Here is a 72,089-nt window from a genome sequence, read left to right as displayed (position 1 = left end):
ATACTTATGACCTCACGCCGCCCCGCGGCCCGTTCGAAATTTTGGTCGTATTGCCAAAGGGGGTAGTACACGAGCCGGAGGATAAACTAAGGATGGGTCGAACCACTGAATCGGATCATAAATTCAGTCTAGTAGACTACCATACAATATTTTATGACCTTAAGAAAGAATCGGATCAATAATTATGTCCTCACGCCACCCCGTGGCCGTAACGAAATTTTGGTCGTATTGTCAAACGCGAGCCGCAGGAAAAACTCAGGATGGGTCGAACCACTAAATCGAATCATAAATTCGGACTAGGAGACTGCCATACAATATTTTATGACCATAAGAAAGAATCGAATCAATAATTATGACCTCACGCCACCCCATGGCCTTTTCGAAATTTTGGTCGTATTATCAAAGGGGGTAGTACACGAGCCGGAGGAAAACTGTGGATGGGTCTAACCACTGAATCGGATCATAAATTCGGTCTAGGAGACTGCCATACAATGATTTATGAACATTAGAAATAATCGGATCAATAATTATGACCTCACGCCACCCCATGGCCCGTTCGAAATTTTTGCCGTATTGCTAAACGGGGTAGTACAGGAGCGGGAGACACCCCCTCGTCTTGAGCTCTTTGTCTTTAACTTATTTGAAACGCTTTGTCTGCCAATCTCTGCAACTATGAATCCCATGTTCATGGCATACACGAACGACACGTTGGAATTGCATAGCTAGGTCATAATCTTCTTGGCGTTCAAACAAAATCTGCTTCCTGTGTAGCACGTCATTGTCTGTCTCTGATAAAATAACCAACCACATCGGATCGATTATCTTGATGAGCTCAGTCTGTAGTCCTCGACCACGAACAATAACGGCCTCGCCAGTACGATTGTCATAGTACCAACGGTTGAAAGACAGATAAATATCTTGAGGCATTGTCTTCACAGGAACTCTTTTCATTGTCTTTGGTGGCTTCACTTTCAAGACAAGTTTCTTCCAGCCGGTCCTTGGATCAATCTCATCAGTACGTTTACGTCTTGGGACCTGGGGCTTGAAGAACTTGAAGCCATGATTGACCTCGAACAGTAAGTGTTGATGGAACCACTCAGCCGTTCGGTTACCCCCACGACTGATAAATGGACGTCTCGCGAGGGTGCGTACATCCCAACGCGGTAATGTTAAAACATCCATTATCCTCTCGTAATATTGAACATCTTTTTCCCATTTAACAATACATACCTTAAGGTCTGAATCGTAGAGCCAGGAGACAATATCACCATGTACCTTAGAAACAGTCTTGAAGGTAGTCATCTGATTTGCCTCAATCCAAGCAGCAGCTGTATCCTTTCTTTATTTATCTACATACCGATAAGCACTGATGATCTTACCCACTTTCTGGCGTTTGAACCATCTTTCAATGTCATCATCAGTCACTTCTTTGAGTGAAGGAACAATCCGTTGCACAATCTTCTCCAGTTCATTCTCAGTCTCCTTAATTACGTCTTCATTAAATACAAGGGGGTAGTACACGAGCCGGAGGATAAACTGAGGATGGGTCGAACCACTGAATCGGATCATAAATTCGGCCTAGTAGACTACCATACAATATTTTATGACCTTAAGAAAGAATCGGATCAATAATTATGTCCTCACGCCACCCCGTGGCCGTAACGAAATTTTGGTCGTATTGCCAAACGCGAGCCGCGGGAAAAACTGAGAATACAAGGGGGTTCATTCTCAGTCTCCTTAATTACGTCTTCATTAAATACAAGGGGGTAGTACACGAGCCGGAGGATAAACTGAGGATGGGTCGAACCACTGAATCGGATCATAAATTCGGCCTAGTAGACTACCATACAATATTTTATAACCTTAAGAAAGAATCGGATCAATAATTATGACCTCATGCCAACCCGTGGCCCATTCGAAATTTTTGTCGTATTGCCAAAGGGGGTGGTACACGAGCCGGAGGAAAAACTGAGGATGGGTCGAACCACTGAATCGAATCATAAATTCGGCCTAGGAGACTGCCATACAATATTTTATGAACCTAAGAAATAATCGGATCAATAATTATGACCTCACACTACCCCGTGGCCCGTTCGAAATTTTTGTCGTATTGCCAAACGGGGTAGTACACGAGCCAGAGGAAAAACTGAGGATAGGTGGAACCACTGAATCGGATCATAAATTCGGTGTATGATACTGCCATACAATATATTATGTCCCTAAGAAATAATCGAATCAATAACTATGCCCTCACGCCACCCCGTGGCCTGTTCGAAATTTTGGTCGTATTACTAAAGGGGGTAGTACACGAGCCGGAACAAAAACTGAGGATGGGTCGAACCACTGAATCGGATCATAAATTCGGTTTAGGAGACTAACATACAATATTTTATGACCATAAGAAAGAATCGGATCAATAATTATGACCTCACGCAACCCCGTGGCCCGTTCGAAATTTTGGTCTTATTGGGGTTTTTTAGCCAATGCTGAATCGATGACCTATTTATTGTGTATAAAGTAAGAAAAACTTCTTGGATTAAAAAAAGTAATCAACTTTGCTGACAATTACATATTTTTTGTTTGGTCAGAAGAGTCCTCCGAATATTTTGATCTTGGATTAGTGATTCCTTTTGATTTTGATATTTTGATTTCATTTTGGAATATGACAAAAGAATAGAGGATAGGCTCAGTACATTAACAATCAAAATAAGGGAATTTATATTGAGCATGAGAGCCAAATGAATCGAAAGATTAGAGGAAAAACTGAGGATGGTCGAACCACTGAATGGAATCATAAATTCGGACTAGGAGACTGCCATACAATATTTTATGACCATAAGAAAGAATCGGATCAATAATTATGACCTCACGCAACCCCGTGGCCCGTTCGAAATATTGGTCTTATTTCCAAAGGGGGTAGTACACGAGCCGGAGGAAAAACTGAGGATGGGTCGAACCACTGAATCGGATCATAAATTCGGTCTAGGAGACTTCCAAACAATATTTTATGACCATAAGAAAGACACGAATCAATAATTATGACTTCACGCCACCCCGTGGCCCGTTAGAAATTTATTCGTATTGCCAAAGGGGGTAGTACACGAGCCAGAGGAAAAACTGAGGATGGGTCGAACCACCGAATCGGATCATAAATAAGAGACTACCATACAATATTTTATGACCATAAGAAATAATCGGATCAATACTTATGACTTCACGCCACCCCGTGGCCCGTTCTAAATTTTGGTCGTATTGCCAAAGGGGGTAGTACACGAGCCGGAGGATAAACTGAGGACGGGTCGAACCACTGAGTCGGATCATAAATTCGGTCTACTAGACTACCATACAATATTTTATGACCTTAATAAAGAATCGGATCAATAATTATGTCCTCACGCCACCCCGTGGCCGTAACGAAGTTTTGGTCGTATTGCCAAACGCGACCCGGAGGAAAAACTGAGTATGGGTCGAACCACTAAATTGAATCATAAATTCGGACTAGGAGACTGCCATACAATAATTTATGACATTAAGAAAGAATCGAATCAATAATTATGACCTCACGCCACCCCGTGGCCTGTTTGAAAATTTGGTCGTATTACCAAAGGGGGTAGTACACGAGCCGGAAGAAAAACTGAGAATGGGTCGAACCACTAAATCGGATCATAAATTCGGTTTAGGAGACTAACATACAATATTTTATGACCATAAAAAAAATCGGATCAATAAATATGTCCTCACGCCACCCCGTGGCCCGTTCGAAATTATGGTCGTATTAACAAAGGGGGTAGTACACGAGCCGAAAAAACTGAGAATGGGTCGAACCACTGAATCGGATCATAAATTCTGTTTAGGAGACTACCATATAATATTTTATGACCATAAGAAAGAGTTGGATAAATAATTATGCCCTCACGCCACCTCGTGGCACGCTCGAAATTTTGGTCGTATTGCCAAATGGGGTAGTACACAAGCTAGAGGAAAAACTGAAGACGGTCGAACCACTGAATCGCATCATAAATTCGGTCTAGGATACTGTCATACAATATTTTATGACCATATGAAAGAATCGGATCAATAATTATGCCCTCACGCCACCCCGTGGCCCGTTCGAAATTTTGGTCGTATTGCCAAAGGGGGTAGTACACGAGCCGGAGGAAAAAACGGAGGATGGGTCGAACCACTGAATTGAATCATAAATTCGGACTAGGAGACTGCCATACAATAATTTATAACATTAATAAAGAATCGAATCAATAATTATGACCTCACGCCACCCCGTGGCCTGTTCGATATTTTTGTCAAATTACCAAAGGGGGTAGTACACGAGCCGGAAGAAAAACTGAGGATGGGTCGAACCACTGAAACGGATCATAAATTCGGTTTAAAAGACTAACATACAATATTTTATGACCATAAGAAAGAATCGGATCATTAAATATGTCCTCACGCCACCCCGTGGCCCGTTCGAAATTTTGAGCGTATTACCAAAGGGGGTAGTACACGAGCCGAAAGAAAAACTGAGAATGGATCGAACCACTGAATCGGATCATAAATTCGGTTTAGGAGACTACCATATAATATTTTATGACCATAAGAAAGAGTTGGATAAATAATTATGCCCTTACGCCACCTCGTGGAACGCTCGAAATTTTGGTCGTATTGCCAAATGGGGTAGTACACGAGCCAGAGGAAAAACTGAGGATGGTCGAACCACTGAATCGGATCATAAATTCAGTCTAAGTGACTGCCATACAATATTTTATGAACCTTAGTAATAATCGGATCAATAATTATGACCTCACGCCACCCCATGGCTCGTTCGAAATTTTTGCCGTATTGCCAAACGGGGTAGTACACGAGCCGGAGGAAAAACTGAGGATGGGTCGAACCACTGAATTGGATCATAAATTCGTTCTCTGATACTGCCATACAATATTTTATGTCCCTAAGAAATAATCGAATCAATAATTATGCCCTCACGCCACCCCGTGGCCCGTTCGAAATTTTGGTCGTATTGCCAAAAGGGGTAGTACACGAGTCGGAGGAAAAACTGAGAACGGGTCAAACCACTTAATCGGATCATTAATTTGGTCTAGGAGACAGCCATACAATATTTTATGACCATAAGAAAGAATCGGATCAACAATTATGACCTCACGCCACCCCCGTGTCACGTTCGAAATTTTGGTCGTATTACCAATGGAGGTAGTAAACGAGCCGGAGGAAAAACTGAGGACGGGTTGAACTACTGAATCGGATCATAAATTCGGACTAAGTGACTACAATACAATATTCTGTAACCATAAGAAAGAATCGAATCAAAAATTATGACCTCACGCTACCCCGTTACCCGTTCGAAATTTTTGTCGTATTACCAAACGGGGTGGTACAAGAGTCGGAGAAAAACTAAGGATGGTTCGAACCACTGAATCGGATCATAAATTCGGATTAGGAGGCTGCCAAACAATATTTTAAGACCATAAGAAAAAATCGAATCAATAATTAAGACCTCACGCCACCCCGTGTCCCGTTCGAAATTTTGGTCGTATTGCCAAAGGGGTAGTACACGAGACGGATGAAAAACTGAGGATGGGTCGAACCACTGAATCGGATCATAAATTCGGTCTAGGATACTGACATACAATATTTTATGACCATAAGAAAGAATCGGGTTAATAATTATGACCTCACGCCACCCCGTGTCCCGTTCGAAATTTTTGTCGTATTGCCAAAAGGGGTAGCACACGAGCCGGAGGAAAAATTGAGGATGGGTCAAACCACTGAATCGGATCATAAATTCGGTCTAGAAGACTGTCATACAATATTTTATGATCAGAAGAAAGAATTGGATCAATAATTATGACCTCATGCCAACCCGTGGCCCATTCGAAATTTTTGTCGTATTGCCAAAGGGGGTGGTACACGAGCCGGAGGAAAAACTGAGGATGGGTCGAACCACTGAATCGAATCATAAATTCGGCCTAGGAGACTGCCATTAAATATTTTATGAACCTAAGAAATAATCGGATCAATAATTATGACCTCACACTACCCCGTGGCCCGTTCGAAATTTTTGTCGTATTGCCAAACGGGGTAGTACACGAGCCGGAGGAAAAACTGAGGATGGGTGGAACCACTGAATCGGATCATAAATTCGGTGTATGATACTGCCATACAATATTTTATGTCCCTAAGAAATAATCGAATCAATAATTATGCCCTCACGCCACCCCGTGGCCCGTTCGAAATTTTGGTCGTATTGCCAAATAGGGTAGTACACGAGCCGGGGGAAAAACTGAGAATGGGTCAAACCACTTAATCGGATCATAAATTCGGTCTAGGAGACAGCCATACAATATTTTATGTCCATAAGAATGAATCGGATCAATAATTATGACCTCACGCCTCCCCGTGGCCCGTTTGAAATTTTTGTGGTATTGTCAAAGGGGGTATAGTACACAAGCAGAAGGAAAACCTGAGGATGGGTCGAACCACTGAATCGGATCATAAATTCGGTCAATGAGACTTCCATACAATATTTTATGACCCTAAGAAGAATCGGATCAATAATTATGCACTCACGCCACCACGTGGCCCGTTCGAAATTTTTTGTCTTATTGCCAAACGGGGTAGTGCACGAGCCAGAGGAAAAACTGATGATGGGTCGAACCACTGAATCGGATCATAAATTCGATCTAGTAGACTGTCTTACAATATTTTATGACCATAAGAAAGAATCGGATCAATAGTTATTTCCTCACACACCCCGTGGCCCGTTCGAAATTTTGTTCGTATTACCAAAGAGGGTAGTACACGACCCGGAGGAAAAAACGGAGGATGGGTCGAACCACTGAATCAGATCATAAATTCGGTCTAGGAGACTGCCATACAATATTTTATAACCGTAATAAAGAATCGGATCAATAATTATGACCTCACGCCACCCCGTGGCCCATTCGAAATTTCAGTCGTATTGCCAAAGGGGGTAGTATACGAGCCGGAGGAAAAACTGAGGATGGGTCGAACCACTGAATCGTATCATAAATTCGGTTTAGGAGACTGCCATACAATATTTTATAACCTTAAGAAAGAGTTGGATAAATAATTATGCACTCACGCCACCCCATGGCCCGTTCGAAATTTTTGTCGTATTGCCAAAAGGTGTAGCACACGAGTCGGAGGAAAAACTGAGGATCGTTCGAACCACTGAATCGGTTCATAAATTCGGATTAGGAGACTGCCATACAATATTTTATGACCCTAAGAAAGAATCGAATCAATAATTATGACTTCACTACACCCCGTGGGCCGTTCGAAATTTTTGTCGTAATGCCTAAAGGAGTAGTACACGAGCAGGAGGAAAAACTGAGGATGGGTCGAACCAGTGAATCGGATCATAAATTCGGTCTAGGAGACTTCCATACAATATTTTATGACCATAAGAAAGAATCAGATCAAAAATTATGACCTCACGCCACCCCGTGGCCCGTTCGAAATTTTAGCGTATTGCCAAAGGGGTTATAGTTCACGAGCAGGAGGAAAAACTGAGAATGGGTCGAACCACTGAATCGGATCATAAATTCGGTCTATGAGACTAGCATACAATATTTTATGACCCTAAGAAAGAATCAGATCAATAATTATGCACTCACGCCACCCCGTGGCCCGTTCGAAATTTTTGTCGTATTGCCAAATAGAGTAGTAAACGAGCCGGAGGAAAAACTAAGGATGGGTCGAACCACTGAATCGGATCATAAATTCGGTTTAGGAGACTTCCAAACAATATTTTATGGCCATAAGAAAGAATCGGATCAATAATTGTGCCCTCACGCCACCCCGTGGCACGCTCGAAATTTTGGTCGTATTGCCAAAGGGGGTAATACACGAGCCGGAGGAAAAACTGAGGATGGTTGAACCACGGAATCGGATCATAAATTCGGTCTAGGAGACTTTCATACAATATTTTATAACCATATGAAAGAATCGGATCAATAATTATGCCCTCACGCCACCCCGTGGCTCGTTCGAAATTTTGGTCGTATTAGCAAAGGGGTAGTTCACGAGCCGGATGAAAAACTGAGGATGGGTCGAACCACTGAACCGGATCATAAATTCGGTCTAGGAGACTGCCATACAATATTTTATGACCATAAAAAAAAATTCGATCAATAATTATGACCTCACGCCACCTCGTGGCCCGTTCGAAATTTTGGTTGTATTGCCGAAGGGGGTAGTACACGAGCCGAAGGAAAAACTGAGGATGGGTCGAACCACTGAATCGTATCATAAATTCGGTCTAGAAGACTACCATACAATATTTTATGACCATAAGAAAGAATCGGATCAAAAATTATGACCTCACGCCTCCCGTGACCCGTTCGAAATTTTGATCGTATTGCCAAAGGGGGTAGTACACGAGCCGGAGGAAAAACTGAGGATGGGTCGAACCACTGAATCAGATCATAAATTCGGTCTATGATACTTCCATACAATATTTTATAACCATAAGATAGAATTGGATCAATAATTATGACCTCACGCCACCTCGTGGCAGGTTCAAAATTTTGGTCGTATTTTCAAATGGGGTAGTACCCGAGCCGGAGGAAAAACAGAGGATGGGTCGAACTATTGAATCGGATAATAAATTCGGTTTAGGAGAATGCCATATAAAATTTTATGACCATTAGAAAGAATCGAATCAATCGTTATGACCTCACGCCACCCCGTGGCCCGTTTGAAATTTTTTCGTATTGCCAAAAGGGGTTGTAAACGAGCCGGAGGAAAAACTGAGGACGGGTCGAACCACTGAATCGGATCATAAATTCGGACTAAGTGACTGCAATACAATATTCTATGACCATGAGAAAGAATCAAATCAATAATTATGACCTCACGCTACCCCGTTGCCCGTTCGAAATTTTTGTCGTATTACCAAACGGGGTAGTACACGAGCCGGAGAAAAACTAAGGATGGGTCGAACCACTGAATCGGATCATAAATTCGGATTAGGAGACTACCATACAATATTTTATGACCATAAGAAAGAATAGGATTAATAATTATGACCTCACGCCACCCCGTGGCCCGTTCAAAATTTTGGTCGTATTGCCAAAGGAGGTAGTACACGAGTAGAAGGAAAAACTGAGGATAGGTCGAACCACTGAATCGGATCATAAATTCGGTCTATGATACTGCCATACAATATTTTATGTCCCTAAGAAATAATCGAATCAATAATTATGCCCTCACGCCACCCCGTGGTCAGTTCGAAATTTTGGTCGTATTTTCAAATTGGGTAGTACACGAGCCGGAGGAAAAACTGAGGATGGGTCGAATCATTGAATCGGATAATAAATTCGGTCTAGGAGACTGCCATACAATATTTTATGACTATAAGAAAGAATCGGATCAATAGTTAGACCTAACGCCACCCCGTGGCTCGTTTGAAATTTTTTCGTATTGCCAAAAGGGGTAGCACACGAGCCGGAGGAAAACTGAGGACGGGTCGAACCACTGAATCGGATCATAAATTCGGACTAAGTGACTACAATACAATATTCTATGACCATAAGAAAGAATCGAATCAAAAATTATGACCTCACGCTGCCCCGTTGTCCGTTCGAAATTTTAGTCGTATTACCTAAGGGGGTGGTACACGAGCCGGAGAAAAACTAAGGATGGGTCGAACCACTGAATCGGATCATAAATTCGGATTAGGACACTGCAATACAATATTTTATAACCATAAGAAAGAATCGAATCAATAATTATGACCTCACGCCACCCCGTGTCCCGTTCGAAATTTTTGTCGTATCGCCAAATGGGTAGTACACGAGACGGATGAAAAACTGTGGATGAGTCGAACCACAGAATTGGATCATAAATTCGGTCTAGGAGACTGACATATAATATTTTATGACCATAAGAAATAATTGGATTAATAATTATGGCCTCACACCACCCCGTGGCCCGTTCGAAATTTTTGTCGTATTGCCAAAAGGGGTAGCACACGAGCCGGAGGAAAATCTGAGGATGGGTCGAACCACTGAATCGGATCATAAATTCGGTCTAGAAGTCTGTCATACAATATTTTATGATCATAAGAAAGAATCGGATCAATAATTATGACCTCACCACCCCGTGGCCCATTCGAATTTTTTGTCGTATTGCCAAACGGGGTAGTACACGAGCCGGAGGAAAAACTGAGGATGGGTCGAACCACTGAATCGGATCATAAATTAGGTCTATGATACTGCCATACAATATTTTATGTCCCTAAGAAATAATTGAATCAATAATTATGCCCTCACGCCACCCCGAGGCCCGTTCGAAATTTTGGTCGTTTTGCCAAATAGGGTAGTACACGAGCTGGGGGAAAAACTGAGAATGGGTCAAACCACTTAATCGGATCATATATTCGGTCTAGGAGACAGCCATACAATATTTTATGTCCATAATAAAGAATCGGATCAATAATTATGACCTCACGCCACCCCGTGGCCCGTTTGAAATTTTTGTCGTATTGTCAAAGGGGGTATAGTACACGAGCAGAAGGAAAAACTGAGGATGGGTCGAACCACTGAATCGGATCATAAATTCGATCAATGAGACTGCCATACAATATTTTATGACCCAAAGAAGAATCGGATTAATAATTATGCACTCACGTCACCCCGTGGCCCGTTCGAAATTTTTGTCATATTGCCAAACGGGGTAGTGCACGAGCCGGAGGAAAAATTGAGGATGGGTCGAACCACAGAATCGGATCATAAATTCGGTCTAGTAGACTACCATACAATATTTTATGACCATAAGAAAGAATCGAATAAATAATTATTTCCTCACGCACCCCGTGGCCCGTTCGAAATTTTGTTCGTATTGTCAAAGGGGGTAGTACACGAGCCGGAGGAATAAACGGTGGATGGGTCGAACCACTGAATCAGATCATAAATTCGGTCTAGGAGACTGCCATACAATATTTTATAATCATAATAAAGAATCGAATCAATAATTATGACCTCACGCCACCCCGTGGCCCTTTCGAAATTTCGGTCGTATTGCCAAAAGGGGTAGTATACGAGCCGGAGGAAAAACTGAGGATGGGTCGAACCACTGAATCGTATCATAAATTCGGTCTATGAGACTGCCATACAATATTTTATGACCTTAAGAAAGAATCAGATCAACAATTATGCACTCACACCACCCCGTGGCCCGTTCGAAATTTTTGTCATATTGCCAAAAGGTGTAGTACACGAGCCGGAGGAAAAACTGAGGATGGTTCGAACCACTGAATCGGATCATAAATTCGGATTAGGAGACTGCCATACAATATTTTATGACCCTAGGAAAGAATCGAATCAAAAAATATGACTTCACGCCACCCCGTGGCCCGTTCGAAATTTTGGTCGTATTACCATTAGGGGTAGTACACGAGCCGGAGGAAAAACTGTGGATGGGTCGAACCAGTGAATCGGATCATAAATTCGGTCTAGGAGACTTCCATACAATATTTTATGACCATAAGAGAGAATCAGATCAATAATTATGACCTCACACCACCCCGTGGCCCGTTCGGAATTTTAGTCGTATTGCCAAAGGGGTTATAGTTCACGAGCAGGAGGAAAAACTGAGAATGGGTCGAACCACTGAATCGGATCATAATTTCGGTCTATGAGACTAGCATACAATATTTTATGACCCTAAGAAAGAATCAGATCAATAATTATGCACTCACGCCACCCCGTGGCCCGTTAAAAATTTTTGTCGTATTGCCAAACGGGGTAGTACACGAGCCGGCGGAAAAACTGAGGATGGTTCGAACCACTGAATCGGATCATAAATTCGGATTAGGAGACTGTCATACTCTATTTTATGACCATAAGAAAGAATCAAATCAATAATTATGACCTCACGCCACCCCGTGGCCCGTTCGAAATTTTGGTCGTATTGCCAAAGGGGGTAGTACACGAGGCGGAGGAAAAACTGAGGATGGGTCGAACCAGTGAATCGGATCATAAATTCGGTCTATGAGACTTCCATACAATATTTATGACCATAAGAAAGAATCAGATCAATAATTATGACCTCACACCACCTCGTGACCCGTTCGAAATTTTGGTCGTATTGTTAAAGGGGGTAGTACACGAACCAAAGAAAAAAGCCAAAAAAACCCTCTGACTCATAAGAAAAGTCACGGGGCTCCGCTAGACCAATTGGTCTTTGATACTGTCATGATTGTTAACTACGAAATTAGCATAAAAGAAAAAAATTAAAGACAATTTGAAAAAAAAATGGAAGCTTTTCTAACTTGGCTTTGTTTTGGAACTCTATAATAAAAACAATAATCAGTGATACAATTTTATTTTTTTTTTTTATTTTTTTGTTTTGCTTACGGTCCCTTAAGATTAAAAAGTTATAATAATATAATATTACCAAACTAGTGTAGTTGGTAAAATTATTTACCAAAGTAATGTACTTTGAAACTTAATTACTAAAATAGGTATTTTAGTGAGACCCACTACTCCATCTTCTTTTTCTTCTAAACCCATTTTTCCTCTCTCTACCTAGACCACCACCACCAACTCCGATCTAATAATCCAGCGACTACCAATAACACAGTTAGTCCGTCACCGAATTTCCCGTAACAGGTAGCTATCTCGACCACCGGGAGGCAGAGGTAACGCCGAAGGAATGAACCGCCACCGTATCTTACAAATTTACAATTTTTTTTCAACCGGGAGGCTTTGGATGAATTGAAATATTTGGTACAAGATGGGCTTAAGAAGCACGAGTTTTCTGCTTCTCCAGCGACGGCGGTGGAAACTCCGGCGAAAGAGGAGAAATTTCCGGCGACAAAAGAAAATGCTCCGGGAGGCAGAGGTAACGCCGGAGGAATGCACCACAACCGTATCTTACAAATATGGAATTAAGTATCCAAAGAAATATTATACAAATACGAGATCGAGATAGAATAAGGATCCAGAAGCAGCATTTCATATTGGGTTTAGGGTTTTACGAAGACCCGGATTCTTGAGTTATGGGGTTGGGTTGATGATCCGACCCGAAAGACTATTGGTCGAGATAGCTACCTGTTACGAGAAATTCGATGACGGACCAACAGCGGCTAAATGTGTTATTAGTGGTCGCCGGATTATTAGATCGGAGTTGGTGGTGGTGGTCTAGGTAGAGAGAGAAAAAATGGGCGGAGTGGTGGATCCCACTAAAATACCCATTTTAGTAATTAAATTTCAAAGTACACTATTTTGATAAATAATTTTACCAACTACACTAGTTTGGTAAAAAACTCATATATATATTGTGTTTGTCTATAAAAGTATAAAATCCAGATTTCCCAAAGCGGATTTTGTGTACACATGGCTTTCTTTAAGGAAAATTACAAAAAGTGGCTGTTAATATTAAATTTAATCAAGATTTTTAATAATTTTATTTTTTTTTAAGGTTAAATTTCAATCAGCTACCACTATATATTCTCTTTAATAATCTACCCTTAAAATTTCAAAATGTTATAATTATTTATTTCATAATGGTTCAAAAGGGCTTTGAAGAGGTAGGTCCCAGCAAAGCCCAGTTGGACCCGCAAGACTCACCTTGAAGAGGGACGTCTGCGCAAGGACCAACTGGTTCCGCAGGACCCATCATGCTCAGAGATGAAGACCTTACGCGCAGTACGCCAGCTGTTCCCGCAGGAAAAGCCTCCCAATGGTGAGGTACCCCGTCTGTTCCCGCAGCTGCGGATACAAGCCATCAGGGAAGGCTACCCGCACTAATAGCAAGGCTACACGCACAAGGCACTAACTCAATAATTCAGTAATGTCACCTGAAGGAATGAGCAAGGCGGGAATACTCCCGCCCAAATGAGCCAGTCCGTACGCTTCTGGAAGATCTTTTGTACTATACCTGCCAAGGTATGGACAAAATAGACAAGATCTGACCAAAGCAGCCCATGAACCAATCACAGGGTGACAGCTCACCGACAACAGTACGAGGAGGAGCACGCTCTAGTACAAAATGTCACTATCAGCCGCTGCCTACTCACCAACCCTTGTCGTGGCACGCACATAGCCTGCAGTTTGTGGAAAAGGAATAGTACACAGTCGGCCATGTCACTATCAGCCGCTGCCTACCCACCAACCACCAGCATGGCACGTACGTAGCCCACAGTTGGTAGAAAAGGAATATTATACAGCTGGTTGTACCTGCTTGGAAACCTACATTCGGCTATAAATACTCCAACACCTTGGAACGGTATCTTCATCTTATCTTCTCTAGCTGTTTCTCTTAATATACACTTATATTCAGAGCAATCTAGTCTGATTCTCACGCCGGAGGGTGGTCACAAGGAGGAACCCCCCCCCCCTTCTCAGTGACGAGCTCACGGTGTCTGTTTTGCAGGTCATCAGAAGAATAACCATCTTGGCCGGACCTAACCCTCGTGGGAAACATCTATTTAACCCCCAGATTATCCGTAGTCTGCCCGGGGTAAATTAGTGTTTCTTCATTGGCGCCATCCGTGCATAAAAGCTAGAACTTATTCTTTTTCAGTTTTTTCAAAACTTCTGGAAAGATGGTTAACGTTACTCCGGTCCCAAGGCCAGCTAGTGACCAAGAAACCCCGGTAACTAAAACCCCAGCTACTGGGGGGAACACCGGCGAGTACACAAATTTTACAAACACTACCCCGATTACCCAAGCCGGGGCAAGTGCAGTAAATTTTACGAACACTACCCCGGTTACCCAAGCCGGGGCAAGTGCAGTAAACAATCCTTCACTGGGATTCACCGATACCCAGCTGGAGAAACAACAGACGAGACTCCCCCGCCAAACACTTGATCAAGTTAAAGCGTGGGCGGAAGCACGTCAGAGGGAATTCCAAGCTGAGTTGGATGAACGCATACGTTCACTCCAACAGGCTGACGAATTCGGAAGCACTCGACAACAGCTCAACATGAGCAATGAGTGCGAATACTGGGACGATGATCGGGAGGAGTCCGACAGCGACGCAAACCCTCTTCATAGAACGAAAGGGAAGCGCAAAGAAACGGACTTCCAACCGAGAAGGAATTTTGGAGAAACCTTCAAACCAAAAAACGCGGGACGAAACCCACGTGACTTCTCCAAAACCTTTAGACCAACAGCTACAAATGCGGGAACGTCTAAATTTGCAAGGGACATTGCGGAAGCAATTGCCCCGAGAAGTGCCAAACAAATGTCCAATATATGCACATATGATGGTATATCTGACCCAGACGATCATTTGAACAGATTCATAGCGGGGGCAACCGTCAGCAATTGGACGGAACCCATGTGGTGTTACATGTTCCAAATGACGCTTGTTGGGGCAGCCAGAGCGTGGTTCGACCGTTTACCGGTCCACCACATCTACGATTGGGCAGACTTCCAGCAGAAGTTCAGCCAACACTTCAGCCAACAACGAAAGTATACCGAAGAGCAATGGACGATCCTCAACTGCATCCGAGAGGAAGATGAGTCATTACTAGACTTCATCACTCGCTTCAACTCAAAGAAGCTGAGTCTGGGTACCATAAGCGAGGATCTTGTTCGCGCAGCTTTCATCCAAGGCGCCGAATACCTAGAGCTTATTCGCACATTGACGGGTAAAAACGGCATGCCATCCACATGGGATGCCATCATGACAGCAGCTAAACGCTTCGCGGAAACGGAAAAGCAACTGGGTAGGGATCTTCCCCAGAGCACAAACCTCTACACTCAGAAAACAAGAGAAAACAACGTCCTTACCGCCCGACTAAACAAAAAGAGGAAGCTAGGTATTTGGCAGTCAAGGGTAAACTTTGACACCTCATCCGGCTCGCACCCTCGGTTAGGCGGAAAGGATAACATGCAGTTGTCGAACCGGAACTCCAGATGGACGCCACTCACCAAAAGCGTCACCGAGATATTCGCCACCGAGAGGCTCCCATGGCCAGAAGCTCCAATTATCCGACAGCGTCCAAACGCTGATCAAAGCAAATCCTGTGACTTCCACAGGACAAAAGGCCACACCACCGAGGAATGCATAGACTTGAAGGACGTCGTCGAAGCATTTGTCAGAGATGGGAAACTCACACACCTCGTGGCGTAATGAACGCTGAGCAGGCTAATGCGTGTAGAACCCCAGTTGGGGAAAACACGAATGATACTGCAGCTTCAATGTCGGAGACTACATACTGCGTAAACAACGAGATTCTGAACCAGGTGCATATCGGCTCGAAAGGCTCGATGACACCCCCATCCCAAGAACATGGAAGGGAGCTCAATTACGCAGGCTGCATGTAGATCAATTCCAAACTTGTAAAGAAAAGGCCTAGAGCCACTTCTAATGGAAATGATTCTCCTTATCACATTGACGCTGATGGTCTTACATTTATACTTAACTTTCCACACTGATATGCCGGTATTCACCGCATAAATAAGTGGGGAAGTAAGTCGTTGCGTGTGGACGGCGGCAAAACCCGCATAAACACAAAAAACGGCAAAAATTTCTAAGAGATGAGGACAACCTTCACGCAGGTCAGTTATAGGTAAAGTTTGGTCATCCCACTAAATGAAAGTGACGGTCCTACCCGCACAATCCTTATAGAGGAAACTGAACATTAACCTATTGACAACCGCGCGTCGAAAGGTTTAACTTATTCAAAACATTGATGCCGGTATTCACCGCATAAATAAGTGGGGAAGTCGTCGCGTGTGGACGGCGGCAAAACCCGCATAAACACAAAAAACGGCAAAAATTTCTAAGGAAAAGATGAGGAAAACCTTCACGCAGGTCAGTTATAGGTGAAGATTGGTCATCCCACTAAATGAAAGTGACGGTCCTACCCGCACACTCATGATAGAGGAAACTGAACACTAACCTATTGACAACCACGCATCGAAAGGTTAACTTATCCAAAACACTTGGAAAATTGCTAAGTTAAACTAAAATATGCACGAGCGAATCATATATTGTTTATGAGGCACAAGTGCCAAATTAAACTATAATATGCATGAGCAAGTCATATAACGTTTATAAAGCAAGTCATTAAGTGAAAGTGACGGTCCTACCCGCACAAACATTTATATTTCATAAAAAATTCAAACATTACAAGAATGGCCAGGTATCTACCCGCCTACAGTAATGTAAATCTATCCTAACGGTGGGAAGGGATCTCAAGGTTCAAATTTCAGGACCACTCCCTCCAAACCCACTCGAACCCGCACCATCAGTTGGCTGTGGCGGTTCAAGGAAAGTCTTGAGAATGGTTAGCCCATCATCAGCAGCAGCAATTTCGTTCACCTTCTCCACCACTGGATGCGGGAAGGCAGCATACTGGTTCACTGCTTGGTCATAGGCAGCTTCAGTGTCCACGTCATAAAGAGGGAAGTTGGAAGGCGGGATGCCCTTCTCAACAAACCCCAGACCAAGCAGGAAGCCAGCCTTTTCCCCATCCTCATGAGAAGCGTTGAGGGCTGCGCTCATGGCATCGTCATAAGATGTGTTCGTAAGAACCCGATGCACAACCTACAAAACAGAAGTATATCAAAAACTCTTCTAAGTGTAAGGAAAAGCATAAAGAAATTATGAAGCTGCGCATACCTGCGACAACGCTTCTCGAAGAAGCCATTCCTTGGTAACCAGAGCCTCCTGGAGGGCAGCTTGAGCTTCATCACGGGCGCATTCGGCTTCGTTTTTAATAAGGTTGGCAAGCAACACATCTTTAGCTGCAGCCTCTTCAACGCCCTTTAGCTTACGCTCAGTGTGGTCAAGCATACCCCTCTGGTCCAAGATCTCTTGGAGCTTCTTGGAGTCTTCCATGGCCAAGGCATCATGAGCCTGCTGGAGCCTCTCTAGTTTGGCTTTAAGCTCCTCATTCTCGGTGCGTAGAGGCTCAGCAACAACTTCAGCCTTGGTGGCCCTCTCAGTTGCGTTCCGTGCGGTTTCCTTAGCCAACCGAACTGTTCGTTAACAGCTTGGGTAGCCTTGGAACGGGCCTCAAGCCGGGCCTGAACTTCAACCTCGAGGGCCTTGAAGGCCTTCTCCTTTTCCGCAGCAACGGCGGCAAGCCTCTTATTCTCCTCCCGGATAGCCCGCGCCTGAGCCACTTCCAGGCTACGCGCCGTCTTTAACTTGTCGTTATCACGACAAAGCAACTCGACGCGCGGCTACATCCGGGCAAGGAGAATTCGAAGCTCATTAGTCAGCCTACCCTCCTGATAGCTTGACATGGCTTCCCCCAGCGCACCACTTGGGGCGGTGTGGCGTGCCCACTCCACACAATCCGCAGCAGTCCGGAGGGTCGTTCCCCGGCGGATACTCCACCGAGGAGCGTACACCTCGTTGGAATCACGAACTGCAGTAAAACAAAAAACAGTTAGAAAAAAAAAATGATAAAAGGGATATAAGGCCAAGATAACCCCACGCACCCGTAGGGTCGACAACAGGCCGATAGCCACCAAACCCATCACCTGAACCTAAGGGATATCCATCCAAAAGGTCAAGGAGACGGGAAGGAGGCAAAGATTGGCTAGACGCCCCAACCCTGAACATACCTGAAGGACCGGCCGTGGCAGCCGGCGCCGGAGGAGGCATGGTGGAGGCCGCCGCGGTAGAAACCAACGGAGGTGAACTCACCGGAGGTGAACTCACAACCGTGGCCGTCGCTGCGGAAGAACCCGCAGGAGAAACCACCGCCGGCTCAGTGAAGGATTCCGTGAAGATGGCACTGACAGCCGGCGGGGATAATGTTACAGTTGAAACAGTTGCCTCAACGGGATGAGAAACTGAACCAATACTGCAAACAGGCGTGGCCGCCTGGGTCATCGCCTCGGGTAGGTTGACCAAACCTACCGTCATGGGTCCAGAACTGCTCCTTCCCGCTCCACTCTGGAATGCGGTTACATCCACGCCTGCATGAAAACATATTTAGATATAATGGCGGAAAGATATGCAGTATAAAGTAAATGAAGTTTATACTTACGAGTTCTCTTGAGCTTGATGGTGAGGCGGGGACGAGCCCGATGGAGCCGGCCTCTTCACGCCGGTCACCGTCGTCGTACTGGGCTGCCCGGAGGTGACAGCTGTCTCAACCTCCGGAACAGTGGTCTCACCACCACCAGGGTTCCCCGCCACCTCCTCGCTTTCGGTCTCCGAGTCAGACCGGCTCCCCTGATCGGCAGTGGAGGCAACCTTCGCCTTGCCCTTCCCGCCAGCAGCCTTCTTCTTCCTCGCGAAGAAAGGACCATCTGCGGATTCCTCATCAGAAGATGACAAAATTAGAGGAATTCCGTCAGAGGTTTGAGCATTGAGAGGGCGAGGGTTAAATAATCCCTTACCTGGCCGCGTGGCGCTCAGAATCTCGTGGCCTGGCGGGTAGACCTCCACAAACCGATCCGCCGTTTGCTCAAGGATGGGCAACTCGTTCTCGTCACGAGCACGAGTACCCAACCGAGCTGGACCACCGCTCTCCCGCGGTTGCAGAAGCGACTGCAAGTTGTTCCCCTCTGAAAATAAAAAGAGAAATGGTTAGAACAAAAACCCTAAATTAGCAAATAATATGAAGCATACCGTAAGGGATAGAGTTCAAACCGTATTCGAGGACGATGGGAATCTGTGGCGCCTCTGCCCCAGCATCTTTCCACACCCGGCTCATACCGAGCATCACCATCCCAGACTCCGCAAAGCGGTAAACCGGAGTCTGGATCCGGGAGATCTTGGTAAACCATTCCGCCTCCTGGTAGTTGGAGGCATGAAGGTTGGGGAGTGCTCTCCCGTTCTTGAATGTCATCGCAATAGGGACGACACGGGCAGAGATATAGAAAAACTCCCGCTTCCAAGACCGAAGACTGCGCTCGGTAGCACAGATCTTCAAACCCTTGATCCGAGTGACCAAGGTGTACCAGCCTTGGATGCACCTCCAGGAGTAGAAGGTCATCAGGCGGTCGACATGGGGCTCCACACCCAGAATGAGGCACACCCATTCAAAATGGCGGATCTTGGCGATCGCCATTGGGTGTACCTCCGTCAGGTGCACACCGTGTCTCTCCAAAACACGGTATACAAACTTCGTCAATGGGAACCTGAGATTCCCATAGACGAAGAATGCAGCATATACCCCTATCTTGCCTTTGGGGGCATCGTACACCGTCTGATGAGGCTCAGGAAACTCAGGCTCGAAGGACTCGAGCATGAACTTCCTGACGATGTACTGATAAAGGTCGACGGGAAGAGCACACTGGCACTCGCCAGCAGTACTCTTATCGTCCTTATCAGACGTGGACGTCAGGTTCTCGGAATACACGTCCGATTCTTCAGCAGTAACTTCAGGATCGTGAACGGAAGACATGTTTTAGATGTAAAGAAGGAACGATTTCAGGAGAATGCTCGACAAAAGTTAGAGTATTCGCCGGAAATCGCTTAGAAGAAGAAGGAAGTGAAACTGTGAGTTGAGATGCATCCTCTCCTCCCTTTATATACTCATCGCAATGAATGCGATGAATTTAATGCGAAAGAGAGAGGAAAACGCAGGTGCAATGAAACTATGACACGTGGAAAAAGCAAGCTGGCAACAGCTGTTGACAGGACGCGCGCCGTAAACTTCGCACCCACGCGCCCGAAAACTCGCGCCCACGCGCCTGAAAAATGGTCTGGAATGACCATATACTGTCACGTCGCCATAACTTCCTGCACGTCCTGAAACTGTCAGAAGAAACCATCGGACGACACTAACGTCCCTTCAACAGTTTGGACTGTTCTTATCCTTTCACCAACTCTTCGAATTTCAAAAAGATTCAAAGATTCAAAAATAAGAGGGAATATACCCACTTACCTTGGTACCCAAGAAACCGTAAGACAAGTGCGGGTACAGTGTCAAGGCGAAACCCTTCACATACCTAGCACCTGCAGGGAATTGAAGCCAAGAATACCTTGGAAGTAAAGAAACTATAAGACGAGTGCGGGTACAGTGTCAAGGCGAAACCCTTCACATACTTAGCACTTGCAGGGAATTGAAACCAAGGATCTTCCGGACCGTGCTTGCGGAAAGGGAAATAGCACATCCGCATAGCGGGAACTTTGAGAACTAGCTTGTTTGAAACTTCAAGGCGGAATTGGTGGTTTAACATAACTGATCACTATGTCCGAAACTACCAAAACCTCGTGAAGAATCTATGCAAGTGAAACTCAACGCTCCCGATGTGCGAAGGGGTTAAACACCTACCCGCATCACAACCAAAGATTAGGCAGAAAAGTCGGGAATTTCTGCGAGTGACATTAGGAAAACCGCGGGAAAAATCCCCACGGAAAACCTTAAAACTAAAAACCCTTTTCAAAACCCCTTGCTTAAGTCCAAAAGTTCACCTCACTTATTAACAATTCATGAGAAGAACATTGGACTGGGGGGACTTGAAGAGGTAGGTCCCAGCAGAGCCCAGTTGGACCCGCAAGACTCACCTTGAAGAGGGACGTCTGCGCAAGGACCAACTGGTTCCGCAGGACCCATCATGCTCAGAGATGAAGACCTTACGCGCAGTACGCCAGCTGTTCCCGCAGGAAAAGCCTCCCAATGGTGAAGTACCCCGTCTGTTCCCGCAGCTGCGGATACAAGCCATTAGGGAAGGCTACCCGCACTAATAGCAAGGCTACACGCACAAGGCACTAACTCAATAATTCAGTAATGTCACCTGAAGGAATGAGCAAGGCGGGAATACTCCTGCCCAAATGAGCCTGTCCGTACGCTTCTGAAAGATCTTTTGTACTATACCTGCCAAGGTATGTACAAAATAGACAAGATCTGACCAAAGCAGCCCATGAACCAATCACAGGGTGACAGCTCACCGACAACAGTACGAGGAGGAGCACGCTCTAGTACAAAATGTCACTATCAGCCGCTGCCTACTCACCAACCCTTGTCGTGGCACGTACATAGCCTGCAGTTGGTGGAAAAGGAATAGTACACAGCCGGCCATGTCACTATCAGCCGCTGCCTACCCACCAACCACCAGCATGGCACGTGCGTAGCCCACAGTTGGTAGAAAAGGAATATTATACAGCTGGCTTTACCTGCTTGGAAACCTACCTTCGGCTATAAATACTCCAACACCTTGGAACGGTATCTTCATCTTATCTTCTCTAGCTGTTTCTCTTAATATACACTTATATTCAGAGCAATCTAGTCTGATTCTCACGCCGGAGGGTGGTCACAAGGAGGAACCCCCCCTTCTCAGTGACGAGCTCACGGTGTCTGTTTTGCAGGTCATCAGAAGAATAACCATCTTGGCCGGACCTAACCCTCGTGGGAAACATCTATTTAACCCCCAGATTATCCGTAGTCTGCCCGGGGTAAATTAGTGTTTCTTCAGGCTTATAGCGCAACATTATCAAGACGGTACTTTTCAAGTGATAAAAAGTTACGATTTAATAATTGACAAAATTATAGATTCAGAAGAAAACTTACATTCGTGAATGAACCGTTTTCATAATATATACTATATAAAATGCATATGCAAATAATAAAAGTTAAACGCACTTCAATTTACGCAGAGTTTCAAGTTTTAAACCGGAACGAGCCATCAAACCACCAACCAAACCGCTTCGATCTTAAACCGGCCAAACCGACAAACTTGTTTTAGTCTAGACAGGTTGATCGTTTTGCTCGTTTTTTCCACCCGTAGTCCCAAATCCCATTTAACGACACAACTTAAACCAACATCTGGTCCTAACCTGTCTCCAACAAAAGAAGTAAAATGTGAATTGTTATTTGTTAGCAACCAACAATCCAAGACAAGTTATTGGCTGTTCTAACATGTGAACAATATCAAAATTATCAGATTGGTGGTGGTCTGTATAACCTAGAGGAGTAAAATAAACGGTTCGGACCCGCCAAACTCGTCTATAACGCAACCCACCACTAAAAATCCAGTTTGGACCCAACCCAACTCGCCAACTCGACCCAAGTTGAAAAACATGTCAAAAAAACCCGGGTTTTTTTTGTTCCAAACGGCTAGAATCAATTTGATGTTCAAACTTCAAACATTTCTCCTGCCAAAACCAATTTATAACCCGACCCGGCTTTTATAAACCGATTTTTTTACTTTTTGTTGACCAACCCGATTCAGTCTATATAAACACACAATGGATAAACCAATCTAACCATGCAACTATTTTACGACATTAGCCCTTTAAATTACTAATAAAAGTGTCCGAATCTTTAGATGAAGGAACGAGAATGTCAAACTCTAGTAATAAACAAGAAACAAGATAATGTAATTTGAAAACGTTAAATCATAACAGAAGTACATTAAAATCGGAACATCTTTAACAAACTACCGACAGAAACCCGTTCGACTCAGGTTGAGTCGGTCATTTCCTGTTCAACAACGGCTGGTTCAACAGGGTAGTAGGAATAGTGAAGTTCACCAACATCATCACCCGATAGCTTTGTCCATCCGTTCGGGCCCACATGATAAACTAAAATAAAAAAAACACCAAAAGGTTATTATACACTTATAAACGGGGTTAGTTATATTTGACGCTTATTATTTATTAAAAGAATTAACAAATTTGAGAGGTAGGGGGGGCGTACCGCTAGCAACACCGCCACTAGCTCCATCACGGAATGTTGCATGATAGATGGCTCTTCTAGCCAACTCAGCCGCTTCATCGATTGTCAAATCATATTTGTATCTACCAAATTGAAATATTAAGACAAGATGAAACCGTATGTAAATAAATCAAACTTCAACAATGTTATGATGTTATTTTATAGACCTGTAAACAAACCGAACGTCCGGTGAACTGTTCGGCGGGAAGATTGTTTATATAATTAAACGAACGAACATGAACACATGTTTCGTTCATTCACTTGTGTTCGTGAACGTTCTTTTATTTATATTCGTTTATGTTTGTTTGTGTTCATTTACGTTTGTTCATATATGTTCAGTTACGTTCATTTATGTTCGTGAACTGTTCGTTTAGAACTTAAACAAACAAACAAACATAAACGAACATGAACATGCTCCCTCAAACACAAAATATGCGTTCGATTAAGTCTTCATGTTCAGGTTCGTTTAAGTTAAATGAACGAACACGAACATGCCCTTGTTTGTTCGGTTCGTTTACAGACCTAGTCATCATCATCATCATCATCGTACTCAGTATATCCCACCAATAGCAAAGCTATGGTAGGGTCTGAGGAGGGTAAGATGTAGGCAGCCTTACCTCTACCCCATAGGGATAGAGAGGCTGCTTCCGGTGAGACCCCCGGCTCGATAGTAGTTTTGCATCAAGCCTTGGACATAAGGCACATAGCACTCAATCATCGGGACACCGGCTGATCGGTGCATGTACCCTTATCTTTCAGCTATCAACGCCACTACATGAGGCCTGATTAACCGTCCGTCACTTTTAACGTGATTTTCACGAGATTAGTAAAATAACGTCAAAATTAGTGCAATTTCACTTTTGCCCACCCGAGGGTTCACACATATATACATCATATGTGCGCACCGCAAGCAGGGCTATACATTTTGAAGCTATTAACATTTCATATTAAAAGCAGATATTTTAAAGCATGTGTAACTGTTCCAGGTATGGGGCTCACCCGCTATCTAGCACACCATAAGCATATGGTGAACCGGACCCAACTGAAAACTTTGTTCCCTTCAAGCGGCCTCCTTCACTGTCTACATAGTACAGACCCGGGCCCTACAAAATGTAAAATATGTAAAACTTTACAACAACCTCAAACATGTCAAACATGAAACTAATGTACAGAAAACAACACTTGGATGTATGATTCTGTGAGTGTATGTATACCTTTTCATCCCATCCTGCAATCATTGTCCCGACAGACAAGCCCATTCCACGGTAAGAATATAATATATTTGCTAGCATTTTTGACGCACCGGTCACTGAAATCCTTCTCTTGTTTGCCAATTCATGCAAACGACACTGAAATAAAATAAACAAATAACAAGTATTGGTTTAGCCCACAATGTATACATTATTTACTTTTTGTTTCCAGTTTTGACGTGACGTGGCACAAAAGGGTATGTTGTATGGGACATCATATTTCAAGTACAAAAACATATATAAAAAGATAGCAAGTTTGGCCCAACGTCTATTTCAAGTAACCAAATTCATAAAAGAATACTCTCGTAAATTTCTGAAATTACAATTTTAAGGTAGTTTTCAACATTGTAAGCAGGAAACAGGTTTCCAAGCCACATCAATATGCCCAAAGAAAAGGTCAGCATGGTTAACGTTACCATAAAGTCATCTACGTCATCGTTCTGTCCTTGTTACCTGGCTTTTTGAAAGTCTAAAGGGTTTTTAGATTTATCAAAAACTTCGAAAGTTACGTTTTTTCCTGGGCAAAGGAGATATAAAAAGAAGCAAGCTACTATAGCAAAACTGATGTACGTATGCAACACAATAAGATTACCTTAATGCCTAAATTTCTGTGCCAGAACTGGCAATCTGCAGCTCCACCGGCCATTGTACCCAGCATATAGGGATTAATCTCAATGATTTTCTTCACAGATTGAGATGCTGAAAGAAAAACAGAAAGATGTATTAGACATTTTAATGCTTTATAACTGTAATAATATTCAGATATTAATCCCAGTCACTTTTACAATCATTAATAGACCAGACGAAAAGAAAAATAGCTAAAAGGGAAAGATACATTGTAACTGTAGAACTAAATTTTTTTAATCCTATTAACTATATTATGATGAATTAGCTGTTTATAAAAACAGGTAAAATGAAAAAAGAGGATATTTATGGGTCAACCCAACCTAAACTGTGTCAACTTATACCAAAAACAGCCTATTGCAACTTGCACATTTTTTGACTTTTACCCAACCCACCTGACTAGCCCATTTTCCACTTCCAGCCATTCGCCAAAAGTATAGATAGTAGCAAAACAAATAGTTAAAAGAGAGACTAGGCCTCAGCCTCAAGACAATGTTTGTGTCCAGGTTACCACTACAGGCCTAGAAATATAGCATCTACACACATTGTATCAATATAGCTATCCTATGTATCATAAACTTGGTCTCCAGAGGGTAGATATACACACAATGAGCTAAATACCACTTTTCTAGTATATTCAATATATTTAAACACGATAAGTAAATGTCCACACGCATTTTGCAAAACAATTAAGCACATCAAATAAAAAAGTTATGTTAAATCAATTAAAATTTGTTATAGAAAGTTGAAAGTTAAAAAATGAATGCATATGCTGCAATTGCACAATATATTATAAAGGATAAATTGACTTTTCTGTTGAAAGAAATAAGTACATACAGATATAGCCTCCCATGCTAGCTCGGGAATCAGCAGCAACCATCACACCCTCCTTAAAGATAAAAGCCAAGGTGGTTGTCCCCTTTGCTGGCTTTACCATTTGGATAGAATTCTTCTGGAATCCATCAAACTGAAGCAAGAGATTCGAGGTAGTTTTTAGCATAATAATGCATTCATCAATGTTATAACAAAAAAAAGATGCATTAATGTATAATATAACGAGGTACAAAAAACTCACGTCGGATGTGACTGGAAGATCAAATGAAGGGGAATCCGAGAGCCCATCAGACAACAACTCATTACTTCCCCCGTAGAGTGGTGCACTCGATTCTAGTCCACTAAAGTCAAGCTTCATGATTTCCACCTAAAAACAACAATTCATCAAAAAAATCTTAACTTTCAGTCCCTATGGAAGCTACACTTTTATTTTAATCAACTAACAAACCATAGAAACAGTTAAAACTAGCTCAATATCATTACGAGTCACCTGTCAAAGTGAAACCTAATTGCACCTAAACTACTTGATTTCAATTTTGATGGCCTCTATATAAATCTATAACAAATCAAAATATATTCAACTCCAAAACCTGTTATACCAGTAAACAAAACAAATTCACGAAGTATAATACAACAAAAAGTAAAACGAAACTGTAACTATTAACACATGAATCTGATCAAATTCTAAATAATGCCTATCACTAACAATATCAGCTGAGTAAAACCTAATTGCACATAATCAACTTCATTTTAAACATCCAATTCCTGTAAATTCAGAGAGAAAACAACAAAAAAACGTATATTACGTAACGAAATCTAACTATTAACACGTGAATCTGATCGAATTCCAGATAATGCCTATCACTAATAATATCAGCTGAGTAAAACCTAATTTCACCTAAACAACTTCATCTTAAACATCCAATTCCTGTAAAAAAACAGAATTCATAGCGAATATGACAACAAAACGTATATTCGGTAACAAAACCCTAACTATTAATGCATATATAACTAATAAGTAATAACATAATCAGATTGAAAAGCTAGCTACTATAACTAGAACTACATTATCAATCAGCTAAGTAAAACCTAATTACACACATGATACCTGTACAATTTCAGTAAACAAAAAGTAAACTACGTAACGAAACCCTAACTATTAAGACATGAATCTGATCGAATTCAAAATAATAATAATGCGTGTATATAAGTAATCAGATTAAAGAGCGAATGGAAGTTAATAATAATAATATTATTATTAATCGATTGGGATTGTACCAGTAAATCGAGAGAGAGTATAGAATAATAGATCGTTGATTTCAGAAGAGTATTATTATTATTATTATTATTATTATTATTATTATTATTATTATTATTATTATTTTCAAGAGTGAATTGGTTTCTTGAACAACAATATAACATTAGATCCGGATATTTGACCCGGTTAGTATGGATCGGTAAGCCTGGGTCGGGTATTTATCTATCTATTATCAGTTGGGCCAGTCGGATAACCTCGGGCTGGGCCATAATCGTTTTAAGAGATTCTTAATATTAGAGGTGCACAAACCACGTATTTTTAGGAACCGTGTCCGATTATGGTCAAGAAAAGTCAAAACCGGGTCGGGTAGGAACCGGTTCCGAGAATGGTCGGGTATTTGACAAGGTTTTCCGAGTTTTTTCCTGGTTTCGGGTCGGGTCGGGTTTTGACCGGGTAAAGATGGGAACAGTTCGGAGTGCAAGTCTAGGGAGAAACCAAATACCAAGTCGTACTCGAGAGTCAGGTACGGGTAGGAGCCGGTTTCGGGTCGGGTCTGGAACCGGGTATTTTGTGCACCTCTAATTCTTATCATAACTAGAGATATTCAAACTTCAATTACCGGTTAACCATTTGTGAACTATCGGTTACTAACCGCAATTGGTTATTGGTCAAACGGTTAAAATCGGTTTGTCAATAACTGATTATAGTTCCTAGACGATTTTTGATTAAAAACTTGTTAACCTATGTTACCGGTACGGTTTGGTTTGGTTCGATTTGGTTATTAACTTGATTTGTGTGTGTCATCTTTACGCATGGGTCATGCTAATCTTCTCTATATTGTTTGGCTATTAAGTGGTTAACCGATAATAATCTATTGAAATTAAGTTTAACCTATTAAAATTTATCTAATAAACAATAAATATATGACCTATTTTCGTTTAACCGGACCTAACCGGTTTCTATGTGAAACTCCCTAACCGGTTTCGTATATTGTTCGGTTTGGTTAATAGTCTACCAAACACATATATTTGTTAAAAACCATAATCAATGATTAGAAAGTTATACGAGTAGATGTTGGCGCATACTTAACCTTCACTATGAAATCGGGTACAAACCGGTTAACCAGTTTATGAGTGCACCTCTAGTTGAGTGTATTGTGTATTCCCCTCACCGGGCCTGATGTAGGCCCATAACTAGTGGTGAAACAAACAAGGCTAATAATAAATTTAGTTATACACAGTTACACACTTACACACGTAACACACCCATATAACATGTTATTTGAATGTGAATTTTTTAACTGCTATTACAAAGTTGAGTGTTAAATTATCAATTTTTTTCACTGCTATTACAACGTTGAGTTTATTTCCTTAATAAGGTGATATTCGAGTTGACTTGTTTAGCCTAGTTGAACTATGAGGTCGTGTTTGCGTTAACACGTTTAACATGTTTAATTAAACAGGTTGAATCTTCAACTCACTTAAAGTTAGAATGAAAACAAAAGGAAATTATTTTGTAAGGTCAACCACCCAATCAGCTTAAACCATATATTACAAGATTACAACTTGTCATCACGTTTATGATCCGTTTAGAACTTCATTGTACTATCAATCCATTTACAACCCGTCAACATATCAACTCGTTTAGAAAAATGGGTTATACACTTATACGGGTTATGATCCGTTTAGAACTTCATTGTACTACCAATCCATTTACAACTTGTCAACCTATCAACTCGTTTAGAATAATGGGTTATACACTTATACGGGTCATGTTCAGGTGGTTTATATTAATATCTTTGACATAAATAAATATATGGGTAGTGTCCTGGTACATTAGTTCAACTCGCCAATCCACTAACCTATCATCATTGCAACTCTAACGAAAAAAAAGTCCAAAACATTATTATCAATTACTCGCACCCATATGATAAAACAAACTTGTACTTGATTTAGATTTCGTGTTTCCGATATCGCTTTTCAAATACAACTTGCTAGTATGATATCAATTTACTTCATGTATTTAGGTATTCGTATAAGCAAATGTACAACAGTGAATTGAGACGACAGTCGACACGACTAGTCTTCGCATCATTGTCTCACAAAAATAAATCAAATATTTTAAAAAAGTATATGGGCCTGATATGTAAGAATGATACTACAAGTATCACTTTAAAATATAGTAAAAGTAACAAAGGCCAAAAGGTTAGGTAGTTAGCCAATAAGTTAAAAAACAAAAAGTAATAAAAAACTAATATTTTAAGATGCTGGCTATGGGGTTCGAACCCATGCGCACTTATGTGCAGAAGATCTTAAGTCTTCCCCCTTAACCTCTCGGGCAAACCAGCTTTCTGTTTTATTTTGGAACAGTTTAATACAAGACTCAAAATTTGTGATTTATTTATAAATATAGTGTTTGTATAATATATATATGAGCATGGTTATTCAAGCACGAATATAATATTGATAACCGTGATAACCATATCATACGGTTGTATGCAACATATAAAAGATTAAGGGTGAATAAAGCTCGAACTATAATTGAAAATCGAAATTAACTATGACGAACAAAACTGACGGTTATGGTCAAGTGAGTATGATTAACTGACCATTTGTTTATGGCTAAAAATAATGTTCGTTGTTAATCGACTTTAACCAAAACCAAACCGAACCTTGTATGTTTATGTTTTTCAAAATTTTATATTTCTATTCCAATCTTTTATACATCTATTTCCAACTTCAAACATTTAAGTTTATTTTGTAGTTGTATATAACATAACTTGGAACATATAGCTTCGAAACTACATAAGTGAGCTTGGAACACTGTAACTTAATCAATTTTAATTAGAACAAAGAAAAAAAACGAACATGAAAAATACATTGGACAATTAAATCTAACTTAACTAAAACCGATTAACCGATGATTAACTAATCATTCGATTATAATTATGATTAAGTAGTCTTTCATAACCAAACCTCTATCATAAGAGAGAAAAGATAGCTAAGTAATGAGAGAGAAGGAAAGAGAGATATAGATATGTTACATAAAAGATTTTTTATGTCACAATCAAAATTATTGATACATAATATATAATATATTTATATATTATTGGTTTTGCAATAAAAGTATTTATATAAATTGTATTGTGTGTATGTATATGTGTATATCGACTAAAATCCACCACTAATTTCAATTTGACTAAAATCCACCACTAATTTCAATTTTTTGTTCCATATTTTGACCCAAAAACCTTTGAAAGTTAGAAATAAACCTCATGAAAATAATGTGGATGGTGTTCCAATCATACTTTTATGTGGGATCACATTAATTTGATGATCATACCCTACCAACATTTATGATATAGCTACTCAAGTTAGTTTTCTCATAATATTAAATACATATACACACAACTAGAATATAAATATTTGGTACTTTGTTGAATAACATATTATTGTAAGATTTGCTCATAAATTTATGTTAGAAGGTATATGATAAAGCTTTTGTTTTCTTTTATTTTCTTCTTCTTTTTTCTATATGATAAAGTTTTATTATTTTTCTTTTATGAACGACCAACAAAATTTTATTAAAACTAGCAAGATGTTAGAACCGTAAAAAACGGAGGCAAAGAAAGAAAATACAAACTAAGCCTCACCACCAAAAGCGAAACCATACAACAATAACATCAAATTACAACCGAAACTTACACCAATCCTCCCAAGTTAGCTCTCTTTTTTTAGATCTATACTTTATCCAAAGGTAAATAGAGATATAATCTCTTCGTATAGGCTTTGAATATGAACCGGAACCCCATTGTGGCCGGACTAGATCTTTTCGTTTCTTCCAAAGACACCACATTGTAACTAGGCAAATCGCATGAAAAGCTTTATCCTTTGGAGCCGACATATACCTATGAAGCTCCACTGAATCTTGAACACAAAATGCATAACTCGAAGGTACCTTGCACCATTGGAAAATCAAGCTTTTATTACTAATCCGCTAATTAAAATTAAGTGAGAAAAAGGGAAATTAGTAAATTATGAGACATATAATAATATAATAATAGTAATCATATGTATTATACAAAAGCAAAAAGTTATTACGCGTATTTACTTTATCTAAATAATAGGTTTGTTTAGGATCACAGTTCACGAAAATAATCAACTTTGATATATGAAACTCATTTCCAAGCTCGTTTTTTTACGTAAAGCTTCAATTTAGGATCGAAGTCATTTAAGCTCGACTTCTCTTAAGCATTAAACAAGTTGATCTTGGGTAATTTACGATCTATTTTATCCATGTGCACCACAAGGTGCAACTATAATCTTGGTTAAAATACAAAGAAAAAGTAAAAACAAAAAAACAACAAAATTGGCTGGTAAACTAAAAGAGTAAAAGGTGACTAGAACCACACATTGATTTTTAAACTATCGTCATTATTATTGGGGTAAAAGTGTAAAACTCATGGGTCGTTTTCACGTGTCGTTCATGTTTTATAATATGCAATATAACTTTTTACATGTTTTATTAAAAATATATGTATTTATGTAAATTTACTTCTATGCATTATTAGTTGCCCAAAAGAGTTGTAATAAGCTCGTTTTGGAGTCACTATTGTTACATTCTAATCATTGTTTTACTATTGTATATATTAACTTTTCATTGACATATACTAGACAAAACCACATAATATGAAAAAAGGATATTATATGTTTATTATAAATTTATAAATTTTATTTAAAATATTCAAAATGTGATACATGGCCCTTAAAAGACCAACAAGCTAGCACGGTGTCTTAAGAGACCTAATCATACAAAAATTTGGTGTATGTCATCATTGGATAGCCCCCACTAATCGGTTTCACGGTAAAATAAAAGAGGTAAATCATGTGTCCCAAAGTAGATCGAATGTTATCGGGGTTTTGATTCTCAAGCATCCACAAATACATAATAAATTTTCGCATTCTTATCACCGAGGTACTATCGTATATTCTCACCTTCTAATCATACAAAAAAATGGATTATACATTATAATAAGTGCTTGTTATATGATCAAACAGTGTTAAATATACATTATTTTTATTATTTTGCATGTATTAACTTAAATGTAATACATAACACATGATGTACAAGTATTATTGTATATCCATAGTTTTCTATTTACAATTGTTTTTTTATCGAACACTCTAGTAATCAAATACAACTTTTATAACACGTGAGATATCAACATATATAGTAACATGACAAATAATTTAGTGTATACATCTAACCTACTTTCATGAAAATAAACCTAACACCATGTCTTCTCATAAACCCAACCTAAAGACCTTCCAAGTTTATAAAGAAATAACATTCATCCCATCTTACAAATAACTTAGAAAAACAATGGGTAAATAACTTTTTAATTTATTTAATTAAGATTTTCCAATCAGTTGCAAGCTCTCAACTCAATGTTTTACCGAAATTTTCAAGTTTACAAGGTAGCGTTTGTTATGCAGTAATGACAGGTGGAATTTAATGATTTATTATGTGGGAATGAAATAAGAGGTGTTTGGTTGCACAATGGAATGGAATTATCCATTACACATGAAATCTCATTTCATCAAAATCATTCCTTCTCACCCCCTTTCTTTTTTTTTCATTTCATTCCTCCTTCAACCTACTTTCTCAATAACACCATCATCTAACAACAACCATCGCCACCACCACCACAGTCACCACCATCATCTGACCACCACCGTCACCATCACCACCACCACCGTCGCGCCACCACCACCTGACCGCCACCGTCGCCATCACCACCTCCCCCACCACCACCACATTACCACCAAAGCTACCACCGCCACCATCGTCGTCATAACCACGGCAACCATTGTCACCGTCGCCACCCGACCATAACCGTCACCACCACTATCACTACTTGGCCACCACCACCGTCAACACCACCCTACCACCGCCATCACTACTAATGCTACCATCACTTGACCACCACCCCCGCCGCCTGACCGCCACCACCACCGTCGCCACCGCCACCACCATTTCATCTCCAGAGCTACCACCACCGTCGTCATTTCTGTTTTTTTTTTTTTTTTTTAAATATATATTTTGGAATAAAAATATTTTTATTATTTCTATTTTATTCCTAAATTTTTTTCGGATACCAAACAACAAAAAGTAATTATTCATTTCATTCACATATGTTAACCAAACAAGACAAAGGAATGGTAATGATCCATTTCATTCCTTTGTCCATTCCATTCCTCCTCTCATTCCATGCCCTCCTTCATTCCATTCATTTCAACCAAACATACCATAATTTATTAGCTAAAGCTTTAGATAAGTATACAAAATATTTTTTATTCGTCGAACCAACACGAAACAAGAATGTAATATACTATGAGTTAGTAAAAACTTTGCAGACAAGTTATTCAAATTCACCTTCTATACAAAACAACGCATTCTCACATGATCAACGTTAATCAAAGAACTGTTAAAAATACACAATATACTTGTAAATAGCATGGTATAGACATTAAACGTCAACATAGACATCTTATGTAACAATTAAAAACTAATTGTATATTTACTGATACGGTTATCATAGTTATAAACAAAAAAATTTACCTTCATGGTTATAGATGATTTAGCGATCTGGTTGATATTTTTAAATATGCACCTTTTTTGTCGTCAAATAATTCATTTAATTTAAACTCAACTTTGTTAACAAAAACGAACCAAATTGGTTTTGATTTTGAATGATTAGCATGGTACTAATTTTACTATTAAATATCTTGAGTAACTATCATAAAAAAGTATTTATTTTGAATTTAAAGTAAAAGTAGTAGGAATATAAGCTTTTGGCTCAGTGGGGACCAAAAACTTAATTATTTTGTACTAAAAATTTGTAGGTGTGTTAAGATGGTAGGTGTTCGATAATATCTTTTGTTCCATTTTCATTGGCATAATTAATGCAACAAAGGTTGACCATAAGAAAGCTATATTTTTTCTTTTTATTTTAATTGACAAAAAGCTAACTTTTCGTGGCTATAAACATTTGTACTAGAACTATCAGATTTGGAAATCACTGATATTTTCTTTTTCTTTTTTTAATTTGAATTTTTCTTCTAAAAATACTCTTTTGTCTTGTTTGTTTTTCTTAGATGTGGTATCATATGGCATATGGGAAATGAGAATTTTGACTTAAAAATCGCAATATTTCAAGTTCAAATCCGATTTTAATCGGATTTTATTGCAATGAGTCTTATGGCAAAAGGTTTTTTATCAGACGAGATCATTAGCTAGGGAACCATAACTATAAGATTATATTATAATTGTATTATGTCTTTTTATATATGAATGCTTTAATTTTACACTTTTTCAACAGAAAAAATACAGGCTTATATAAAATAATTATATTTTAATTGTAAAATCTTATATTAGTCTTAATTTTTAATTTTTATTTTGACATTAGATACTCATCCAATTTAATTTATTACACAAAACAATTTAAAAAAAAACCAATTAGTTAAACGCGTCAACCATCAAATTCAAATTCAGTGGGTTGATCTGAACCAACCTATTTAACAAGATGTGTTCGCGGGTTTGATTTGAAACTGACCCCAAATTAATTATACCAAACCCCCCCCCCCCCCCCCACACCCAAAAAAAATAAAAATAAATAATAATAATAATAATAATAAAATGTGTTTTTGTCCTTATAAACATCAATTGATAATTTTTTTATTTTTTTTATTTTTTGAATGTTTAAACTTGCCTCCTACTATTTACAATAAACCGCCATTATCAGGGATCGAACCCTGGACCTCACACCCAAAGGCCTAAGCCTTTACCATCTTTGATATGGTAAAACGAAAAGTCAAAAGCAAACCCTTTGAGCACATTGCTTTATTTTTTACATGCGGCCAAAATAATATTATAACGTCTTCATTAAGAAACTGAAACTGCTTTCTGTTTATCAATATCTAAAACAATAAAACATGTTTATGATGACAAAATATGTGAATTTTAACCATATAGAGTAACCTAAGGCTATGGGGTATACTCTAACTTATTTTAACTTCACATAAGTTCCACATCACTCATTTTTTTCTCTTTCACTCTATGTCATCCAAATAAAATGGTTTAACCCCATTTAACACATAATTAATATAACAAATCAATTAGTAATTAATACATAATTAATGCATATTGTTCTTTTTAACCCTTTAAAAGCATAACCCATGGGCCATTTTAACACACTTAACACAAGTGGGGAGTGGTTTAATCCATCTTTAAAATGTCATGTCACTTTAACCTATGTATATATTAGAGTATACCCCATGGCCTAATAGTTAGTCAAACATTTAAAGCATATTACATGATTAATCCACTCTTTGTCAACGAGTTTAGATAATAGATATCATCAATTCACCATATTAAGTAAAGTTGATGTTTGGTTTCGCAAATTAATAACATTAATATTTGTGTCTTTTGATATTTATCATTTACACCTTGTTCTTGAGTTTTTTAACTAAGGAAAGAAAATGAAAAGAGATGGAATGATAAGGAAGGGAAGAAATTTTTTTTTAATTAGGTGTGTTCTTGAGTTGAAAGGAAATTAGATCCCTTCTAACTCATCCTACTCCTTTCATTTCCATCATAAAAAAAACTCAAGAACACCCATTTTTTAATTATCCTTAGTTTTCCTTTCCTTTCTTCCCTTTCAAAAAACTCAAGAACAGGGCGTAACGTACAAATGAAATTAATGTATTAATTATAAGAATCAAATAGAGTAACTATATATACAAATAGAGTAATTATGTAATTACATCATATAGTAATATGATGTAATTATATAATTATTATACTTGTATATATAATTATTTTGTTTAATTCTTATAATTAGCACGTTATTTTTCATTTGTATCTAATTCAAACCCTTTATAAAATAAAATTCTAACGAAATTAAAACAACAAATGTGCTATGAAACAATTAATGTTTAATTTGCTTGTTAGGTAAGAGGTTGCGTATTCAAAGTTTGAACTTTTTTCATAAGACGTATGTTATTATGTTTGCCTTAGATACATGAAGAAACAGATAATACATGTACTAGTTAATTTATTGCATTGTGATTTTGTTGCCTAAATGTATGGTTGCTAATGTTGTGTGAGTGAAAACTTTATACAAAATTCTTGTAGCGTGTGTCGATGGGATTCCTTCGTTTACAACATGATTTGTGGCATGTATTGTTAGAACTAAAACATGATTTAAATAAAAGAAAGTCTATAACTGACAACACGAAAGACATGGTTTTTAAATATATAACTTTAAAAGTATAATGGGTCAACTAAAATAGCCAAGCAAATCAATACACATATAAAAGATTGTCCTTTAAAAAGGCATTTGATATAGTAATACATTGATATCAATGTGTTTGATAAGACTTTGTATTAAATAATAAGAGTTCAGGCCTTTTTTTATTAAAAAAAATGTCTAATTTGAAAACTAAGTTATAGAGTGTGTGGCTGTTCTCATTAACCATAAAAAATGTTCATATCATTATTAATATCATATACTTTTTTTATTATTATTATTATTATTATTAGGGTTAATAATAATAATAAACATTTTTTATGATATTAATAAAAGTGAAAAAATGATATTAAATTATAATATCATTTAATAATTTAAATGATATTATTAAATAATTTAATAATTGAGCTTTGACTCAAACCAGTAATAAAGAGGAAGCGGAGATTTGGGAGGTAGACTATAAAGTCTCAAGTTTAACTCTAATTTCAATCATGTTTTACTGCGGTGGATCTTTGAGCTATGAGTTTTTCTTGAAACAAAAGATGGTGGAATTAAACTAACCAATGTTATCTGTGATCCCAGGATATGAAACCCCTTTAGTCATTGGATTCGTTGGTAGTCAAAAAGAAAAAAAAAACCCTCCAAGGCATTTATTTTTTAGTTTTCTGTTGAGAATTGTTCCTAAGTCGAGCTAGGGTGATTTCGAGCTAATGCTCAAAATTAAACGAGACAACTTAACTAGGCTCGAGCTCGCAAGCCTAAGATCTAACCAACGAGTCGAGCCATGAATCGAGCCGAGCTTGGGTTGATTTTGGCTCGGTTACAAAAATAAGCCAACTCAGCACGTGATTCAAATCAAGTTTTTTACATGCTTTTATCAAGCAAGTTACGAGCAGCGAGCCTTTTAAACAGCCTCAGTAACTATTGACACACGTGGCCAAAAGAACCCCCATTGGTGAGGAGGAAATACATGTAACCAAACATGTGCTTTGTCATGTGATTAGACAGTGATTGCGTTTGCTTCCAAACGCGTTTCAAAATTAGTTACATGATATTATTATTACATGACAATATAGTCTATAATAACTAGATATTATGTGATGTGTTTTTTATTAAAACCGATGTTAGAATAACAATAATAACATGTTATACTTGCAACTAACTTAGGTTCACAACAAAAATATCTAAACTATAGACGGTTTCAAAGTTGGAGGACGTTCGATACGGAACACGTTTTAAATAAAGAAATATGAGAGCACGATGAAATAAATGTGCAATCTTATAAAGGTAGAGCACGTTAAAATTTACAAAAAAAACTAACAGTTAGGCCGGTTGTGAAATTAGCCTAAAAATACACGTTATCAATCTTAGAGCTAGAACACATGTATTACATAACTCGATTTATTAGAGTACTATAAGAATCATATGAATATTTTTACAATCTATAACGATAAAACGAGGAAAAGAATATTGAAGGTTATAAGACTATATGATCATAGTTGTCTAGTTGATACAATAGCTAACGTACTTAATGGTTCTTTTAGTCTTATATGAAAAATTAGTGTTGTATTAAAAGTCCATATACAAAGTTATTATTCAGTAATGATATGGGGTGAGAGAGAAAAATGTCTATATTTGTTGAAAATACATGTAATAATCTAAACTTTGACTAATTGTCGGATTTAACTCATAAAATGTTTATAGACAGTCTTAATTTTAAAATTCTTTCTTCTATTACTAACGAAAAGTTAACCCAATTAATCTTTGCTGACTTAGACTACGGACGTGGCAAAAAAAAGTGAGTTTTGATGATGTTGACTGATTATGTGGCAAAGTTTTGATGACGTCAATTGCTTATGTGGCAATCCACATAAGCAAAAGTTTAAAGCATCCACAACAACAAACATCTACAAACCACAACATAATAGCTGCATTATATTCAAACTATGCTCATAAACCCAAACTTTTTCTACAACAAACCTTTAGAAACTTTATTAAAATATTTTACAATTGTATTAAAAAATATATGTATATATGCATGTAAGAGAGAGAAAGACGGTGACCCCAAGAACATGCCATCTTGCAAGTTTGCATTCGCAAACCCAACCTCCACAAACTTTCTTCACAACAAGGGAAGTTTGCCACCCAAATTCATTTCTTTGCCACATAGATTCAAACTTAGGAGATTGAAGCTTGTTGTTGTTGACTTTCAATTAGAATGGGATCGTTGAAGAAAATTATGTCCAAAGTTGTGGCTGTCTTCAAGCCATATCGTCAGCTGTCAGTCGTTGTGCACTTATGCCGCTATAAGAGCAAAACTCTCTGACGTATCACACGGTGGGACGAAATCCGGAAAAACTCGTTATTCGAACTGACAACCTTATACAAGGTCATCTCAAATATTTTATATTGTCGTAATCCACCAAAAATAACATAAGTGAGGAAATAAGAAATAAGTTGTCATTTTAAAAATAAAATGAATAAATAATTGTGAAAATAATTTTTAATTTTAATATTTAATTAAACAACCGGTGATTACTGATCTTGGAGGTTTGGGCAAGTGTATTTTTGGCTTTGAAATTTGGAAATAGAGTGACGACGACCATAACCACGTGTACTTCTCGTGTATGTTATTATTTATTTGTTTAAATCATCCATGAAATTTGAACCACCCCATCATTCTAAGATAAATATAAAATAATACATTAAAATAAGGTTTATAAATTATTAATTCCAAGAATATGCCATTTTAAATTCGGCCATGGTATTTGGATCTATAATAAACACTTTCACTAAATGCTACCACTAGTAGAAGTATTTATGAATTTGAAATGGAAGAAGCATGGGGCATGGAGTTCAAGTGTTCAATAACACAATCAATAAATAAATTATTATAAGACCGGATGATAAAGGCTTTTTATCTTTTAGGTTGTCAGTTATGGTTTGACTAGTATAAGACTATGTGTCATGTTAGCAATTGATAAGTTTTTGTTTTAAGGGTGTAATAGTATTATAATCATATATATATATATATATAGGAGAAGGTTAAACTAAAAAAAGTTGTTTTCTAGGAACACTATGAATAAATCATAACCATTAGATCATGTTAATCAATGGTTGAGATTTAAAATTATCAAAAACCGACATAGTTTCCTATAATTACTATTTCATCACTATAACCGACATAGTTTCTTAGAATTGTTCTTTCACCATAAATTGTAATGCTACTTGTCAAAAATTTATTGGTTCTTATCATTCTTAGGAAACTCTTTTTTTTTTTATTTGAACCCTTTCTCTCTCTCTATATATATATATATAATATATATATATATATATAAACGAAAACATAAAAATCCTACGTGTCGCGATGTCGTCGCTCCCCCTTTTTTTGGAGTCACCATATTTGCTTGATTTTTAAATGGAGGCTTCTCATGCATTTGACCTGAATTCATGGGTATGGGTCTTACCAAACCCAGATACTCCTTAAACGGGTTATAACATCTCATTAAATAAAAAATTATTCTTACCAAATTATTGATGTAAATATACTAAAAATTAATATCTTATTTATTTTAAAAAAGATATATATATATATATATATATTTAAATTAAAAAACCAATTTTATAGTAAAAAAAATAAACGGGTATTGGGTCTCATCAAACCATAAGTATTTTATTAAATTTCATAAATATTATTTATAATTAAAAAAATCAATTTTATAGTAAAAAAATAAACGGGTCTTAGGTCTCATCAAAACCATATAGCTTTTAAACCGGGTTATGACATCTCTTTTCTTTGTGAAACAATTTATCATCAAACCATAAGTATATTATTAACTTTCATATAATAAAAATAATATAAATTCAAAAATAAATAAATATTAGAACAAACAATATAAAACTACCCCCGTAATACGGGAATAAAAACTAGTATGTATATATATATATGTGTGTGATGAGTATCATTACAGAACTGTTATATTATTTAAGAACTTGAAGGAACCCTTGAAAATTAACGTTTTTTATAAAAAAAAAAATTGTATTTTAATGTTATTTGAGTGTAGTTTTATCATTTTTTATATCTATATTTACGATTATAATTTTAAAATTTAGTTTTTATACATATCTATGTTTTGTTTTACACCCATGTAAATTTGTTAGTACATAAATTTTACACATATGTAAACTTGTGATTAATATATGTAATCAAAAACTTTTATATAAAATATGATAAAACCAATCATAAATAATGTTAATATATAAAAAAAATTAAAACATGTTTGGTTGTTTAGAGTTTCTAAGAGTTCTTAACTTTTTTAGAGTTCTTAAATGATACCAACCATATATATATATATATATATGTATATCACTCACACATACATATATAATAATAATAAAAGAAAACACATGCATGGCGACAAGAACTCACCCCCCCCCCACAAATCGCCCAATTGCCGCCCAGGGGGTGTTCAAAAGAAAAATTGCCCAAAAATGTTTATTTGTCGCCCCACTACACTCACCCTAACTAGTTATAAAGTAATATCAATAATAAGTAGACGGAATCCATTAACTTATCAAGTATTTTAATGATATGGCGTGGAATAACTAGCAATTTAAAGAAAGAAAGAAAAAAGGTTGATTAGATCTACCCCATTTTTCAAAGAACATCTAGGGCGCTAACATGCTAACAGGGGATGACTCATCCACCTGACTTCGTTTGGTGTGCCGACGTTAAAATTGTTGATGTGGCATGATCATGCCATGGGCGTTAGCGCATAACAAACAATCTTAGCGAGAAGTCCTCGGTTCAAATTCTGGCATGAAGTTAATTTAGTTTAGGAGTAGGAAGTAGACGAACGCGTGTACTGCAACAACTATTCAATACTGGTAGTGTAAGGGTATCGAACGATACTGAATTGACTTTTCTTAACATCGAAAAGCAAAAAATTGAATACCCATATGGGAACCTATGTTGTTCGGTTGTATCGATTTTCGGTAAAAATGGTGATAACTAGTTTACGATACCAAATATATCTGATTTTGAATACAACTTCGCTTTTAACATTAATTCATCTGAATGTTGAAATATTTTATTGATGCCAAATATATTTGATTTTGATACAGCTTTGTTTTTAACATAAATCTGTCTACATTACTATGTATTTAGATAATGAGTTAATGACCATTTTCGTCCCTGTGGTTTGCTACTTTCGCCACTTCAGTTCAAAGTTTGAAATTTTGTCAATTTAGTCCTCAAATTTTTAAACATTAGCCAATTACGTCACACCCGTCTAACGGCATCTCACTATGCCGTTAGTTTAAGGGTATTTTTTTGTCTTTCTCCCTTTTTTTTGAGTTAATGGTCATTTTAGTCCCTGTGGTTTGATATTTTTGTCACTTCAGTCCAAATTTTGAAAATTTGTCAATTTAATGTTCAGTTTAATTCAGTTTTATTTTTGTCTATAACCCTGAAGAGCATAATCCAAACCCAAAACCATCAAGCAACCTCCAATACAAGTATGCATTTACTCTATTGACAATAGTCTTCATACCCCCCCCCCCATCGAATTTAGTTTCTAAACATTTCCTAAACTCTCTCCCATGGTGGAATTCAATGGTAAAGTGGTCAAAGTAATTCCCTGAAACCGAATTGTACAAAAAAACTAAAAGGCGTTTATTTGATTAATGTATAATAGTTGATTTCGACCCAGATTTTCGTTACGATATGTTAATCTCTAAACCCCTACCTATTATGCATTCATCAAAGAAACTATTTTTAGCTTTTTTCTTACAATTCAGTTTCAGGGAATTGCTTTTACCACTTTACCATTGTATTCCACCATGGGGGAGAGTTTATGAACTGTTTAGAAATTAAATACAATGGGAGGGGGTATGATTACTGTTGTCGACAGAGTAATTGCAGACCTGTTTTGGTTTATGCTCGATGGTTTTGGGCTTGGATTATGCTTTTAAGGGTTATAGACAAAAAAATAAAAATAAAAAAAATAATAACTGAATTCAATTAAACATTAAATTGACAAATTTTTAAACATTTGAACTGAAGTGACAAAATATCAAACCACATGGACGAAAATGACCATTAACTCAAAATAAATATGAGAAAAACCAAAATACCCTTAAATTAACGGCATAGTTGGATGTCGTTAGACGGATGAGACGTAATTGGCTAATATTTAAAACTATGAGGACTAAATTGACAAAATTTTAAATTTTGGACTGAAGTGACGAAAGTAGCAAACCACAGGAACGAAAATGGCCATTAACTCTTAGATAATAGATAATTATTTTAACTTTTTCAATGTTCCCAAACACAATTTGTTAGAGAAAAACATATTGGTAAAAAATTAAACAAGTTAATTGTGTATATCTTTAGATGGTATGATTTGATAAGGCTATGTGTTATGCGATTAGTTTAATGTGAGATATGAAAAGAGCAAATCGCGACAAATAGGTGCTAAGTGACAAGATTAACTTCCACACTTCACATTAAAATGTGTTAGCCCGTGAACCGATTAGGCTAACCTTAACACGCCCATCTAGCTAAGCATGTCCGTTTATTCGATCCGACACAAACCAGATTCTGTTTAAACTAAACGCAAACCCAGAATATGTTTTAGATGTTAATGTCACAAAATCAAACCCCTAAACATATCAAAACTATTTTTTTAACCAATAAACAAGAATTGTCTAGACTCTAGGTCCTCCGTACGGGGTGATCCAATGACAAAATGCCACCGCCATCTAACCTAACTCAATCGTACAAAACCCTTAAACGCCTCCAAGTTATCTCCCTGTTTTGGGGAAAACCACCCAAAGACCCACTACTGATAAAACCCGAACGCCTTCATGATCAAGTTGGAGATCACAAAGATCCCAAAATTTCAAAAAAAAAATTAGAACGACAACTTTTCTTGTATTTAGGCTACCGCACTTTCCAAAATTGGAGAGCCCGGTCCACGTTGTTGTCTTATCCCGATCCAGACTATGTTGTCTTAACCTGGTCCACGTTGGCTTCAGAGTTTGGCTTGGGCGTTCCCCCTATACCGCCGACTGCACTTGACAGCCGTTGTGCTGCCAGAAAATACAACTCTTTGACGTAAGACACTATGGGACAACAACCCGGGTCAGCTTCGGGGTCCAAAATTCTAATTCCAAAAATATTTGATATTTTAGGTAAAAAATATAAATAGAAATCCAATTCCAAAATTCCAAATGTAAATAAACAATTGTACAGGAGCAATTTGGTCACTTTGAACCGTAGTTATGAAGACAGATCTGTTAACCGACAACCTTGGGAGGTCGGCAACTGTCGGCCTATGAACGGGGAAAAATAAAAGCGGGAAAATTCTCTCTCACTTTTTATTTGTTTATTAATATTTTAATTAAAAGTACATTATGTTTTTATAAAAAAATATGTTTTGTATTTTTTAAGTTATTTAAAGAAAAACAATTTGTTAACCTTTTGAAAAGGTTTGATTCATACTATTATGTTTGCTCAGTTTGGATTATAAGACAATGATCAATAATAGAGATAATAAAATTAATAAAATCTAATAAAGTAAGTAATATAAAGTATTAGATCGAGTGAAAACGATATAAATAAATTCAAAAGATTAATGATAATGATTGAGATTGTGACACATACTATTATTAAATACAATCTTTTGCATACTAAAAATATGTATTTACAAAAATTGATGTTTACTATTTAACTTTCTGTTTACGTGATGAATCGGATATTAGTTGAGGTGATCATAAGATTTAATTCCCCATCAACTACGAGCCTAATTAATGTACATATCAAACAAATATAGGATGTTAGAGAGATTATAATTATACTTGTAGTAATTCAACTTCTTAGGGGGTGTTTGGTAGAGGGATTTGATTGGGGAGAAATGGAATTATAAATATTTCTTTTGTTTGTTTTCCACTTTTCATTTCTATTTCTCTTTCTATTTCTTTAAAACTAGAGAATTCCATTTCTCTTTAAAACAAAGAGAAATCCATTTCTCAGCAGCCTCCTCATAGCATGTCACCACCTCGTCTCCGGCCGCCACCCCGTCTCCGGCCGCCACCTCGTCTCCAAGTCTGCAACCGCCACCTCGTCTCCAAGTCTGCAACCACCACCCCGTCTCCGCCGTTCGCAGTGGTGAACACAGAGATTGTAACCGGTTGTAGGTTGCAGGTGGTACGGGTGAACGGAGATTAGGGTTTCAAGTGGTGGTTCTGATTATCATCATCATCATCATCGCCACCACAACCACCACCACAAAATCTCTAAAGAGGCAGTGATGACAGATCTGAGCATCCTTTTTCTATATCTTATGTTCCAAAAATTTGAATCTTTTTAATTTCTTGTGTACTGTGGTTGAAGAAGGGGGTTTGGTGGCGGCAGCCGGTGGTGGTGGGCTGTGGTTGAAGAAAGGGCTGTGGTGGTGGTGCTGGTGGTGGTGGGGCTGCGGTGGTGAGTGGTGTCAGGTTGGGTGGAGGTGGGGTTGGGTATGGTAGAGTTCTCTGTTTATTTTTACGTGTACCAAACAAGAGAAATGATTCTCATTCTCCATACCAATTCTCTTTCTCTACAATTTCATTTCCATTTCTATTTTCTCTCCATTTCCATTCTTTGTACCAAACACCCCCTTATATCACAAGCTTATAGTTTGCTTTATATTATTCAATAATAACCTTTTAAATGCAAATAAATATGAAGTTTTTCAACCCAAAAACAAAATAACAAAAATTATGGTATTTTAATATTAATAATTTAATATTAATCACAAGTTCTCAAAACTGAACTAAAGTCTGAAGAAAGTTATTTACGCATTGAGATCAGATTAATAATCGTCATAAGTTAAATGCGACATGTTTTAGCATTGTTGAAATACATATCGGCTTGAAACTCAATGAGAGAGGACTATTAAAACATTGAAGCTGATTTGAGCTATATCGTTCAAATTCCCGAGCCGAGATACTTGTGCTCACTTTTAATCGTATGATTAAGCGTAAACTGTTTTTCATAACTATTTAATAAAACTTATATTTTATTTAACTATATTAAAAAAAAAGATCATGTGTACTTAACTAAATAGATTACTCTACCTCCCGTATGGCCTAACTGTAGATATTATATGATCTCCAGTGAAGACCCAAGTTTGATTTCTACTTCTGTCATCCTTGGTGAATTATGATAATGAAGGATTTGTGTCAGACCTTGCAAGATTATCAATTTGAATCTCGAGCCAACCCAGGTTTTTGTCCCACCATGTGTTACGCTAGAGAGTTCTGCTCTTATAGTGACACAACGACCACCAAGTGACAGTTGACGATATGGTTTCCCGGGAGAACGCAAAAACCAAACTCTGAAGCAATCGTGGACTCAATTAAACCAACATAGTCTGACCATACTGAATCAATAGAACTCTCCAAATTTGTATGATAGCCTAAATATAAATATAAGAAAACCGACGTTCTAAAAAATATAAAAAATATATATGCTTATATTTAAATACATTTTTGCAACCGTCTAGAAATAATATAATACCTGTCGAATGTTTAAATTCATAAAATACTCTATACATAACGTAACACATCAAAGTCAAAATTCAACCAAAACATAACAATGTAACATAACAATTCTTTAATAATAATAATAATAATAATATTATAACTATAATAATATTAATAACCCGTTATTCGATCTCAATTTCTTCATTTCAGAATATCCCCTTTAACCTCACCAAAAGCCACCTTCTTCTTCTATTTTTATTATTATTATTATTATTATTATTATTATTATTATTATCTAAACCCTAATTCTCTCTGTTCTTCAATTCCTACATCAATTGAATCAACCAGTTACTAATACACAAATCCAGTTTGATTCTAACGTACCCAATTGCATCAATTGAACTAATACAATCACACATTCGAATACCCATTTCATTTCAGCTTAAATGTTCGTTTGATGAAGCTTATATGTTCGTTCTGGTAAGATATTAGCCGTTAATTCGTTGTTATTGAACTGGGTTTTGACCCAATTTGGTTATATGGAATGATTTTATAATTTGGGTTTAATATGTATATAATGAGAATGTGTTCATGTGGGTTATTTACTTTTATTTGATTTGTTTGTGTTGATTTGTTGATGTGAAATTTATTATTATTATTTCGGGTTTTGGTTCGGTTCGGTTGTTAATATAAAAGTATTTGAATTCGGATCGGTTCGGATTTCGGAAGTTTAATTTACTGATTGGAAGTTTTTAGATTTGTTGATGTGATATTCATTTTTTCGGTTTCGGTTCGGTTTATAATAATAACAATAATAATAATAATAATAATAATAATAATAATAATAATAATAATAATAATGGTATTTGAATTTGGGTCGGTTCGGATTTCGGGTATGGATAAAAAGTATTCAAACCCGAACAAATTTTTTTGGTTTTCGGTTCAGTTAATAATGGTATTTGAATTGGGATCGGTTCGGATTTCGGGTATGGATAAAATAAATTCAAACCCGAATATCCGAGCAGATGAAACAAATTTTTTTGGTTTTCGGTTCGGTTAATAACTGTATCCGAATTGGGTTTATGGTTCGGTTAATAATAATGATATTTGAATTTGGATCGGTTCGGATTTCGGGTATGGATTAAATTTTTTTTTTGAACCCGAACGAACTGAATATCCGAACAGATGAAACACATTTTTTTGGTTTTCGGATCGGTTAATAATAATGGTATTTGAATTCGGGTCGGTTCGGATTTCGGGTATGGATAAAAAGTATTCAAACCCGAACAAACCGAATATCCGAGCAGATGAAACACATTTTTTTGGTTTTCGGTTCGGTTAATAATGGTATTTGAATTTGGGTCGGTTCAGATTTCGGGTATGGATAAAAAATTAAAAAGTATTCAAACCCGAACAAACCGAATAATCAGAACAGATGAAACACCTTTTGGTATTAAGTATTAACTGATTGAATTTATGAAATTTTATTTATGTTAGATTCTGATTTTGCTTTCTACAATATACTGCTAATGTTACCATAAATAGATTTATTATATTAATTTACTTTTTTTTTTCCTGATGTATTTTAGTGGTCAAGTCTTCAAGTGATTGTTACCTATTAAAAAATAATAATAATAATAATAATAATAATAATAATAATAATATTAATCTGTTAATATCTGAGTTTTTTTTTTAAACCAGATTTAATGATACTTATAATAAGATGAATAAATAAAAAAAGTAGAAATGTAAATGATTTTGGATGCTAATTATAGATCATTTCAGGTTATTTGAAGTTAAAGAGCAATCGTCTTTCGGTGGCTGTAAATCATGGAAAACTCCGAGATCGAAGAGAATTTGTTTGCTCTTGGTGAACCGAAGGTAAATCTTGGTTTCGTTTTAATGTGACTTGTTCATTTAATTCATTACGATAAGTCGATAATAATAAATGATGTTTGTTTGTAGTTTGTACTTTGAACATGAAAATGTTTATGAACCATATATAGTAAGAGGTGTTTAGATTTTGCTTATTCAAACAAAAAGTTTTAGATCATTTCACCGTAAGGGTAAATTCGTAATTTTAACTCCGTTTAGAATAACCGGTTTGAAACACGCAATATCTGTTGTTAAAAATAACTTTAGATTTGCTTATTCAAACAAAAAGTTTTAAATCATTTCACCGTAAGGGTAAATCCGTAATTTTAACTCCTTTTAGAATAACCGGTTTGAAACACGCAATATCTGTTGTTAAAAACAACTTTAGATTTGCTTATTCAAACAAAAAGTTTTAAATCATTTCACCGTAAGGGTAAATTCGTAATTTTAACTCCTTTTTAGAATAACCGGTTTGAAACACGCAATATCAGTTGTTGAAAACAAGTTATGTCACCCTAAAATAATCAGACAAGCATAATCAATCACTTTTTATTTTTTAATCCAAACACTAAAGTATGCTTATCTACTAATAAAAACACAATAAGCAGAATAATAATAATGATAACCTGTTATTTAGCAATCATAAACACCACCAACATAATATATTTATGTGTTGGAATCTTTAACTATGAGTGGATAGTGGACCTAAATGGCTACAATGGGAACCTTATTATTATTATTATTATTTAATTTAAAAAAAAAAAAAATTTGTAGTTTTAAAAATCAAATTTCTTTTTATGATTTATTGCTTCCTTTAAAAAGATTCAAAAGACGGTTTTATACGTAACTCTAACAAACAACGGTTTAATTGTAGTTACATGGAGAAATGTGCAAAACACTGTCTTTGATTTACGTCAAAGTACTAAGTGTTTTCCCCGAGTTAGAAGCGGCTCGTCCCCAAAGCACTTCCGGGATTCAAGCATTATGTTCTTTGCACATAGCATTAGAGAAAACAAAAATGATCCTTCAGCATTGTGCAGAATGCAGCAAAATTTACTTGGTAAAGGTTTTATTTTGCGATGACTGCGTAAATTTTTTTTTCCATTTTTTTTACTCATACTTTATTATTTTGCAGGCAATAACCGGAGATTCTGTTGGTTTAAAGTTTGAAAGGGCAAGATTAGCTATTGAAGATGGTCTTCGAAGGGTTGAAGATATAGTTCCGCAAACTATAGCTTGTCAGGTGTTATATAAATTATAATATGCAAATACTTTGTCAAACCTTTTATATTCGCTTTTGAGTAAACTGCGGTTTTCGTCCATGTGGTTTGTCCAAATATGTGGTTTTAGTCCAATAGTTTCAAATTTGCGATTTTCGTCCCTGTGGTTTCATTTCACTTGCAATTAAACCCGAATTCATAAACCCCGTTGAGTTTGGTCGTTAAACACATCAGCGTGCCCCTCAAGTGAGGGGCAGTTTTGTTCTCTGTTTCTTCAAATAAACCCCAATCCTAATTCGCAAACCCCTCACGTGAGAGGCTGGGGTGTATTTGGGAAAAAAAAAGTACAAAACTGCCACTCACGTGAAGAGCACGCTGGCGGGTTTAACGACCAGACTTAACGAGATTAGGTGAATTTGGGTTTAATTGCAAGTGAAATGAAACCACAGGGACGAAAATCGCAAATTTGAAACTATTGGACTAAAACCGCAGATTTGGACAAACCATAGGGACGAAAACCGCAGTTTACTCTTCGCTTTTTAACCATATATATGCATTCATGCATACACACATATATATAGTATATATATTTAGTGGTTCTCATTTGAGTCCGTTACTATATATATGCGTATATCATTTAACTTTGGAAAACGACCAATAACTCATTAATTAAAACTATGCTTAAGCAGTCTTTTGGTTCTATCTTGTCAAAGTTGCCTCTTTACCGGAAGTGGTTCTATCCATATAGGTCATAGTTGATGTGGCAAAATCGGTCCGTTGGGTGCGTAACATGTCAAAATGGGTTCGGGTCAAAACATATAAATTTTGTGATGTTATGGGCTGACTTGAAACACTTCCGGTCCAATGTAGTGTTTTTTGGGGTATAAATAAGTTTTCGTTAAGTATGTTTATGATAACTCAATTTTACAATAATAATGCGTAAAAGTAGATTTAGCTGTATGCATATAACATTTTGGGTGACTTTCGACCTGTGAATTTTTAGCCGCTTTTGTTTTTTTATTTTTTTTATTTTACCACTTCACCTTTTAGCTAAGTCATGCATGAGGGTAAATCACTAAATTGTTTTTCTGTTTTTAATAGTTTTAAGTTAAGCATTGTCCCAAATTCGAAAACTTTAATACACACAGCCATATTTTAAACAAAAACCATGATGCATTATAAGTTATAATTTATAATCAAAATCTAACGATGAATTCCCGTGTGCCAGATTTCTGACATTTTAGGCGAACTCGAAGGACTCGAGTTTTCACTCGATCCATCAGAGAAACAAATAGGCGACGAAATAATCGGATTACTTCAACAAGGTAAAAACTTCAACAACAACACCGACAACAACGAACTCGAAACATTCCACCAAGCCGCATCTAAGCTCGGGATCACATCATCACGGGCCGCCCTTCGCGAACGACGTGCCCTCAAGAAACTCGTGGAAAAAGCACGAGTCGAAGAAGATAAACGAAAAGAATCAATCGTCGCGTATCTTCTACACCTAATGCGAAAATACTCTAAATTATTTAGAAGCGACTTCTCTGACGATAACGATTCACAAGGATCGACCCCGTGTTCGCCTACAATACACGGTTCCTTCGAGGGGTATAGCGGGTCCGGGACCCACGCGTTTGAGCGACAACTTTCGAAATTAAACTCGTTTAATTTCAAACCGAATTTTCGACGGTCCGGGCAGGTACCGATCCCGCCCGAAGAGTTAAGGTGCCCGATTTCGTTACAACTTATGTATGACCCGGTCATTATTGCGTCCGGGCAGACGTACGAGAGAATTTGCATCGAGAAATGGTTTAGTGACGGGCACAAAACCTGCCCGAAAACTCAACAACAGTTGGGTCATCTCGGGTTGACACCTAATTATTGTGTCAAGGGTTTAGTGACCAGCTGGTGTGAACATAACGGGGTTATAGTTCCCGACAGACCGCCCGAGTCACTCGACTTAAACTACTGGCGCCTCTCGTTGTCGGAAAGTGAATCGGTAAACTCGAAACCGGTGGACGGGTTGTGTAAATATACGGGTATGAAAGTGGCGCCTTTGCCTTTTGAGGAAAGTGGTGTAATTGAGGAGGTTGAAGGTGGCGGTGATGATGACGTGGCGGTGGCGGACGTGTTTGAGACGTATGCTGAGTTCTTGACGGTGTTGAACACCGAGGAGAATTTAAGGAAAAAGTGTCGGGTTGTTGAAAAAATAAGACGGTTGTTGAAAGATGATGAAGAGGCCCGGATCTATATGGGTGCAAATGGGTTCGTTGAAGCGTTGTTGCGGTTTTTGGAACTGGGTTTGCGTGAAGAAAACGAGTTCGCTCAAGAAAGCGGAGCAATGGCTCTGTTTAACCTTGCGGTTGATAATAATAGGTATGTTTTTCGGTCGATAATAATATACGAAGTTGTATGCATTAAATAGACTGAAAATTTGGTTTTTGAGTTTTTGGAAACCGTTTGGTTCTGTATCTGGTTTTCACAATGGGTTCGGTTTTACCTATCGGGCTTGAAAATTTTGTGCCGAAAAAACGGCCTAAATAATGGATTTGGACATGAAACTTTGGGCCTAAACTTTTTTGTTAGTTAATAATTAAATGATTATTACACCGTTTATTAATTTCTTATTATTACTTAATTTTATTTTATTTTTAAAATTTTGTGCCGAAAAATGGCCTAAATAATGGATTTGGACACGAATCTTTGGGCCTAAATTTTTTTGTTTGTTAATAATTAAATGATTATTACACGTTTGGACTACGCCGTTTATTAATTTCTTATGAAATACTTAATTTTTTTTGGGTTTGGGTCCAATTGTTTCGGTGTTGATAGCAAAACACCGAACCGAAAAATCAGTTTTTTAATAAACATAAAACCAAACCGTCGGTTTTTTATCAGGCTCAGTAATATTCAGTTCTGTTACATCAGTTATTCCGGTTAGAGTTTGATTATTTTGGTTTTGCGCACATCTCTAGTTTGACTAGGTCATTGTTGGAAAATAATTATATTTGACCCGTTTGACCGTTCGAGACCGAAAGTTACAGTTTTGACCCGTTACATAGCCTGCAACTTATCTTTTGTTTATCTTTCAGGAACAAAGAAATGATGTTAGCAGCAGGCATACTTTCTATACTCCTACAAATGATCCAAGAGTCAAAATCGGTCAACGCAGCCATCGCGTTGTACCTAAACCTCTCATGTTTAGATCAAGCCAAACCCATCATCGGGTCCAGCGAAGCGGTCCCGTTCCTAATCAATTCCCTCGAAGGCCCGTTCGACGCCCAATGCAAATCCGACTCGCTTCACACTCTTTACCACCTCTCGTCACACCATTCCAACATCCCGAGACTCATCTCATCCGGAACTGTACCCGCTCTCCTCCCGTTCCTAACTGACCCGGGCCCAAACACCGAGAAAGCCATCGCCGTGTTGATAAACCTCGCCGTGACGAATTCGGGCCGGGACGAGATTGTTACGAGCCCGGGACCGGTTAGCGGGCTATCGATGTTGCTTGACGTGGGTGAGCCCGAGGCCCAGGAACAGGCGGCGGCGTGTTTGTTGATATTGTGTACCGCGGGTGATAAGTGTTGTGAAATGGTGTTGCAAGAAGGGGTGATACCGTCTTTGGTGGCGTTATCGGTTAACGGGACGATGAGAGGGAAACGAAAGGCACAAAAGTTGTTGATGGTGTTCCGGGAGCAAAGGCAGCGGGACCCGCCTCCCCCGCCTCTTGATAATGCTGGTCTGGACGATGGTGGTGATGAGCGGAAAGTGTTGAGTAAGTCGACGTCGAGGAAGAAGATGGGGCGGGCGTGGAGTTTTTGGAGGCGGAACAAGAGTTTTTCGGTGTACCAATGTTAAAAGCTGTGTTGTGAAAATCCCGACCAGGCGTTGATTAATCCATGATTAGTCGCTAGTCGCTACCCCCACCGACTTGTCGCCGATTAATCAGTCAAAAAACTTTTATACGTAAAATTTGGAAAATATGTGTATATTTGAATATTTACATATAAATTCCAATCCGATTAATCCCGATGAATCGCCAGTCTCTACCCCACTGCACGACTAGCGCCTAGTGAATTCTACAACACTGGTTAAAAGGTGTAAAAGTTAAAAGTTTCAGTTACTTTTTTTTTTTAATTTTTATGTTTATGTAGTTTTTTGTTTTGTATTTTACTACAAAACTAGATGTACAGTTCTTGCATTTGTAGCTTCATAGAGACCATAGGTGCAACTTTTAAAATATAATAGATGTGTTTACGGTCTGGTTTTATGTTTTTTGGGTGAAACTCTGAGTCAGGCGGTTAGTAACGGCTTTTAATTATCGAATACTAAAACCGAACTGTTAGAACTTTAAAATTGAACCAAACTGAACAGTTACTAACGGTTTGGGTTTGGTTTCATGGTTTTGATCAACAATGGAAATAATTTGGTTTACATTTATGCCTATGGTATTACCGATTAAACCATGGCACTTCTTAGTTGGTTACTAACGATGAACATTCTTTATTTGTCGAATTACTGCCATTAAAACTACCGTGTTTCTCATCAAATATTATTAATCGTAAACCTAATTGTATAGGTGCACCATAATCAAAATATTACCATCATAACCGAACCAATTGAGCCACCATGATTGATGTATAATCTTTTGTTCCAAAAAGTGTGGTTCCGGGCACGCAAACCGGCCCACGTCACGGTGTATAATATTTTGGATACCTATTTATGGTTCGATTATGGTTATATATGTGTATAAATAATCCCCTTAACAAAAAATGTGTATAAGTAATTTAAGACCGTTCTTTGTGGGCGTCAAAGAAGAAGGCAAAGGGGCGGAAACCCCTTTGTGACACCGTTTGAGGGGTTTTCAGATGGGTAGCAAGGGTTGTGGCGGTGTGGCTAAGCCGAGCAACATAGGTGATGACATAGGTGATTTGTAGTGGGGCCCTTTCCAACTTTTCACTCATGTGAAACTTTGCATAATAATAATAATAATAATAATAATAATAATAATAATAATAATAGTTCCCCATATATATGAACCGTAGACGAGAGGAAGAAGATTCACCACGGAACACACACACACATCGAATTCGATTCTCCACTTTTAACATTCCAATCACTAATTCTTCATCTCTCTACAGGTAAAATTCTCCATTTCAATTTCAGTTTTCATCAATTAATTAAGCTTCAATTCCGTACGTTCATGTCAAAACCTAGAAAACTATCCTTCGCCGGTGATTTCCGCGTAATCAGTACGTTCCGTTCAATTATATTAATTATATATTGTTTGTTACGTGCATATATGAATGATTTCTGTTAGAATTTGTTTATATTCACGTGCGATTGATTACATATTGTTTGTTACGTACTTAGATGAACGGTTTCTGTTTGAATTTGCTTGTATTCATGTGCGATTGTTTACGTATTATTTGTTACGTGATTTATTATTGTTCGAGCTGCATATATTTCTGTTTCAATGTGTTTATATTCATGTGCGAGTTGTTTATTACGTGATTTATTATGTGCGAGTGATTACATATTGTTTGTTACGTGATTTATATCTCTTCGATTAGTGTATATGAACGATTTTGTTTGAGTTTTATTATATTCATGTCAAAACCTAGCTAATTATCGTTAGCTGTACGCTCTGTTCAATCTGATTGATTATATATTGTTTGTTGCGTGCATATATGAACGTTTTGTGTTTGAATATTATTATATTCATGTAAAATTTTAGAAAAATATCGTTCACTAGCATGTTCTGTTAAATCCGATCTGTGCGAGTGATTATGTATTGTTTGTTAGGTGATTTATACTTCTTCGAGCAGCATAGATGAACGGTTTATGCTTGAAATTTGTTATATTCATGTCAAAGCCTGGAAAATTATCGTTCGCAGGTGATTTATGTGTGATTAGTATGTTCTGTTCTATTCGACATGTGCGAGTGATTACGTATTGTTTGTTACGAGCATAGATGAACGATTTGTGTTTAAATTTGCTTATATTCACATGTCAAAACCTAGAGAGTTATCATTGGCTGGCAATTTATGTGTGATCTGTATGTACAGATCTATCTGATCTGTGCAAGTGATAGTGTATCATTTGCTACATGATTTATACTTCTTTGAGCAGCAGAGATGTATGATTTTTGTTTGAAATTGTTGCATGAACAGATATAACTGGAGACGGAAGATGCTTGTTTCGATCTGTTGTACACGGGGCCTGTTTGAGAGCAGGAAGGCCAGTTCCAACAGAGAATGTTACTAAGGAACTTGCTGATGATCTCAGAACCAAGGTATTAAGCACTCACAGGCTCACAGCTCTTTATTGTATTAATTTGTTGTAGCGATTAATGTGATAGTATGCCATCGTTTTCGATGTTTATGTGAATTGTAGTTTTGCAGGTGATTAGATTAAATTTTGTGCTTTTCAAAAAGTAATCGTTTTCGATGTTTAATCTGGTGATAAGTTTAGAACACTAGATATTTAACATCAAATTTGAGATTGAAATGAGTATAAATGATTCTCAGAATTAAAACTGTAGCTCTTAATCCATGTTAACCTTGTTTTTTTCCCATTTGACGGCTTCACTCTATATATATATTCATATGTGTTTTCGTAGTTTATATAATGATATATACAATCTTTGGATATTGATCAATGTTTTCATTTGATAGGTTGTGAAGGAGTTGATTAAGAGACGGTCTGAAACTGAATGGTAAGACAACTTTTTGGATAGAGATTAGTGTTTTCATCTGTTCAATTGTAAATTTGTAATGATTGGTTGAAAAGCATTGGTTGCGGCGCAGTTTGTTGCCCGTTTACCTGCCACCTCATTATGGCATGTTGATTAAAAAAAATCCTAACTTTATTACATATGTTTATAATCTCTTTCAGAAACTGCTTCTTTTGACTCAAAACAATTGCAGTTCAATATAAGTGTTTGATTACTAATCATATATTATTATATTCAAAACTTTTTTTGTTAAATGTGTATTAGTGGATACATAGGTAACTCTGTGATTGTTTTTCAGGTTTCTTGAAGGTAAGTTTGAGACTTATGTCTCACATATGCAACGGTCACATGTTTGGGGCGGCGAACCAGAGCTGCTTATGTCATCACATGTTCTCAAGTATGCATTCTAATTTATTTTTTCTGATGTGTCCCATAATGTCAAAACTCAAAACCTTATTGCACTTGAAAATTCCTATAAGCTGAATAAGATGCATGCTAAATCACAAGTAAAACAATTCTGATACGTTTGTTTGTAACTCGTTTACAGGGTGCCTATAACAGTTTATATGCGGGATAAAAGGACAAATTCGTTTAAAGTTATAGCGGAATATGGACAAGAATACGGGAAGGAGAACCCGGTCAGTGTTCTTTATCATGCTTATGGACACTATGACCTCTTAAAGAGTCCTCTAAGCTGAAGGTTACAAGGTATGCTGTTGCAATACTTTTGCTAGATGTTAACATGTTATCTGTTAAAACTATTATTTTCTCTTATTTTCAAGGGTATTTTCTTCATTCAACATGTTTTTTCGTTAAAGTTCGTATTAAATCAAACAGGATCCATAGGGCGACCCTAATGAAAACATATGAATATTTGGGTGGCCTCCGGTTCGTCATCCATTCTTTCGAAAATGTACATAAAAACCATAATATTACACCTATTATAGTTTGTTGTATGTTTTCGCCTTGTAAAGTTTATTTTTCTTTCTTGTATGTTGTTGGGCTTCTTGCGTCTTGTAAGTAGCCCATTTTCCTTCTTTAATATTATTAGCTTTTCAAAAAAAAAAGAGGTTGTTCGGGATTAATAACTAGGAATTATCTCGTTAACTGTTTTTCATTTCTTGAAAATTACAAAGTTCTTTTTATAAAATGTTTTCAAGTGATTACTTTCCATCGTTACACAAAAGACCGACTATTTTGATTCAAGACCATATGATTCAGTATTCGCTTATCATTTCCATCCGTTTATCGAAAATGTGATACATAAAAACACTTTATAAAACTATTTGGAATTTTGGATGATTGTTAATGTTTCAAGTTTTTCAGGTACACGATAACGCAAACGTTGCTTGAAAATCCAGATGAGCGGTTTGGAGTTCAGCAAAACATTTGACAAAAGGTATGTAACCATTTCTGGAAATCTGGCCTTTATGCATACTTAATTTTTGGCTGGATCATTCGCATTGAAGTTGTTGGTATATTTGTTATATTTCCCAATTATTTCAAATATGTATTTTTCTAATTATATACCTGTAATCCATGTATTTTGTGTCCCACCAGGATAGTAAGGTTTGGGATGGTTTAATTGTATAACATAATATTGTACATTATGTTATAGAGTATAACCCTACAATGGTTGTAACACCCCAACTCGGAGCAGGCTGACGTGTCACTATTACAGATATCATAGACCAAACAAAAACCATTTAAATGAAATGAAAAGAATCCCATGGCAACCAAAAGAGTTAAAAACACTGAAAGAAATTCTAAGTCAAATTTATTAAATGCTTAAATAAAAGAAAATTAAATCAAGTCCTTATTCTTGAGCTTCATTTTACTCTCATCACTGATCTCCCCGATTTCCCGAATTACCTGTTAGCAAATAAGACAGACACAAACAAGAAAATACGGCTGAGCCAAAAATTGCCCAGTAACGGAGAGAACAATAGTACAGGTAAAGGCATACATAAGACAAAACACATATTGAAATAAAACTGAAACTATTGCGGATATAAAACCACGTTTTAGACCGAACTATAATTAGATGCGAAACATAATCCGATACACGATCGGGACGTAATCTGAATATACTCAAATTTAACCAAATGCATATACACATATCAAAACGGACCAGAAATATAGCGAAACAAAATATAATTACTAATATACACGACGATGATGTTAAAATAAATAGGTCGTGTAATACGAAAGCACCCAGAGCCTAAACAGAGGGGTACACAGCTAGCTAGTCCATGCACCAAGGAGACGGTGTGGGTGGCGTGCACACATTGTTCCATCTCAAACAGAAGTCAGGAGTCAGGAGTCAGAAGTCGGAGCTAAAATCGATCTATACGCCTCTAAGTGGCCAAGGTACTACATGAGTACTTTCAGAGACGCCGTGAACTTTGATTACGCACTGTCACGATAAGTGCCATGTCAGGAGTCAGGAGTCAGGAGTCGGAGCTAAGATCGATCTATACGCCCCTAAGTGGCCCTAATACTTCAAAAGTACTAGTTAGAGACGCCGTGAACTTTAATTACGCACTGTCACGACAAGTGCCTTCCCGTTGACGCCCCAACGACAAGTCAGAAAATGCTCGGGTAACAGAGTACTAAAATAAAAACATATAACTAAAATATATTATATAAAATAACTGAACTCAAAATATAACCGACGCGTAACGAAAATCCGTGCTACAAAGTAACGGAATAGATTCAATACTATTAGTAAACGAGAACAAAAGCCGCACTACGAAGTAACGGAATATAATTAATACTATTAGAGAAAGAAACCAGAAACCGTACCTTAGTCAACAAGCAAAGCACGGGCAATAGAATCTAAGTGTGAGCACGTCTTACGATGACCTATGGTTGATTATAATTTGAATTAGATGTATTATTATAACTAATTTGGCGGATTCGTTGATTTTTCCGGGACGAACACTTTTCAAAATTCATGATTTATATAGAAATAATGCATTGTGGTATGTTCGTTTTAGTAATTACTCGAACACGTTTACGCCTCCATAATATAACTAGTTATATAATTTTAATTTAAAACCTCTACTTATAATTATAAAGGAAGTACGCGGAATAAACTAACCTGAACTTAGAATTATTATCTATTTATGTGTTTATTTACTTTTAATCATCAAGATTTTAACATTTTTAATTTATTATTAAAAATATCTAAGTTTTCTAAATTGATTTAAAGGTTATACGTGGTGGCTGTAGGAGCCATTCATACTAATTATTATGAGCCTCCGCTAACTTTTGCCAATCAAATAAATATAGTTGCAGGTAGTCTTTCAACAACCAACATAACAAAACGAATCACACAAAGGCTCTTGATTTCATTTCTCTTATATCATGCATGCATGAGTCATATTAAAATTTTCAGATACAGTTTATATTTAAAAGTGTCCATCGCCGAAACAAATCAACGATCATAGACGCCGTACTCAAACAAATTAATGGGGCATGCGAACTAGATGAGAGGGAGCCGACTATTACCTCTATTTAAGAACAAAGTTGGCAACGCACGGAAACGAGACGGTTCTTCGAACAGAACAAATAGAAGGTGAAACTCGAACTCGAACGGTCGATGCTTACGGAAAACTGAAACGAGGGGCGATGCACGACGTATGTCACCGAAACTAGGTGCGATCTAGCGAAGACGCTGGTGGCGTCTGACTTGTGGCGGTCGGTGGCACACGGTACATGACGGTTCGTCGACAAGTGGCGTAACTCAAGAACGCGTCTGGCTGGTAATAGTCGTCTCCGGCAGCAACCGTTAGCGGTGGTGGTGGTTTAATTCGGAAAAGAAACGAGGAGCGGCAGGGTGATCGATGGTGATATGAAGGGTTATTTAGGTTTCTGGATGAAGGGATTTGTTGTAGTATTTAAACGAGTTCTAAACCCTAAATTTCGGTTTATTTAAAATTTGAGCTTCAGATTATGAGTGTTAAGGATAAGATTGAGATCGAAGCTTCGTTTTTGGCGGAGAAGAATACTAAGCTTACTGGTTTCAAATTGGGTTTGAGACAAATTGGGTTTGAGAAAATGACAACTTTAGTCCTTTATCATATCTTTTTTTCTAATTTATTTTGATGTTTTTCAAAACACTCTAATTTTATTTATTTATTTAACCAAGATTTTCAAGTATATTATGCTAAACGTAAATTATTATTATTATTATTATTATTATTATTATTATCTTATATATTATACATATATATATTTATTCATTTGTTATCTAATACAAAAGTTTGGTTATTATAATGGTTTTATTGTATAACATAATATTGTACACTATGTTATATAGTATAACCCTACAATGTAGGTAGACAAAGGTGTGACAACGGCCATGGCTTTTGTTTAGAGTAAGTTAGTTTATTTGGTTATAAACCTTTAAAACATTTGAATATGTCACCCCTGATAATATCCGAGTTTATGTAGCTTTTGATAGGCACTGAATCTCTAACTTAGATATAAATAGTTTCAACTAACAAAACTGTCGAAAACCGGTTTGGATTGAGATTGCATGATCATACTAAAATATAGGCTAATTACATAGGTATTAATTATCTAGGTGTTATAAACTATTTTAGCTTATTTTAGAGCTAATTATAAATGTTATTAACTATACAAAATTGTGGATAAAAAATGGTTATTGAGCAATAAAATGATCATAATATTCAATATGTCATAATAATACCATGCTAAGAATACTCGAATAAAATAGAAACCCTACCATCAAGATGTCCCTTGAGAACCTGTTCATCCTCGTGTAACGTATAACTATGCTTATAGCATAGCTTAAAAGTTAAAACGAAAAAGTCGAAAATAAACTATAAGCATGTACCAAATACATGGAACGGAATGAAACTACATGGTTTGATCAATAAAAATAGGCATGATTACCAACAACATAAGCTTGACTCTATATACTCATTTACCAATAACTATCAGGAATGATACCTATATCCGGTTTTCATTCTCATACCCGTCAACCGAACACCAGTTAAAGCCTAGAATTGACAGCCATCTTGATCAACTCCTTCCTCAATACCTTTCCAGGTGCATTTTTTGGAATTGAATCTATGAAACAAACCCTTCTTAGTTTCTTGTATGGTGCTACCTAGTTCAATTGTTCTACTGATATTAGTTTAGCAGTTAAACTAGATAATGTGACACATTAAAGTGTTAGCTTCATGATCGTTAACCAAGTTCGATTGTAGAGTTTCGGTCAAAGGTGCATTCATCAGAAAGTATGTTTAGCGTCTATTATGCGTTTATTAATAGGTTAGGAACTCATAATGTAAAGACTAAAGATTGTAAATTAGACCAGGGTTGTGGCGTTCATATAAACGACGTGTCTTTTCATCATCTAAGTATATATATCCGGTGATCACAAATGTAAACAATGAGACGTTATATTAATCAATAACATTCGTATGTTACGGTTTCGTCCCATCTTGTTCATAATTTATAATTTCATAATTCTTGATGCCTGTTTGTCTGCCACGTTATTGTAATCGGTTTTGAATTTATCGAAGAATGGCTTTAAATTTTAAAAAAAAAATCTTGATTAAATGATTATTTAATCAACAAATTCACTATTCTACCAAAGTCATCCAAATTCTTTTCTAACTATAAAACTGGTCAATTTTCTATTCTGTTTCATATTTGTAAAACTTTTCTATAAATATATATGAATCTTGATTACAATGTATTTATTCTCTTTTAAGTGTAATGAGGCGATAATTTTGATGAAAAAGTCACCAAAAAATAATCGCGTTTCATAATTGTTACATATATATGCTATTTTAAACAATTATAAATAGTTTAACTAATAGTGGACCAAAGGGCATGTAGCCTAGCGGTATCTAAGGTTGTATTGGAATTGTGTCTGTTGCATATAATTGAGAGTTCAAGTCATATGGCGGATAAAAGTATAAATTTAGTAGTAGAATTAGAGTGTACGTGTTTATTAACCGCTAAAAGAAGGTTAAGAAAAAATATGAGTGATTTTATTAGGACAACAATACAGAAACTTGATTGATATTTCATGATTTTATCCCATTAATTCAAAACAAAATTTAATAAAGTATTAAAATTTAAAAATCCTACCTGTTTAGCCACAAAATCTTTCACTTGTGTTTCATTAATGGTGCTTCCTCTTCTTTTAACCACAAACCCCATGGGTACTTGCCCTGCTGCCTCATCTTGATACCTGCAAAGTTACACATACCATTATATATTTGTTACTAAAAATATATATATATATATATATATATATATATATATATTTGTAGACATTAAGATTAAGGAGTGAAATGCAAGGCCGGCTATGAGGTAGAGCCGGGTAGTCGATCGACCCCGACCCGACATCTTGATAGGCTCAATTTTTGTTTTTTATCTTAAATTATATATATTTATTTTGAAAAAAAAATATGTATTTTTAATGTTTAAACCCAAATACAAGTACTCAACTATTTTAAGGCCCACATTCTTTTTTGCTTTTTGACCCAAAATTTTATCACGATTCTCGGAGACGATCCTGGTGAAATGAAATGCTTACGGAATAACAGCCGCTTCAGTAATGTCGGGGGGTGAATACAGAATTTGTTCCAATTCAACTGGCGGTACCTGCATTCACATAACCCCGTCAATATCTTGCTAATGCGTGGGACCAAGTAAAATATAGCTTAAAATGTGGTGACATTCAAAGGCTTAAGATATGAAGTAGTTTGAATTCGAGCCTAGTACTTCAATTGTATATTTTTTTTCATATTTGTATCGTTTTACGCCGAAAGTTGATTTGGTTATTCAATAGTAAGAATTTTTTCTTGTACATTTCATATAAAGATTTATGTACATGACAGGAAAACATACCTGATAACCTTTATATTTGATCAACTCTTTTAACCGGTCCACAACAGATAAGAATCCTTCATTGTCGAAGAAACAAAGATCCCCGGTTCTTAACCATCCATCCGAGTTCACCATTGTATTCACACCTTGTTTATCATCAACATACCCTGATCACTCAAATTGAAACCAACTTTTAAGTTCCAGAATGTTTAATCCAAAATAATAGACATATCAAGAGTTCATATTACTTTATAACTGTTAGATTTCAATGGTTAGATACTGGTTTGGTTTGGTAATAATAATAAGGTATATTGATTTTTATTAATCACAACTATCGTATATTGGTCGTTGTCGGTATCAATTAACGAATTGGCTGCTAATGGTCCCAACTTTTAACGTGCTTGTTCCCAACAGTCCGTGACTAAAAGAAACCTAACGTTGTTAGTTGCAGGTAGCCGGAAAAACGTTTTTGGCCGTAAAAGTCACATTTTTTTCCGGAAAACGCCACCTGAACACCGTCACCACTACCAACCACCACCACTTGAGCATCACCAACCGATTCCGATAATGGTTCTAGGATTCTAGCGACCTAAAAAAATGGGGCTTTTACTATAAAAAAGTTTCTAAAGGTCCGATACAGTGTTACAAAGATGTTTGAGACGATAATGTTGTGTTATCCGGAAAATAATGTGACCTTTCCGGCCAAAAACGTTTTTCCGGCAACTTGCAACTAACGGCTTTAGGAATCTGTTAGTCACGAACGTTGAGAACAAATACGTTAAAAGTTGGAACCGTTATGAGTCAATTCGTTAGTTGAGACCGACAGCGAGCCAACGACCAAAAGATAATAGTTGGGATTAATAAAAACCAGTATACCTAATAAGATATTGAGATAGAGTTGGTCAATTTAGATTGAAGTTTACCAAAAAGTTGTACTTTTGCTATTAAAATGAGTTAACTAAAGAAACAAACAAGGCTAACGTATTTCAAAGGCATTCAATTAGTATGTGTACGCATTTGTTTATAAAAGTTTTTGTAAAAGAAACAATGAAGGGCCGGTCTTTGGTCTAGTGGTATAACAGGTTTTGCCTTTCCACAAATCTCGCCAATTTCAGTATATATATTGACATTAATAAAAAAAAGTCGAACAATTTGATATAATTATATACACTTTCTCATATCTTTTACCTTTCATAATGGATGGACCTCTAACCCATAGTTCACCATGGTTCATTGGAGGCAAACTAACCCCGGTGTTGGGATCAACTATCTTTGCTTCACAATGAGCTATGAGCCGGCCAACCGAGCCTACTATTGTGCTCTCATATGGACTTGTAGCTCGCGATATTGCACCTGTGGTTTCGGTCAATCCGTATGTCTAATGAACATCAAGTAAAACCATAAAGCAGTCACATTAGACATTAGTTCACTTGTGAATGCTTGAGGATTACATATTCACTTGTGACGATTTATTGCTAATTGTAGATAAATTAGTAGACATTCTCGCACATTGCGGCTGAGTTTACATCGATCGAAAATTATTGCCAGGTCGATTCATTCATGTCCGATTGATAACTTCTAATCACCCCTAACTACTATTGCCAAATTGCCATAGTTAACAACTTAACAACATTCTAAACGTAGCGTAGAGGCCAGAGGGGACTTCAATTCTTAATTCACAATAATGAGTAATGACTCACTATAAAACATTAATATTCCCTTTATTTTTACTTGATATTAAAAAAGTTAGTATGGAGAGGTGTGTTTATTTCATAACAAATAAATAATATGACGAAAACTGTCTATATAGCTTGTATATACTGTTTTAAATGTGATACATAAGATAATTAAATAACTCTCTCATTTTTCCTTTAAGCAACTTTTATTAATTTCTATTAACTATATATGAGAAAAATATGAGTATCACAAGTTTCAATAAATAAGTCAATGTAAAATGGGAGGACATGACCAGTGGTGTAGCTAGAAAAATTTTCCTATGGATTCGAAAATTTTCGATGGACGGATGGTTGATTGTCTGTCACTTAAGTTTGGGTTTTCTACGGGTTTGGTGTCGAAATTTCTACGGATGCAATGTCAAAATACAAGAATATGTAACGCTAAAAAGAAATTTGTACGGGTTTGGCCGAACCCGTTCCCCAAAAATTGTCTACGCCCCTGGACATGACAAGTGACCTTAACGGGATACTAACAACTTGTTAGTAACAAGTTTGTGAGGCTCTCAATCGGATTAGCGGTCAATTCGATTTGGATGTGTACTATGTGACGTTGAAATATTATGCTAGCAATAAGAGATAAAGAGGGTGTTTGGGATTGTTTATTTTCACCAACTTATAGCTTATTAAGTTTTTAAAAAGGAATAAGGTGTTTGGGATTGCTTTTGATATGAGAGAGAAAATTTAATAATAAATTACACTTTTATAACTTATTAAGTTATTGTAAAGTTATAAGGAGTTTTTATAAGAAATCCTAAACACCACGAGTATTAGCAAGCTTCCAAAAGATCGAGGAACATAAACCCAAACTCAAAAGTCTTTGGACGCACAATTACTTTATTTATTTTTTATAGTTCTCGATCAATGTAAAGCACGCATCGCTATCATTTTGGTGCACCATGACTCTATTCATTTATATGGTTATTGATCGATGTAAAACACGTGTACGTTGAAATTCTTTAAGACACATATAACTATATTTATTTAGTATTCTGTTTCAGATGTTATATCGAGTGTCAATATGACAATATCGTGCCGAAACCTTAACGAACAAATACTGACAAAAACTTAATTTCAACCGCATCATGTGAGAAAACTTAACTAGTTAATATTAGTTATTTATTATGAGAAAAGATGCAATACGCTAATGCCTTAACGTAAAATAGGTAAGCAAATCCATTTTTTCATGAAATCGATCCATGAAATCACATCCAAACATCTCAGAATCGTCAATACATATCCAATTAATCATTGGTTCACCGAAAAAAAAACATTTTTGGATGGTTAATCGATCAATTTTTCACATTTTTTCACGAAAACTGTTTTTGAGCGTTTTAGGTTTTTGTGAGCTTTTTAGGTTTTTGTAAGCGTTTTCTGAGCGTTTTAGGTTTTTGCCTTTGTTTTTTGTTTTGTACGTCTGTCGTAACTATCGTACGTTAAGGCATTAGCGTACAATAACTGCACCCATTTATAATTTATTAACTAGTATTAATATTTGTTACTTATTTGCTTTTGGTTTCGATATAATCAATACTTATCTGATTTCTAGATGATCATTTAAAAGTTGATTACTTACTATTTTTAAAAAGAAAAACATTTGCTAAATATAGTAATATAATACAAAGTAAGATATCATGCGAAGTAAGATACCATGCAAAGCACCAACCTGCACCAACGCCACATCCGGAAACCGTCGCATAAACTTCCTAATAACCGCCACCGTCACCGTCGCACCGCCACTAAACACTGTCTCCAACGACCGCCACCAGCTTCCACTCACCACCTCCTCATTACTCCCATCCACCAATGCCACCACCACCGGCGGCGCCACCGCCAAATAACACACACTAAACGCCTCAACTGACCTCACCACCAGCCTTAAATCATACCTAGCAATCGACACCAAACTCTCTCCACTCGCCACTGTCCGTATACACAGCGTGAATCCGTACACGTGAAAATACGGCACCGTGCATAAACACAACGTCGGAGAATAGGCCTGTAAATGAACCAAACGTTCGATGAACTGTTCGTGAACTGGAAAATTCGTTTATTTAATCAATGAACGAACATGAACAAAAAATTTTGTGTTCGTTAACTTTATTCTTGCATTTATGTTAGTGAAAGTTTGTCTATTTATGTTTGTTTATATCTGTTTATTTATTGTTCATTTATATAGAAGAAAGTTATTGTACAAATTAAATTAACGTGCTAAATGTGATAATCAATGAGTGTAATTATATTTATAAGTAGTGTAATTATGTAATTATACTATTATGTAATTGCATTACTCTATAATTACACTATGTTTCATTTATGTATTAATAGAAGATAAGTAAATATAATCTATGTGAGTCATTTACTTAAAAGTTTTATATTTGTTCATTTGTGTTTATTTAATTGTGCTCATTTACGTTTATTTATGCTTGTTCGTTTAGATTTTAAACAAGCGTACATAAACAAAAACGAATATGTTCATTTTTTAAATAAATGAACATGAACACCATATATTTATTTGATTAAGTGTTTATGTTCGTTTAAAATTAAATGAACGAACAGGAACATGCCTTTGTTTGTGTTCGTTCGGTTATTTACACGCATACCTGAGAAGACCTAGGTTTCCTTCCGGTAATCGCTCCGGCCACAGATGACATCAGATTCCGATGCGTTAGCTTCACTCCCTTAGTGTTTCCCGTAGTACCCGACGAGTACAAAATCGCTGCGGTTTCCGACGGTAACACGTTCACGCTGACGTCATCGCGTTCCGGTTGTAACGTCATCATCGATTCGAACTCGCCGGAGCCGATTACGACTACCGGAATGTTAAATCCGGTTTCCGATACCTTCCAAACGGCGTCCGCGGCGGCGAAAATTACCGTCGGTTTACATATCTGGATTTGGCGCGAAATCTCGTTAACCGAACCGGCGGGATTCGCCGGAGACACGACGACACCGATCGAAAACAGTGATAGATACAAAATCGGAACGTATGAACAGTTATGAGAGATAATGAAAGCGGATGTACCTACATTTCATGTATTTCATGCTTCATATAATCACTTTCCATATACCTACATAGAGACAGGATCAAATACATTTTATCCTTAACATGAAAACGGTGAGAACCAATTTGTTGCTATGATTAGGTTTATTTTTATAGGTGTTTGCTGCTATTTTTTGTTCGTATTTGCTAATTTTCGATTATGAGACGTTATAAGTATTTGCTTATTTATATTTTGTTGTTATTATTAGATGTTTTCTTTTGTTGTTATATGTATTTGCTGGTATATGCTGTTATTATTTTGTTCTTGATTTTGATTCTTTTGTTGTAGTTTTTATGTTCTTTTCTTTGTTATTATAAGTCATTGTTTATGTAGATTGGTATTGTAGTTGGCATTGTTTCTTACGTTCACATTTTTAAATAAATTGGCATTATTTCCTACGTACTCATGTTAAGATCAAAATGTACATGAACCTTCCCCTACCTTCATATATTCAAAAGGCTTAGGATCCTCATACACCAGTACGGATCCTCACACACTACTTTTTGCCTATACGAATTGTATAGAATTATACGTGCCGTATAACACCTGACTTGTGTCAATTTGTGCCGGTCATTGTTTCTAATGTCTCGTATAACCCTATACGGGTCGTATATACAATTTTTAATATTTTTTAGACACTTTTATAATGAGTTTTGTTATCCTTATTAGAGAGAGTTTAACACATTACCTTACCAGGTTATATTTACATAAATACTTGAAGATGAGTAAAATATTGAAAATGTTGAATAATATAATAGGATAATTTGAATTTAATTTACCTAACTTACTTGGCTAAGTAATTTGTAGTTGTACCCCAAGAATCTTCGTTTAAGATTATATTATGACGTTTTTTCTGTAAAAGTTTTCTATATGGTCGCATAGCTGTATACAACCCGTACAGGTTTTATGGTGTACCAGGTGCTGTACGATCAATTAAATACCTATACTGTCTTATAAGCTGCAAAAAACTGTTTTCTTTAGTCCCATTCGTATTGTCATTAATACGTAGCTTATACGAGCCATATAGACCAGTCAGCATGGGAGTGATGTATGAAAATTACATCTCATACCGTAAAACATCGATGCTGACGTCATGATAATCGATTCGAACCACAACGATAGATACAAAATCGGAACGTGTATATAAGCAGTTACGAGAGATAATATAATAATATAATGAAATTAGCTGACGTACCTTTAACGAGAGACAACGGCGGTTGACGGAGTGACGTGGCGAGGTTCCGTACGAAGAGCTTGACGTCGGAGTAGTTGATTCTACGGCCGGTGGCGGCGTCGATTAACACTGCGGTTGCGGTTGTGTTTGTGGTGGTGGTGGTGAGTATGGAGAAGATGAAGTCAGTTACTGATGAGTAATGAGTTGATTGTGAAGGTAGACGTATTAATGGTGGTTTGAGGTTGTGGAACGTAACGGTTTCTGAACAGAAACCGTTACGTGTATTAATCGCCATTATCGTTTGAATGTTTGATGATAATTTGTGGTGTTATTATTATTAATATTATTAGTGATGATGATGACGTTATAAGTTTGGAAATATTATTAGAGGCGTGTTGGCCACAAAAATATGTGCATGTATAAGTTTGGAAATTTTAATCGATGTATATACGAAGGATTTGAACACATGTGTTGAATATGATGGGTGAATCTTAGGGTGGATAAAACTGAAATTGCATTAACTTTAACGTTATTTTATTAATCTCATGAAAATAACGTTAAAAATGTCGGAAGGTTAATCAGGCATCATGTGGTGGCGTTAAAAGCCAAAAAATAAGGGTATATGCACCAATCGGCGGTGTCCCGATGATTGAGTGTTATGTGTCTTATGTCCTAGGCTTATTGCAAAACTACTATCGAGCCGGGAGTCTCATCGAAAGCAGTCTCTCTATTTCTAAATGAAATATGATGGGTAGTAGATTACAAGTGGTATGGTACACGTGTTGGAATTTGGTTTTCTTAGAGCATTTTTAAGACCGTTCACTGTGGAGGGGCTTCTACGTCATTTCACGTCATCGCTGCATAAAAATGAGTATTTATTGCTACATATATATGTGTGTGTGTTTGTAAGAGAGAGAAAAGCATATGGCCCCACAAATATTCCCCAAGCCACACGTCGTTGCCTTGCAGCGCCCCCCCCCCCCCCCCCCAAGCAGCCCCTCGGAGGTGTTCCACGCCCAACCAACCCCTATGTAGCCTACGGTGAAGGACTAATTGGTACAAATATAAGAAAAGGAGATAGACAGATGAAAGAGAGAGAAGAAATCGTCCTCGCCTCGAACTATTTTGTGAGGGAGAAAAGAGGAGAGAGAAAGGGGTTGGTGGAGACTTGAAGTCTGATAGGGGACGGTGGTTTTCATTGGAGATGCTCTTAGATCACGAAATGGGTTTGTGTGCATGTGTTTGATGACTGAATATGTTTGTGATGTTATGTGATTTATATATTCTAGTAGTCGTAAACACGAACGTTGTGGTGGGGAAGATAGAAAGATGAAAGAAAGAGAGAGAGAGAGAAGAAAACATCCTCAACTCGAATGGTATTGTGAGGTAGAAGAAAGGAGAAAGAAAGAGGTAGATGGTGACTCGAAGCTCGCTAGCGGACGGTGAATTCTATTGGAGATGCTCTTAGATTATGTAGTGGGCTTGTTTACGTTTGTTTGATGACTAATTAACGTATATGTTTTTGACCTTATGTGAGTAATAAATTCTAGTTGCTTTAAACATGCGTGTTGCGGTGTGGACGTGACAGAGCCCGTACGGTGTAGGTTCAGCTCATTACGGTATTTATTCATGCCGTTAAAAAACTTGTGAGATTGTTTGTGTAACTTAATGGATCATAATGGTTTCTGTATTAAAAGGTTGTGAGGTTATTTGAGTAATTAATGGAAGTCGAAGGTTACCATAATAATAAGTTGTGGAATTAATCAATGGAAGTCGTTTAAAAGGTAGAAGACTTTGACTTGAAGGCCTCCCTTTAAAATATAGAAGCCTCTTTACTAAGAGGGGAAGGGACACTAATGGGTATTACTCATGCATTGGTCAATCATAAACTACCACCTTATTTCTACCCTTAATTACCCATAAACCACAAACTTACAAGCAACACCTACCCACAATTAGAGGTGCACAAACCGGTTTTTTTAAAAAAACCGGTTCGGTTATTAACCGGACCGGTTTTTTTTGGCCCGGAAAAAAACCGGTTCGGTTAATAACCGGACCGGTTAATAACCGGTTTTTTGTTGTCAAAACCCTAACCGGTCTAACCGGTTAGGACCGGTTAAGAAATCGGTTAGAACCGGTTAATAAACCGGTTTTTTTATTAACCGGTTTTTTTTATTAACCGGCTTTTTTTTTTTTTTTTTTTTTAAATTTCGCGGTTTCAAATACGAATATTTGTTTTTTATATTTTGTACTTAATGAAGACCATTATTTTTTCACATTATAAACAAACCGGTAACTACAAGGCAAAACGGTAACTACAAGGCAAAACGGACTGACCGAAGCCATTCTTTGCTTTCGTTGTTAGGGTTCTTTGCTTGGAAGATGAGTATGAGTGTGTGTTGGTGAATGTGTTTTCAACAAACCAAAGATTAAAAACACATAACTTTCATTTATAGTTTTTACATTAAAAATACAAACATTAAATCGTTATCGCATATTCGTAACTCAAAAATACAAACATTAAATCATTAACACTGAAGAAATCTCTGCCAAGAACTGTTGTTCATGATTTAACTCAAAAATACAAACATTAAATCGTGAACTAGCAGATGCTCCTGTTGTTCCCAATCGCAGTTTGTTCATGATTTGCCTCAATGTTTGCTGTTTCTTTAACTAAATTAGAAAAATCCAAATCAACAAGTAAATAAGAGCACATATTAGGAAAAAGAATGCTTAGACACGATTACATGAACAACTTGCTGTTTCTTACTCATGATTTGCCTCCATGTTTGCTGTTTCTTTAACTAATTTTCTTCGCTACCTGATCCCGAGCTATTTCTTAGGTAATCGTCGTACGCGGCTTCTTCATCGGTCATTGGTTGAGTGTGTCCTTCATTGACCTCGTCTTCATACAAGCCCGCTTCATACTCCATTTCCCCCTCGAGTGAGCGTTGATGTTGTGCCCTATCTAAAGAGTCCAAGTAATCCTTGTAGCAA

The 72,089-nt window shown here is 37.1% G+C and overlaps 4 protein-coding genes and 2 non-coding genes across 7 annotated transcripts; 2 read left to right on the top strand and 4 right to left on the bottom strand.

Moving 5' to 3' along the window:
• Nucleotides 1-23,271: 23,271 nt before the first annotated feature.
• LOC143551475 (proteasome subunit beta type-5-B-like) lies at nucleotides 23,272-27,678 on the bottom strand. The gene is made up of 8 exons (XM_077041900.1): nucleotides 27,608-27,678; nucleotides 26,571-26,696; nucleotides 26,333-26,462; nucleotides 25,464-25,570; nucleotides 24,836-24,970; nucleotides 24,621-24,724; nucleotides 23,604-23,704; nucleotides 23,272-23,488 (listed from the first exon to the last, which is right to left on the bottom strand). The coding sequence occupies exons 2-8, from the start codon at nucleotides 26,685-26,687 to the stop codon at nucleotides 23,367-23,369; spliced, it is 816 nt and encodes a 271-aa protein (XP_076898015.1). The 5' UTR covers nucleotides 26,688-26,696; nucleotides 27,608-27,678; the 3' UTR covers nucleotides 23,272-23,366.
• A 677-nt stretch (nucleotides 27,679-28,355) lies between these two features.
• On the bottom strand, nucleotides 28,356-28,459 carry LOC143551505 (U6 spliceosomal RNA). Its single transcript, XR_013138511.1, has one exon. It is a non-coding gene; the product is annotated as a U6 spliceosomal RNA (small nuclear RNA).
• A 1,392-nt stretch (nucleotides 28,460-29,851) lies between these two features.
• On the bottom strand, nucleotides 29,852-29,934 carry TRNAL-UAA (transfer RNA leucine (anticodon UAA)). The gene has a single exon. It is a non-coding gene; the product is annotated as a tRNA-Leu (tRNA).
• Nucleotides 29,935-46,612: 16,678 nt separating this feature from the next.
• Nucleotides 46,613-54,056, top strand: LOC143551498 (U-box domain-containing protein 45-like). The gene is made up of 6 exons (XM_077041914.1): nucleotides 46,613-46,905; nucleotides 48,211-48,306; nucleotides 49,175-49,360; nucleotides 49,436-49,543; nucleotides 50,749-51,902; nucleotides 52,619-54,056. Exons 2-6 carry the CDS (start codon nucleotides 48,256-48,258, stop codon nucleotides 53,385-53,387), a joined length of 2,268 nt encoding a protein of 755 aa, XP_076898029.1. The 5' UTR covers nucleotides 46,613-46,905; nucleotides 48,211-48,255; the 3' UTR covers nucleotides 53,388-54,056.
• Nucleotides 54,057-54,690: 634 nt separating this feature from the next.
• Nucleotides 54,691-57,739, top strand: LOC143551499 (OVARIAN TUMOR DOMAIN-containing deubiquitinating enzyme 4-like). Its single transcript, XM_077041915.1, has 6 exons — nucleotides 54,691-54,781; nucleotides 55,703-55,824; nucleotides 56,207-56,247; nucleotides 56,564-56,662; nucleotides 56,813-56,973; nucleotides 57,592-57,739. Exons 1-5 carry the CDS (start codon nucleotides 54,733-54,735, stop codon nucleotides 56,961-56,963), a joined length of 462 nt encoding a protein of 153 aa, XP_076898030.1. The 5' UTR covers nucleotides 54,691-54,732; the 3' UTR covers nucleotides 56,964-56,973; nucleotides 57,592-57,739.
• A 3,259-nt stretch (nucleotides 57,740-60,998) lies between these two features.
• On the bottom strand, nucleotides 60,999-69,435 carry LOC143551474 (4-coumarate--CoA ligase-like 9). 2 transcript variants are annotated; one of them, XM_077041897.1, is made up of 8 exons: nucleotides 69,114-69,435; nucleotides 67,478-67,899; nucleotides 66,541-66,873; nucleotides 64,330-64,519; nucleotides 63,163-63,308; nucleotides 62,849-62,916; nucleotides 62,398-62,500; nucleotides 60,999-61,405 (listed from the first exon to the last, which is right to left on the bottom strand). In XM_077041897.1, the coding sequence occupies exons 1-8, from the start codon at nucleotides 69,385-69,387 to the stop codon at nucleotides 61,289-61,291; spliced, it is 1,653 nt and encodes a 550-aa protein (XP_076898012.1). In that variant the 5' UTR covers nucleotides 69,388-69,435; the 3' UTR covers nucleotides 60,999-61,288. The 2 variants fall into 2 exon arrangements, with proteins under 2 accessions (XP_076898012.1, XP_076898014.1); XM_077041899.1 differs by having other exon boundaries at nucleotides 60,999-61,365.
• Between the last annotated feature and the right edge of the window lie 2,654 nt (nucleotides 69,436-72,089).

This window comes from Bidens hawaiensis, unplaced genomic scaffold (genome assembly GCF_021521415.1).
Source record: "Bidens hawaiensis isolate Kalapana, Puna unplaced genomic scaffold, B.hawaiensis_p1.1 tig00016458_1, whole genome shotgun sequence".
NCBI lineage: Eukaryota > Viridiplantae > Streptophyta > Magnoliopsida > Asterales > Asteraceae > Bidens > Bidens hawaiensis.
This window is presented reverse-complemented; position numbering and strand designations above follow the sequence as displayed.

Bases quoted from the DNA above. Each gene is read 5' to 3' on its own strand.
- LOC143551499 (XM_077041915.1), top strand. From the start codon at position 54,733: ATGTCAAAACCTAGAAAACTATCCTTCGCCGGTGATTTCCGCGTAATC. The intron at 54,782-55,702 runs GTACGTTCCGTT...TTGCATGAACAG, and splicing joins CGGTGATTTCCGCGTAATCA to ATATAACTGGAGACGGAAGA. The intron at 56,248-56,563 runs GTAAGACAACTT...ATTGTTTTTCAG, and splicing joins AGACGGTCTGAAACTGAATG to GTTTCTTGAAGGTAAGTTTG.
- LOC143551475 (XM_077041900.1), bottom strand. From the start codon at position 26,687: ATGAAGCTTGACTTTAGTGGACTAGAATCGAGTGCACCACTCTACGGG. The intron at 26,463-26,570 runs GTGAGTTTTTTG...CTCTTGCTTCAG, and splicing joins ATCTTCCAGTCACATCCGAC to TTTGATGGATTCCAGAAGAA. The intron at 24,725-24,835 runs GTATACATACAC...TACATTTTGTAG, and splicing joins TTGCAGGATGGGATGAAAAG to GGCCCGGGTCTGTACTATGT.
- LOC143551498 (XM_077041914.1), top strand. From the start codon at position 48,256: ATGGAAAACTCCGAGATCGAAGAGAATTTGTTTGCTCTTGGTGAACCG. The intron at 48,307-49,174 runs GTAAATCTTGGT...GTTTAATTGTAG, and splicing joins TTGCTCTTGGTGAACCGAAG to TTACATGGAGAAATGTGCAA. The intron at 51,903-52,618 runs GTATGTTTTTCG...TTTATCTTTCAG, and splicing joins CTTGCGGTTGATAATAATAG to GAACAAAGAAATGATGTTAG.
- LOC143551474 (XM_077041897.1), bottom strand. From the start codon at position 69,387: ATGGCGATTAATACACGTAACGGTTTCTGTTCAGAAACCGTTACGTTC. The intron at 66,874-67,477 runs GTATGCGTGTAA...GTTCATTTACAG, and splicing joins GGAAACCTAGGTCTTCTCAG to GCCTATTCTCCGACGTTGTG. The intron at 62,917-63,162 runs GTATGTTTTCCT...ATGTGAATGCAG, and splicing joins TCAAATATAAAGGTTATCAG to GTACCGCCAGTTGAATTGGA.